Source organism: Xenopus tropicalis, chromosome 2, assembly GCF_000004195.4.
Source record: "Xenopus tropicalis strain Nigerian chromosome 2, UCB_Xtro_10.0, whole genome shotgun sequence".
In the NCBI taxonomy this organism is placed as follows: domain Eukaryota; kingdom Metazoa; phylum Chordata; class Amphibia; order Anura; family Pipidae; genus Xenopus; species Xenopus tropicalis.
Window position 1 is genome coordinate 52,331,442 of NC_030678.2, and position 72,089 is coordinate 52,403,530.

At 40.9% G+C, this 72,089-nt stretch overlaps 2 protein-coding genes, 2 non-coding genes and 1 pseudogene across 5 annotated transcripts; 2 read left to right on the forward strand and 3 right to left on the reverse strand.

Moving 5' to 3' along the window:
• The first annotated feature begins 2,346 nt into the window (after nucleotides 1-2,346).
• mir29b (microRNA mir-29b) lies at nucleotides 2,347-2,426 on the forward strand. The gene has a single exon (NR_049556.1). It is a non-coding gene; the product is annotated as a microRNA mir-29b (primary transcript).
• A 3,053-nt stretch (nucleotides 2,427-5,479) lies between these two features.
• Nucleotides 5,480-5,569, forward strand: mir29c (microRNA mir-29c). Its single transcript, NR_049662.1, has one exon. It is a non-coding gene; the product is annotated as a microRNA mir-29c (primary transcript).
• Nucleotides 5,570-16,684: 11,115 nt separating this feature from the next.
• pnpla1 (patatin like phospholipase domain containing 1) lies at nucleotides 16,685-31,768 on the reverse strand. 2 transcript variants are annotated; one of them, XM_031896783.1, is made up of 6 exons: nucleotides 31,445-31,768; nucleotides 28,361-28,706; nucleotides 25,025-25,257; nucleotides 22,804-22,869; nucleotides 22,180-22,389; nucleotides 16,685-17,774 (listed from the first exon to the last, which is right to left on the reverse strand). In XM_031896783.1, the coding sequence occupies exons 2-6, from the start codon at nucleotides 28,557-28,559 to the stop codon at nucleotides 17,652-17,654; spliced, it is 831 nt and encodes a 276-aa protein (XP_031752643.1). In that variant the 5' UTR covers nucleotides 28,560-28,706; nucleotides 31,445-31,768; the 3' UTR covers nucleotides 16,685-17,651. The 2 variants fall into 2 exon arrangements, with proteins under 2 accessions (XP_031752643.1, XP_017946987.1); XM_018091498.2 differs by having other exon boundaries at nucleotides 28,361-28,895.
• Nucleotides 31,769-41,918: 10,150 nt separating this feature from the next.
• On the reverse strand, nucleotides 41,919-46,740 carry LOC100135138 (uncharacterized loc100135138). The gene is made up of 5 exons (NM_001113854.1): nucleotides 46,704-46,740; nucleotides 44,750-44,873; nucleotides 43,909-43,957; nucleotides 42,836-42,925; nucleotides 41,919-42,036 (listed from the first exon to the last, which is right to left on the reverse strand). The coding sequence occupies exons 2-5, from the start codon at nucleotides 44,870-44,872 to the stop codon at nucleotides 41,963-41,965; spliced, it is 336 nt and encodes a 111-aa protein (NP_001107326.1). The 5' UTR covers nucleotide 44,873; nucleotides 46,704-46,740; the 3' UTR covers nucleotides 41,919-41,962.
• Nucleotides 46,741-63,935: 17,195 nt separating this feature from the next.
• Nucleotides 63,936-64,833, reverse strand: LOC105946317 (annotated as a pseudogene).
• Between the last annotated feature and the right edge of the window lie 7,256 nt (nucleotides 64,834-72,089).

Below are 72,089 nucleotides of genomic sequence, written 5' to 3' on the forward strand. Positions count from 1 at the left end.
AAATACTTGAAAGAAATTAACAGGTTCAAATTTGTATTACACAAAATATTTGCAATAATAATAACAATTACTGCTTTTACTGCAAAAATTTAGTGTGAGCGACTAATCTCCCCATGTGTCACTGCCCTTAGTTTTCAAGGTATAATATACGTATGGCTTATTAAAATAGTCCACAACTGATAGTTATTAATGGCCTACATTTCATACCATGCACAAATAAAGTTGCCATCACTGGCTGGGTCAACGCATTACATAGATGTATGTATGTATGTATGTATGTATAGATAGATGTCAATAAGCCACATCAGAATGGAACCAAATGGGTTTATGTATGAAGATCTTTGATTTTGTAGAAGCTTAACCTCTTGATCTTTAAACATCTGTTGATTATTTCTGAAAACTGAGATTTTTTTTCTAGGTTATATAGTGTTCCTGTCTGACTCTAAAGTAATCCTAAGTAAACTTATCAAGTCAACACCCACCAACAGACCCAGCAAGGGCTGGGTCATAAGAGCACTGAGTTCAACATTATGTAACTCAGTAGTTCCGGGGTTGGGGAAGAACTTTTATTTTCTTTACAAACATACTATATCCCATACATATGGTGTAAGTTTGGGGATAAACTGTGGGGTTAAAGGTGCCCCATATGTTATATCAAAAAAGATAAACAACAAATAATTAATCTTACAGCACTGAAAAGAAAGGTTTTTGTCATTGTATATTGTTTTGTAGGGGTAGCAATTTTAAGATGGCCGTACAGGGGCCTATTCAGCAGGTCATCTGCCCCTATGTGCCCGAAAATTGGGCAGATGTCGATCATCAGACAAGTTTGATTTTCTGCATTGTGGTCCTTGCTCTGACGCCTCGTATTCCTGTTGTTGTAATCCAATCATTTGGGGAAGAATCTCATGATGTATGTTCAACTTTAGAGCAACAGAGCTGATCATTCTGAAACCTTCTGCCACAGCTACCTTCCCAAAGTTGCCAAGCTTAACAAAATTACATGCAATCTTACAATGTATATGTCCCAGAGTTACAACTTAGGGAGGTAACTAGGAATACAAAACAATCAAGGCATTCACAGAAACCCACCCCCTGGCATACATTTTTTTACAAGAAAAATATAGGGAATCAGGAAGCTATATTTTGTGCCTTAGGGCATTTCATTTTGGTTTGTATTCCTGCCTTCCCATGTTGTCTTGTACCCAGGTCTATCAGGTTACCTGAATGTCTTTTTGAGGACTTAATACTGCAGATTTTCCTTGGTTTCAACAGTATAAAAATATGCTCTAATGTAAGCCTGAATCAAATTAGAGGCAACACTGAGCCTCGGCCTTATAATGCTATACAATGGCAAACAGTTCTGTTTTATGATCATGTAAAGGTTTTGCTACAATGGTAGTTTTATGTTTGCTGTACCCATTGTCCTGATTCTCTTTTTATCCTTTTTATTTTCTAACAGCAGCTGAAGTCAGGTTCTGCTTTCAGCAAAGGATCATGCCAGGTGAACTCTTGGGCTATGACTCAATCTACTGTGTAGCCAATGGCATTTTATTATTCTGTAATTGGAGTGGTGACTGGACCCTAAGCTGCACAGAACTACGTGATGTTTTTCAGATTTTGTTTTTCATGTGGAAATGAGGTAAGTCAAGGTGTGCCACTTATATGTCCTTGAATCTGAAAGAGATGCATTGATGCAGATGTGCTGTTTTTAGATCAATCACCAATATACGTATCATGTAATTCAAGTATTTGTCGTGTTTATAGCTATTTTGATAAGCAATTAATCACATTTCCCCTATTTTATAATATAACTGCTACAGTACCTTAACAGACTGATATACGTTACTACATCTGGTAAATATATATATAGTGACATTTAATATCTGTAATTTCCATTAGGACATGGAATATCTCTTAAAATAGATGAGAGGCTGTTTTGGTAACATTAATGCAGTATTCATTAGACATCAGTGGAGCCGAGTTCTGTATAAAGGCACTTATCTTGGTTTTATCCTCTTTAAATACATTTCGGAGTATATAATTATTTTTAACATGCAGTTACAATTGGTAAAGGAAGCCCTGTACTTAGTGCCCAGTCCATGACACGAGTAAAATAATGAGCTCCTTTGTGCGTGTGTGTTTTGCATTTCATTCACAGAAATACAAACAGCTGGTGTTACCCTAGTCCCCCCCCCCCCAAATAATGTAGGCACAAATACTTGTTTTGATTTATAGAAAGTTACATACTGTGTTGCACATTCTCCTCTGCTTACTTATTGTCTGTTATAGTTTTTTTCTCAGGTATGACCAGAAGTTTCCTTCCTCCATAACATTAAAATCTTTTCCCGGAAGCTGGTTTCTTGTGGTGACTTAGATTTATCCATCGCTGCATCTAGCACCATTTGAAATCAGTGTTCTAGGAGTAAGAAAATCAGCCTTTGCCCGCAGAACAGGAAAATGTTTTGGGATATGAAGGCAAGATATTAAATGGTATGTATGTATATGGAGATAAATATAACCACAAATGTGCCTACAGTGTTATAGGAATTGTTCTTTATCATTTGACCATGCTGCCGTTACTCACAATTTTACCTGACTCCAGTTTTTGACTTTTTGAAACTGGCCTGTTCCAGACATAGGATTTGCCAGTGACAGTCCTTTTCAAATTAAAGATTTAAATATCTAGGCTTTATATATATATATATATATATATATATATATATATATAGGCTTTCACTTCCATTCCGCACTGCCTAGATGCACTCCTCACATTCTCCCTCTTCACTAATGGCCTCTAATTGTGTATCCTGTGCATGGGTATCCGGTCCTCCATGGCATATACTACAGATTTTGGGATGATGCAGAGCTAAATCCATATACAATAATATTTATGTCACAGTTAATCACAGTTGAGGACAATAACTCACCAAATGTAAAAGGTGGTCCAGGTGTATTAGCCCCAGAACCTCAGCAAAGAGAGTGGAAATTTGAATACATGTAAAAAAAAGTGCGATAGGCACTCGAAACAAACACATAGATCATCAAAAAAATGATATTAAAACCAAAAATCTTTATTAATACAACATCCCAACTCCCTTGCATGTTTCGTGCTCCAAGAGCACTTAGTTATAAGTTCACATAAGTGCTTTTTGACATATATATAATGCAAACTTGACTTAAAATGGCATCTGCCTGCTTCCCACTGTGCTTGTGAATTCCAAGACTGAAGGAAACAACATTTATATAATAAGTTGATTTTGCTCAACTAATATGATGATGATTTGAAATGATTCTGTTGCCTTATAAGTCCCATATTATTACTTGGGAACTGGGTGTCCCTACAGATTAAAAGAGAAAGCTTTCTTCTGCCCTGTTCTTTACGGCATACCCGCAAGTTGCATTTTTATGAAGGACAGCCCTAGTTTTCTTGCCAGCAACAGCAGCTGGCCTTTTGGTCTTGTGGTCATGGTAGGTTTTAGGGGTTGGCAAAGAGATTTATTGAATGTATGGTATAGTTTTAAAGATGTAAACAAAAAAACATTTTGACTAGTGGAAGAATATGTAATTATAAGCATCTTTCCATAATACATTCATTACAAATGTAAATGCAATTGCTATTGAAAGCAGTATATGCCATTTTCAATTTTTTGCCCTGCTAGTTCTAAATATTGGAGCAGTGAACTATAATACAGTATTAGTAGACCTGTGCAATGCATTGTTGTAATCTGTGTTTTGTCGGGGAGCAGCTGGCTTCTGTTATATTGTTTCAGTAGCCAGAACCTTTATCTGGTTCTGGGCTGCATATTCTAGATTTCTGCAGGTAAAAAAGGGGTATTATCTTTTGGACAAGGTTTTTCCTTGTATGGGCTGCACTAAACCAGCATATTTGACAATCCCATTTAGAAGTAAGGAGAAGCCCATTACTATAGGAAAAGTAAGACCGTCTGAATATTTAGCTAAAGAATGTCAGAATATGGTAGTTGTAATTCAACAACATCTGGGTGTCAGAGATTAGCCTTCCCTGCTGTTTTTGTGGTTTGTTTTGCTTTAGTGTATCGGGTAAACTGGAGTTTATCATTTTATATATCTTTTCTGCAAAATGCTTGGGTGATGGACCCGTGTATTGTGCACTGCTGAGAGGATTCTCTTATGCGCCAAGTCATTTGATGCATGTTTGTTACATGACCCAGCAATACTGAAAACAATATGCTCATTATCAACATGAAATGTAGGTCAGCTGTTCGGTATCCTTTGTTTCACTGTCATAGTCTGCCAAGCAAGCAGTAGGTTGTCTGCAATTTCTCTTCGCAAGGAGTTGGAAGATTTTATTATTCTCAGTGTCTGACTTTTAACCATTGAATTATTTTGTCTATTTTCAAAATGGCATTTTTAATGGTGGTGTTTTTTTGTTTTTTTTAATGCAACAGATGTCAAAGACACTTTAGGAACATGGCTGAGGCCCATTGCCATAATAGCATCTAGCAATAACAGAACTAATCTGTTAGAACAGGATCAGGTATCCCTGTCAATGCTTAAACATGAGGAATGGCATACATACCTGGGCTATACCTTATGGTTTATAAGTTGCCCATATTATCAAAATGGAAATATTCTGTATTTTGCCTTTTTAAAGTTCCATTTAATATCACTTGAAAGGCTAGCCTTAGCTATACTACTACAAGTTTACAATTACTAAACCAGTTTCACTTAATGATGCCATACATGGGTAGATATTAGGTGGCTTTCGGTGGTTGATATGGCATGGTAGTACACACACCACCCAACTGATGTGTGATCAGGTTCATGTGGATAGTTGAATAAGGTTCATAATGATCCCTTGTTGACTTGCCCCAACAAGCAGAACTTTATTGGTATGGTCAGCTCCAGAAGTAAAGCCAAGGCTTTTAAGGTGGGTTTGCAGATTTTCTTTTTAAATCCCCATTTATATATAAAAACATTGTCATTTCATTCATACTTTTTTAGTACCTAGAATATCAAGATAAGTGTTCATGCCGTATCACACACAACTAGGATTTAAGCTGCGTTTCCATGAAATTTAGAGCAATTCACACGTCATACCAAATCTCACCCTAATTGGCCTTTAGGTTGTCTCCTATATATCGTTTTGGGCCACCCAATCTGCAAGCCTCTCTATTTCAGGCTGCTATCACATTGTAGTGTGTATTGTGTATAGGGTATTTCTATTTTAGTACCGTTTTCCAATATAATTTAGATTTTTTGTTTTAAAGACTTAGAAGCCAAAAATAAACTTTGTGTATGGTTTTTCAAACTATAGGATCAGGTTAAAAGGTTATATATATATATATATATATATATATATATATATAGGGTAATATCTTCCTTTGTAGGGACCACTGAGCATCACTTGCAAGTTTAAGACCTTAAAACCCAGTTTCTTTACTTCTTTTATGGTTTTAACATTTGGCCACGGTCCAGTCAGCTAATAGAACAACAGTCCCTTACACAGGATGACCGATCTCTCTTGGTGTTCAGAGGCTCAGGTCTTCATCTAGCACCATTTGAAATCGGTTATAATGTAAGGTGAATGGCAACAAAGCTGCAACACTGAGAACCTGCACAGTTTTACTTTGTTTCTAGTATAAATGTTAAGCAGCCTTTAAATATTGTCATTGTTTATCTGTATTGGAATTATATGAATGTTCTGCACACTTGCTCTGTTTCTAATAAATGAAAACATTATTATTATTAATAATGAAATGTTTTGCTATTTACAAAAATGAATACTAATGGGGTTATATAATAAATATACTGCCCAGAGGCAGTAACCCATTGCAACCAACAAGATGTTTGCTTTTAAACAGTTGGCCAGTAAATGCTACCTGCTGATTGGTTACTATGGGTTACTGCTCCTGGGTAAACTAAGTGCCTTTTATTACATATGAGGGTAACAATTAAGCATTTTTGCCATGTAATGTAACTTCTTCACAGAATGGGATTGGCTAAATCTTTTTTATACTAAGGCAAGGCAACAGAATGTGACTGTAGACTGTCCCGGTATACAAAAATGAATTAAAGGAGAAAGAAAGGTAAAGTCACTTGGGGGTGCCAAAATGTTAGGCACCCCCAAGTGACTTTAATCACTTACCCTGTACCCCGGGCTGGTGCCCCTGTACGGAGAAAACCGCACCAGCCCGGGGTAGCAGCGATCGCTTCTTCCTTCCGGGTTCCCTGCGCGTGCATGCGCAGTAGAGTGAAAAGCCGAACTTTTCACAGAAAAGTCGGCTTTTAACTCTACTGCGCATGCGCCGACCGCTGGCATTTTCAGAAAGGAAGGAGGAAGTGCTGCGCTCCAGGTACCCCAGGCTGGTACTGTTTTCTCCGTACAGGGGCACCAGCCCTGGGTACGAGGTAAGCGATTAAAGTCACTTGTGGGTACCTAACATTTTGGCACCCCCAAGTGACTTTGCCTTTCCTTCTCCTTTAAAATACAAGTACAAGTTGGTTGGCCAGGGTAATAAGTGCATAAATTGACAAAATAGAGAGCAAAGCTAAAGGAACTTGACTACACCGCAGGGCTAATTTTCCAGTGCCAGTACTGGAGCCCTAAGAGATGTAAAATTGTACCCCTTAGGGCCAGTGTAGGAAGCACTGATCTGTACAAGCTGCACACTACATCTAAAAAAATCCAGCACAAGTTGCAGAGCATAGGCCTGAAAGGTTCTGGGGCCCGGTACATAACAAATAACATAATACCGGGTTCCCTAGCACCTTGCGTCCACCAGAGCTCATATTAGGGGATGGGCACATGTCACATACCTACCACTCACTCTGTATGCAGCAACACAGAATGCAGGCAGCACTGCAAACAGGATAAGGTGCAAATCTGTACACTCCATTCTGTAGCAGTTTTTGCACCTTGCCCCAAAAGTGGCCCAAGGTGTGGGGCCTTTAAAAAAAAAAAAAAAAAAAAGTAATTAATACACCACAACTAATACACCACCAATACAATATGTTGCTCAACTTTTTATACACTTTAATTATGATGGAGTTTCTTTTCTACCACTGTGTGACACAAAATAAATTATACATGGTACCCTTTTCTTCTTTTTCACCATTCTTTAATCCATCCAGAAGTCACGTGAATTTATCTGTTTATTTGTATAAATAAACCTGACATGAGTTTTGCAGAAGTTGCACCTGAAATCCTTACAAGCAGCCAGTAGTATGTTCAGGGTTTATTTCTAAGGCTACTGCCACTCGTAGCTCCGGGTGCAGAGGGGCAGAATGTCGGCCTGTGTTTATCCTCAGGCCAAGAATCCACCACATGTAGCAGCCTAACACCTGAATTCCTAGAGACTGTTGCATTATTACTGAAAAATCTTTCTTCATACCCAACCTAGTTGAAGCGCACACTCATCGCTCTGCTTATTTTGCTGCCCAGGGGGGAAATTCTTGCTCAATGCAGGGATTTTTTTCCTTGTTGTCACATGATGCAAAGCATTGTAAAGTCAGGCCTCTTCTACATGAGGAAGGGTTCACCTGTGCTTGAAAACAACACCTAGGGGCCCATTTACTTACTCACGAACCGGCTGAATGCGTCCGATTGCGTTTTTTTCGTAATGATCGGTATTTGGCGATTTTTTCGGAAAATTATTGCGACTTTTTCGTTGCCATCCGAATGTTGCGCAAAATCTGGCGATTTTTTCGTAGCGTTAAAACTTGCGCGAAAAGTCGCACCTTTTTCGTAGCCATTCCGAAAGTTGCGCAAAATGTTGCGATTTTTTCGTAGCGTTCGGATTCATTCAAGCTTCAGTATGGTGACTTTTCTTGGGCCAGGTTGGAGCTGCAGGGTGCCATTGAGTCCTATGGGAGGCTTCCAAAATCATGCTAAGTCTGAAAGTTTCGGCCACCGCTTACGAGCGCTCAATACGAAAAAGTCGCGACAAGATACGAGCGAATCGTAATGGCTACGAAAAACTCGTGTTTTTTCGCGAAAATCGTATTGGTAACGAAAAAGTCGCAAAAAATACGAAAAAGACGCAAAATGTTCGTTTTCCAATCGGAATTTTTCCAATTCGGATTCGAATTCGTGTCTTAGTAAATCAGCCCCCTAATGTTGGTTTCTGTTGGGTTATCTACATTTATTTAAAGAAAATTATATTTTAACTAATGTACAGGTAGGGGATCTATTATTAGGAATGCCTGAGACTTGGGGTTTTCCAAATTACATGTCTTTCTCATCACTCCACCTTAACTCACCTTAAATCAAGTACAGGTATGGGACCTGTTATCCAGAGTGCTTGGGACCTGGGGTCTTCCGGATAAGGGATCTTTAGGTAATTGGGATCTCTATACTGTAAGTCTACAAAAAAATTATTTAAGCATAATTAAACCCAATAGGACTGTTCTGCCTCCAATAAGGATTAATTATATATTAGTTGGGATCAAGTACAAGAGAAAGTACAGAGAAAAAGGAAATCAATTTAAAAAAAAATAATTATTTGCTTATAATGGAGACTATGGGAGATGGCCTTCCTTTAATTCGGAGTTTTCTGGATAATGGGTTTCCGCATAAGGGATCCCATACCTGTACAAGGCACTGTTTTATTATTACAGATAAAAAGGAAAGAGGTAACAAAAAACAATTGTTTGCTCAAGATGAACTCTATGGAAAATGGTGTTCCCATATTCTGGAACTTTTCTGGATTATGGGATTCCAAATAATAGATTGCCTTTTTTAATTAAGCGGCTTGTGTACAGTCTAAATACCGGTAAACTGATCAAACCAGTTCATAGCATTGACACTGTTTATTGTCTAGTTTCTAACTACTGAAAAAATGTTATATTTGTGGCACAGCAGCCACTTTCTCCCATAAGAATATAGCAGTTTGACAAAGATTTGGTGCTTGTATTTGTTCTTGTTGCTTCTGTCTCTCTTTCTATGTCATGTCACATTTTCTCTGTGTATCTTTTGATTACAGTAATTATAAAAAATAAAGACATAGCTTTGTGTGCAGAACATATATCTTGCTAAATTGTGTTCATTGTGGACAGCACCATATTGCTTGTCTTAATTATGTTACGCTTCATAAACAACACCAGGCCCCAGCTAAGAAAACTGGAAGCTTCATCTCAACTATAAGAATGGAAATAAGGAGCAAAGGAGTAAACAAACAACAATAATCTTTTATATTTCTGTACAGGTATGATCAGGACCTGGGGTTTTCTAAATAAGGGATCTTTCCATAATTTGGATCTCCATACCTTAAGCCTACTAAAAAGTAATTGAAATGTACTTAAACCCAGTAGGACTTTTTTTGTCTCCAATAAGGATTAATTATATCTTATTTGAGATCAAGTACAAGGTACTGATTTATTATTACAGAGAAAAAGGGAATTATATTTAAAAATTAGAATAAATTGCTTATAATGAAGTCTATGGGAGATGGTCTTCCTGTAATTCGAAGCTTTCTGGATAACAGGTTTCCGGAATAATGCACCCCATACTTGTACTACTAACACTAAATGCCATTAGGGCTCATTTACATCCGCAAGTGCAGTAGCAGTCCTTGCAATTTCCCTGCTGTCAGTTCCATCAAAATGTGCTCCTTGTACAGGTATAGGACCCATTATCCAGAATGCTCGGGACCAAGGGTATTCCGGATAAGGGGTCTTTCCATAATTTGGATCTCCATACCTTAAGTCTACTAAAAAATTAATAAAATATTAATCAAACCCAATAGGATTGTTTTGCATCCAATAAGGATTATTTATATCTTAGTTGGGATCAAGTACAAGGTTCTGTTTTATTTCTACATAAAAAAACGAAATCAGTTTTAAAATTCTGAATTATTTGCTTATAATGGAGTCTATGGGAGACGGGCTTTCCGTAATTCAGAGCTTTCTGGATAACGGGTTTCCGGATAAGGGGTCCGATACCTGTACTTCTGTATATTTGTGCGTCTAAAGAATCGGGCGGCCATGCACAGTAGCAGTAAAAGGAAGAATTCTAGGTGAAACACTGCATTGTGGGGAAAAAACATGGCATTTGCTCTTAAATTTGCACTTTCCTCGCTTGTAGATGTAAATGAGCCCTAGTTTTACAAATATTATATATATATATACTTGTATATGGATCACCTGTAAGTGGAGAACAACGCTCACCAACATGATGCTTCAGGCCTTCACATTGCATAGAATATGCTGGAGGTGTTGTACCAAACCATATAATTTATTGCAAAGCTATTTCACATACAGTGTGCCCCTATTTCCTAACTATGGCGTCACCACAGGGTCACTATCTCCACTACTTCTCATTAGGGATTGAGCTGCCAGATTCAAAAGCCCAACTAACTCTCACATCTAAGGTGACCTCAGGTTCCTCTTGCCTGCCCTGCATTAGTCAATATGGCATGAAGCGTGGTACATAGTCCAAAAAGAATCTTCCTCTGTGTCCTGCCCTTTACATAGAGTATTAGCCTTTGGTCATCCTTTTTTTCCTAAAAAGATTCCTGTGGGAAAGACCTAACCATGGCCCAACCTTGGGGGTTGCTGCCACCTACTGTCTAAAGTAGGAACTACAATAAAGTAAACCCATGCCATATTGCAGAAGCACCTTTTAAATAAACAAAACAGAAACAATAATCAGAACCGATAATGACAAACCAGTACAACACCATCTATGCAGATACTCACAATAACTGCAAACTTTGCAGTGAGTTAAATAAATATTCACATACCCATAAATAATGCTGTAAGATGTAAAACTTGCTTCCATGCTTCCACCGGCTTCCAACTACACAAACCCAGAATATAGAGAGATCTGTGTGTGTGTGTAGTAATACAAACATTTAGGACAAATGGCTAAAAAGATCCCAAGGTATCAAAATGACATCTACTGATTATTTTGTAGGTGCAAGTCTGCTGCACATACTGTATATAAAGAAGAAATGGTCTGTGCAGAAAGTAGATAGATCTTTAAACTATGGAGACCCCTGTAGGTTTGAATGAAGAACTGAAATTTACAGAGTTCTTAGTGTAACAGCAACCCTTAAATTTACAGCATTTTTAGGTTGACTAAGGCATAAATTAGTTTTAAAATTAAAAATAGTATTATATGAATATTAATAATACATATCCTGCTTATATATTTATTGTTGATTAATTCATATTTATGAGACTATAGGTATCATTTACCTAACCGCTAGGGTACTACTGCTAGAGCACTTAGAGGTGCAGAAGAGCTACCCTTAGTGCTCATTTAAGAAGACCTCACAGCCCGGGTTAAGCTGGGCTCTATTCTTGCCAGTGGAGCAGTGCAAAGTGTCAGGAGGCATCAAGTCCTGTCCTTACTGCCTGCCCATAGGACCATAGGATAGGGCCTGGATGCGACCTGGGCCTTTTGATGCTCCGTGCATCTAATAAGTCACAAGTTAGGCGGTGGGTGGGGGGATGCCCATGTACCTCCCCCCATTAACCCCTCTTGGATCAGACGCTACACTCGATTCGGGGGGCATGCTACAGGTCTCTCTGCTCCAAAAAGGAAGACTGGGACCCATCTTTAAATGTCTGAGGTCATTGTAAATGAAACCACATGACATTAATACAGTGGTGTGAAAAACTATTTGCCCCCTTCCTGATTTCTTATTCTTTTGCATGTTTGTCACACAAAATGTTTCTGATCATCAAACACATTTAACTATTAGTCAAAGATAACACAAGTAAACACAAAATGCAGTTTTAAATGAGGGTTTTTATTATTTAGGGAGAAAAAAAATCCAAACCTACATGGCCCTGTGTGAAAAAGTAATTGCCCCCTGAACCTAATAACTGGTTGGGCCACCTTTAGCAGCAATAACTGCAATCAAGCGTTTGCGATAACTTGCAACGAGTCTTTTACAGCGCTCTGGAGGAATTTTGGCCCACTCATCTTTGCAGAATTGTTGTAATTCAGCTTTATTTGAGGGTTTTCTAGCATGAACCGCCTTTTTAAGGTCATGCCACAACATCTCAATAGGATTCAGGTCAGGACTTTGACTAGGCCACTCCAAAGTCTTCATTTTGTTTTTCTTCAGCCATTCAGAGGTGGATTTGCTGGTGTGTTTTGGGTCATTGTCCTGCTGCAGCACCCAAGATCGCTTCAGCTTGAGTTGACGAACAGATGGCCGGACATTATCCTTCAGGATTTTTTGGTAGACAGTAGAATTCATGGTTCCATCTATCACAGCAAGCCTTCCAGGTCCTGAAGCAGCAAAACACTACCACCACCATATTTTACTGTTGGTATGATGTTCTTTTACTGAAATGCTGTGTTACTTTTACGCCAGATGTAACGGGACACGCACCTTCCAAAAAGTTCAACTTTTGTCTCGTCAGTCCACAAGGTATTTTCTCAAAAGTCTTGGCAATCATTGAGATGTTTTTTAGCAAAATTGAGACGAGCCATAATGTTCTTTTTGCTTAAAAGTGGTTTGCGCCTTGGAAATCTGCCATGCAGGTCGTTTTTGCCCAGTCTCTTTCTTATGGTGGAGTCGTGAACACTGACCTTAATTGAGGCAAGTGAGGCCTGCAGTTCTTTAGATGTTGTCCTGGGGTCTTTTGTGGCCTCTCGGATGAGTTGTCTCTGCGCTCTTGGGGTAATTTTGGTCGGCCGGCCACTCCTGGGAAGGTTCACCACTGTTCCATGTTTTTGCCATTTGTGGATAATGGCTCTCACTGTGGTTCGCTGGAGTCCCAAAGCTTTAGAAATGGCTTTATAACCTTTACCAGACTGATAGATCTCAATTACTTTTGTTCTCATTTGTTCCTCAATTTCTTTGGATCTTGGAATGATGTCTAGCTTTTGAGGTGCTTTTGGTCTACTTCTCTGTGTCAGGTAGCTCCTATTTAAGTGATTTCTTGATTGAAACAGGTGTGGCAGTAATCAGGCCTGGGGGTGACTACAGAAATTGATATTGAAATTGAAAATTGAAATTGATAAACCACAGTTAAGTTATTTTTTAACAAGGGGGCAATCACTTTTTCACACAGGGCCATGTAGATTTGGAGTTTTTTTTCTCCCTTAATAACGTAAACCTTCATTTAAAAACTGCATTTTGTGTTCAATTATGTTATCTTTGACTAATAGTTAACGGTTTTTGATGAGCAGAAACATTTAAGTGTGACAAACATGCAAAAGAATAAGAAATCAGGAAGGGGGCAAATAGTTTTTCACACCACTGTATATGGCTGTTCTTGCTACTGGGGAAGATGTAAGAATTCTTCTCTATATATTTTTGTTACCACCTAAATCATTTTAAGGCCTCTTAATCAATAGGAGCAATGGATTTTTTGGTGCCATACAAACACAGTCGCTGCTTATTGAGAAACTTGTTGAATAGGGTTCCTCTGTGGAATCGTTATGACATCAAAAGGAAACTGCTTTATAGAACAGGAATTGCTATATTCAATATTACCAGGTTTTCTTTTGGGAACAGGTAGGTGCAACTGGGAGCAATTTGGAATGACCTAGTGGCAGACATTTGGGCTTATCTCTTTTGAATATTTACTTAATGTGTATTGTATAATTAACTGCTATCCATGTAAAATGTGGGCCCACGTGTGAGGGCCATTTTAATTTCCCATTAAGCTCCTCTAATTTTACATGGATAGCAGTTTATTATTTTAACCTACATTCACCTGGGTGTGGATCTCTCCTGCGTTGCAATGCAGGAGAGGGAATGCAGGAAGAAAAGCAGCTCCTTTTTTTTTTCTCTGTTATAATAAAAAAAGTACCTTGTACTGTATGGTAACTAAGCTTTATGAATCCATATAGGTGGCAAAACAATCTGAATCTGTTTCTTACAGAAAAATCCCTTAACTTGGTAACCCTAGGTCCCGAGCATTCCGGATAGTAGAGCCTATACCTTTATATAATATAAATATATATTATAATATATATAATATAAATGTATACAGTATTACTGTAGAATTTAGATGAAGAATGTAAAAGGAAATTCAGCAAGTCTGCACAAGAGAGCAATCTCAGGTAAAAATAAATGGCCCAGAATTAATATTTACCCCTTTCCCATCTCTATAGCATACAAAGGACAGGAACATACAATGATAGGGATACCTATTTATATAAACTCCTACATATTATGAAAGACCTTGACCTCTCCTTTGCTGTTCAAGAAATTATGTTAAATTAGGCCTATGGGATCTCAAGCTGTTGTTCCCTGTGCCAATATGGTCCTCAGTGGTATTCATAGAGAGAAATGTGCTTCTTCTCCTCTTTTGAACAATAACATTAAAAAAAAAACATGTAATCCAGGTACTAGACAACTGCAGTAAGAATCCCAACAGGTCTACATAATTTGCCAGGTGGACATTTTTTTTAACTCTGGCACAAAGTGTAATTAACCCACACACAGCAGATATGAAATATAGTCTATAATTATTGCTTGCTTCACTACAAGGTTCTGGCTGCTCACTGCTGCAGTCTTGGGCTGGCCTGTTCCACCAAAACCATGACAGAAGACAAAGCCAAATTCAACTTATGGCAATAGGAAAGTCCATAAAGGCCTATATAGAATGATACCCAGCAGTTACTAAGTAGCAGTGATCAAAACACTGAGGGCACCCAAGTACTGCTCAGCTGGCTGGAAAGCACCCCTTGTTCCATCAGACTTAATTTTGAAGTAGAGGAGTTTTGCATTTGAAAAGGTTCTTAAGCGGGTTCTTCTTTTGTGTGCCTTGCAGGACAGATTTGACAACCTTTTTGCTATCAGTGGGTTTAATTTAAGGCAAGTGGGTACATGTTTGTAGCATTAGACACATGATTACTGTGCCTTTTATAGGGGGTGCAGCTAGGTTTGCCACTTTTTCTGGAAAAAAAAAATACCGGCCTTCCTGTATTTTGATATAAATTCCCTATAAATGGCATGAAGCATCATTAATACCAGCTAGGTGGCAACCCTTCGTCCAGCTGAGGTCATTTTCTCTCATCTTCTTTAGATTGCAGTCTTCTTTCTAGTCCAATAGTTATCATACACATCATTCAGAAAAATCTGAGCTGGTCTTTACCATGGACATATAAGTAATTTTGAGAATTTTGCCATGCTACATACTTTACTTCTTTAAAATATTCTGCTGAGACTAAGGCTAAGGAGGAGGTAAAGTCAGGCTGGAAATTGTCTAAAAGTGAGCAACCACACTGAACTTTCCATTAGATATACAAAATTACTTTTGAGTTGGTCTTTGCTTCCAACTATTAACCCTGACCAACCCTGGATAGGCTACAGTAGAGCTCTCCTACTGTTTTTCATTTCATGAGATACTGTCAACTATACCACATAGGGTCACATTATGATAGAATGATGCAATACAAAGATGGAGGCTATAGGAAGTTTGGAGGCCACAGAGATGAAGCATCTTGCCAGAACTGGTGCAGAGCCACAGGAATATGATAATTTAGCATTACCTCTTTATGAATGAGCCACACCACTTTTCTGTACTTCATATGTAACATGAGGCATTGAAATCCATAGTATAATGAAGAGGTAAACAATGTCAAGCGAATTTAAATAAGCAATCCACCATTTATATTATTACATATATACCCAAATTTAAACCCATAGCAAAGAAAAATAAAAAAAGCAGAAAACAGGTGGCTGTAAGGAAAGTCAACAGAAAGAGGCTGCTAGGAAGTGAAATGGGTTACAGGAAAGCTAAATATCATAAATAGGGTCAGACCAGGGGGGGCGGGGCCTCCGCCCTAGCCCCCATCTGCCCCTCCCCCCCCCCGAGCGTGTGTACATTTTACTTACCTTAAGCACAATAAGGGGAGGGAGATCATTGGGGGAGTGCTGGCAGTGATTGGGCCCAGTCCTATACTGTTGCATTTTGTAAAAACAAGTTTTCCTGGGGCCCAATGAACCGGAACGCAGTATAGGGAAGCAGGGCATGACGGAGCTAGGAGGGCAGCCTGTCCCCCCTTCCCCCCCCTCCTCTTTATGGGTTTTGTTTGATTTGGCCATTGAGAGCACTGGATTTTCCCGGGCTTAGGAAGGGGAGGAGCGAGCAAGACAGCCTACCTTTTCATTCGGTTCCAGGCAGCAGGAGGATCAACAGCTCCCAACGTCCCACCCTCCCTCCCTATAAAAAAGGGGTTGTTGTCGTCGCAGTTAGCGGAGGGTACCTTACTCTGTGCCCCCAGGGGGAAGTTTAAAGGGGGGTACTTGTCAAGCAAGGAGAGTGTAGCCCGGTTGGCCTGGGGTCCTGAGCGGCAGTTAGCCTCGGTTTAGGTCGGGCGAAAAGGAGGCAGGAACCAGGCGTGACATTCGGGCGCAGGGCCAGCCCCTTGGAGGCGAGTAAGGATTGTTGTTAATGAAAATTGTTGGTTAAAATGTTTGTTATACAAACGGTTGTGTACAAGTTAATGTTACAAATGTTAACTAATGTTAAGTTATTGTTAATAAATAAATAACTGTGGCCTTCTCTTCCCAGCTACAGTGTCCGAGTGTGTTGTTCGGGGAAAAGCTTAGGGGGCGGGGGTTAAGATGGGGGGAGGGGTAAGGGTTGCAGACTCGACGCTGCACCTGTCATGTGACAAAATCTCTTTAAAACCTGTCCCTAACCACCCCAGCTTGCTTGCTATATGCCCAAGGTATAGTGCAACACCAGTACAACCTACATTTGACCATTTTAGAATGCGAGCCAGAACTGTACAGATGTTTTATTACCAAAACTCAATACAAACTCGCCAGAGGAAAAGCCTGAGAAGGCTAAAAGCTACTAGAAAAGGTCACTTTTATAGAGGACTGCACACAGCCCTAGTGCAGTTTGGACCCACCATTCACTGTACCCTGCGCAAAAAAGGGGTTATTTTATCCTGTTGGTCATGCAAATTTCTACATTACAGACAATTTTGTATGCAGACACTAGGGGGCAGATTTATCAAAATGTAAGTTCAGAGCTTAATACATAAAAAGTCACCCACATTCTATTCATCCTTATGGGATTTTTAAAGGATTATTTATAAATGGGTGAAAGGTGGAATATGGACCAAACACAGGCGTTGTCTTTGAATCTTAAAAAAGAAAACAAAAACATTATTCAGACAATCCATTTCTTTGTAATAATAATGTATGGTTATTTACAATTGTTCAGGAAGTTTAGTTCATAGTTCTGTTGGGGAGGTTTGAGCAGCCTGGTGGCGATTTGTTGTAATATTCTATGTCTTGATATGCAATACGATCAGAATATATATATTGGCTGTATTAATAAAGTTTCTTTGGATTTCTTCATTAAAAAAAACAAAACCCTATGCTCTCAGTGGCTAGGAGAATATCGTAAACTATACACATTTACTGAGGGCAGATTTGTTATAACCTGTATGCATTTATTATATTAAAAAAAATCTATATATATTAGTATATTAATATTTGTATACAAATAAGCACACATGCATACATTTGCTGTTAATATTCCAGAAATTATCAATACGTATAATAAAAAAAGCCTCCAGAACATAAAAATCCTGTGATTTGTCAGATGCTTCTTCACAACTGTCTTTCATTTTTTGTGTGAAAGTAGCCAAACTCACACAAAAGTACACATACGTACACATAAAGCTTCCGCAATGTCCACTATTGAAACATTTTCTGATACCTTTTCAAAATCTTAATTTAAAGACCAGTTTTACATTGCTGTGTTCCTAAGATAGTTTGTTCCTGAGCCTTATTGATGCCAACCCTTTGTAGATAGTCAGCAGCATCTTTATAGCCTTGGTAAAAGAATTCATTCAGCATCTGTAGATAGAAAGCGAGTAAGTTGGTGTGTTTTCTTCCCAGTTAATACAATTAAAGTATACCCCTTGCTCAGCATGAGTGAGGAAGATTATTAGATTACCAGTGCAGAGACAAGCAGGAGTCCATTGTGCAAGGTGTTTGCCTGTGAACTGGTAATCTACTTCACAAGGATCAAATATAGGGGAGCTTTAGTGTTCATGTAGGCAAAGAAAATGTTTACCACAAGCTCTATTCATTGCACTCATGTTTGGTATACATTTTGAAGAATTGGCAGAGAATAGTAATGCAGTGAAAACCAAAAATACTGAGCTGGTCATTTAAAAAGGCAGGGTGCAAGCTGTCCAGCACTTTGTGCCACAGGCATAGGTCTTTGTGCTTCTATAAAAACATTGCTGTCAGCATTCAGCAGCTCTGTGTTCATGAAGGGGAGCATAGAGAAGTAGGTGTCCTCCATCTAACTCAGACACAGGGCCAGCTGGTAGAGGGTATTATGGAACCCTCTCTGTACTGCCTTTCCCTTCACTCCCACCAGCGTTTGCACCGTGTACCAGATTTGTAACCAGACTTCTTTGTATGACATAAATGAGTTAATAGTCATGTTTTAACCCATAAACTAAGTGATATGTAGCATGGTATTATTTTTGTGTATGACATTTTTTATCAGTCCAAATTACACACTCCATATTAATTTCACCATAGGGATGATTGATAAATGAGACCAAGACCTTAAAGTGTTACTGACATGTTTATATAACTATAAGAAACATGCCAATATTTTTACACATGCAATACTTCAACGAGGCAGAGATGTGAAGAAGGGGCAGCATAGTAGGTTACCCTGGGCTGGTGGCAATGCAATCCCTCATAGGCTGAAATAAGTACTTGAGACTGATAAAGGACCCTGCCTGCCCCAGATCAGCATCAGTGACAACCAGCTCTTCAGCAACGTATGGCTGATGGTAGTGTTAGGAGGGAGAGTATGGAGCACTGAACTGAGGGAGTAATAGGGGCGGGTTTGGTTAAAAAAGAACATTTTAGTGTCCTTGTTGTTATTATATAAGTGCATTGTTTTGCACTTATATAATAAAATTGTTTTGCAAGTCACCAACATCATGACTGCTGCAAAATTCTGCATCTGTCATTGGGCGCAAGCAATTCACCAATATACAAGATTTGCTGCAAATCACAAACTGCAATATACAGGTCCCTTTCTTAATACCTGATACAATCCTAATTGAATGCTGGTCAAGCAAAGGCATGCTAGGGCTACATAATTGTCACTAAATTCTGCAGAGACTAGTGCAACCTGCATGGCATTTATACAGATACCAATTTGCACCCGTTTTTTTTTAAACAAGGCTCACAAGTTTCTGTTATGCCAGTGCTCTGTTATGTCCTACATTCCTGCTTAGTCCCATAGATCTATTTATATAAGGTGTCTGCATGTATACATATTTCATGGCCAGTAACATTAGCTTCCACAATATAGCATTAACAACAGGAGGTAATTCATTTTAATTACTGTTTTCTACATCTTGTACTGCCATAGGAGGAAACATTTCTGTTATTTAAAGGAATGATGGTGACCAAACAGTATGGAGGACCCATTATTGTGTCCAGACCCTAAGGTTAAATATTTTCCCTTAATTGGAAACATTCCATAAATTAATATGAATTCCAAATAAGAACCTACAGTAATTACAGCAAAAATCTAAGACTGCATCTTAGAATCACCTTGTCAGAACAGAGCACTGGACTATCTGAAGAGAACCTCAGGGATCATCCACGCATTTCACCAACATGATGGCCACCAAGATTATATTCAAAGTCAGTAGCCAGAAAGGCAAAGACTTTGTTGCATTAAACAGGGCAGATTATCAGTAGAATTCGAGGTAGATCCCAAGAACCCCAGGAGGTCACCTCACTGAAAGAATTCTGATTGCTGCTGCATTGAAAAATCAATTTACAAATGAATGCTGACCATCAAGAACCAGAAAAGGCAGTCATGGCCAAAACCAGTCATGTGAGCATTATATCAAGCCTTTGTCAAGACCCAGCTGCAGGAAGTTACATTTAAAAACTGGTACAGATGAAGACCTCCTGAAGTTCAGGTTGGAAATGGACATTTTCCAGGTTTTACAATTTCTAGCAGTAGTTGAAGCCTTATTTGAGTCTGGATGACCTTATGTGAAACCTCTTGCACTTCTAGGTTCTGCCGCTCAGCCACTTTGCTGTAAGAACAGGGTCCATGTGAACAAACGTGAGAAACTGGAAGCCTTTACAGGTGGCTGATTAAGAGCTGAACCAGATACATGAAAAATGTCCCTGGAGGCGGGGCTGAACCATTGCACACTACTTCCACTTAATCTTCCTTTAGTTTTTGAATGACCCTCTGAGTCAGTGATAGAGAAATAAAGATGTAGCCCAAAAGATCTCTGCATACGATTATCCCTGGCAAAGTTGTTGGAACTCTTCAGAAAAAGAGGGGATATTTTCTAGTTGCTGGATGAAGCCATGAGGTCTGTATTTGGCTGACCCCAGATATGAGCCAGTTTCCTAAAGATTCTTTTGCTGAGACTCCAATTGTGCCTTCATAGTGAATGTCTGCTTAGAAATCTGCACAGCCATGAAGTCCACCATTCTGGGACTACTGCTATAATATTTCCAAATCTTATTTTTAACCTTGAACTCTTGAGCAAGCTCTGATAGATGATGCAAGCTTGCATAATTGCCCTTAGTTCCAAGACATTTGATTGCACGTCCTAACCTGTACCTAAGGCATCTGCTGTCATGATGACCCATGAACCCTGAGAGAGATATGCTGCGGGACTAATCAATTGTAGAAGAAATCATTCCTAATACATTTATAAACAGGCCAGATGACATAGACCTGATCATTCCTTGATTTCCTCTGAAATGGGAATCTTTCCTGCAGACGTATCTATCAAGTCCCAAGATACAGTAGGTCTCTGCCAGTCTCAGATGACTCTTCTTAAGATGTAAGTGCCAGCCATGAGACTTCAGGAAGTCTTTGTGATCCATTGCCTGCTTCCATGAGGAAGCTAGTATTATCAGGCCATCCAAGTAAAGGAAAAGACAAAGTACTGCTATCTTAGACATGCAATCAGGGTAACAAGGACCTTTAAAAATATTCTTGGGGCTGTTGATAGCCCAAAGGAAAAGAATCCAGAACTGAAAATGATGGGGCCCCACCTTGAATCAAAGAAATTGCTGATCTGTCATTGACACTGGCATTTCATCACATGTGTCCTAGAAGCAGCACATCCAGTGCCACAGAGCAATTGCTGCCCTGAATGAGTAAAAATTGGGATTGAAAGTCATACAGTGAATTGGTACTATAATACCCTCTAAACTAACGCTTCTCCATGAATGACAGACAGTTTAGATAGCAGAAATAATAGCAGAAATAACCTAATAATCATTCTTCAGTGAACCTTCTGCCCCAGGCCCAGTGAAACATCTCAAGTTTCCATTCTATTTCCAGCACTGCTTGTATTGGTGTAGTGCATTATAGAAAATGCAGCATTAAAGTCAGCAGAGAAGTAATGCTGATTTATCCTTCAGCTCTCTCCTAAGAGGGAACCTGTTTGTTCCATGGTAAAATCTCTATTAAGCAAAGGATAGTATACAAAATAATTCTGCTAAACCCTTCACTCCTCTGCTCCTCACTACATTCCTTCACTTGTCTCCTTGTACATTCCTGGCCATCTACTGCCACACTCACTGCTATCTCTTGTTTGAAACCATTCTATCTCTCCGCACCTTAATGCTGGAGTTCTATCCCTGAATTCCTCTGTAGGGAGCATTCTGTCAACCTCTTTAAACAGAAACCTACCTTTTGTTGGACTAATAACATAATCTTAGTATGATGTAGAGAGTGATATTCTGAAATAATATGCAACTGGTGTTAATTTGTTATTTGTAGTTTTTAATTATTTCAGTTTTTGTTCAGCAGCTCTCCAGCTTGGAGTTTTAGCAACTATTTGGTTGCTAGGATCCAAATTACCTTAGAAACCAGGGTGTAGTTTCAATCCTATATGAATAGGAGAGAATTGCTTAGAACTGGCTTTTATATAACATACTAAAAGTTAAATTAAAGGTGAACCACCCCTTTAAGGGTCAATGCCCAAACCTTTGTGCACTTTTGCCCTTCTATTTGTGCTTGTATGTTATCTATCCACTTAGATTGTAAGTTCTACAGGACAAGGACCTTCTTCCTATTGTGATTCTTACCACAAGGCACTTACTCCCTGTGTGTATTGTAGTAGCGTTATATAAATAAAATAATACGTACAAAAAGCATGGAGGGGTACATTAAAAGTTAATCTAAGGAATTCACAGAATTCATGACCTAGTTAATGAGAGCTTTGGGCAGTGTACTTACCCAGATTGGGGGTGGAAATAATGCATAGCTTATTCTACTGAGGTTCCCTGCTGTGAGCTGAAAACTGGTGTTGCATACGTGTAAGCAAAGATGACAAAGAGGGCTGTCCCGCGGACAAATATCAATCTCTCCAGAAAAAGGAGACACAGTTATCATGGATGTTTTGCCATAGCGAGGTTGAAAGCCACTAAGTCCTCCGTCAATATACCTCTGTGAAGAGAAAGAGCACCATTACAGTTATAGACAGAAGTTAAAGATAAAGTTAGAGGTTAATGAAACCTCAATTATGAAAATAACATTATAGCTCAGTGGGACAGGAAAAAAGGGCTAATGAGGAATAGTTGTGTGGCTTGTTGCCTTGACTCCTAGAAATTCACACAGTCAGCATTCTGTTTGTTCTTTTAGAATCCTTACTAGCTAGTAGTGTATGCGGCTTACTCACTCATCTCAATCAACCACTGAATGTTAGTTACACACACCACGTACCCCTTATTCTGCCCCACAAACAGCATTGTTGTTATCTCTGTAGCTCTCTAGTACAACGCTCTATCATTTCTGGTTACATCCTTCTTATTGTCATATCTTTTGAGACCTATAACAAGTATTCCATAAGCATCTACTCACCACTCCTCGGAAAGAAGGAGGGACAAGCCCACAGTAAATAGGAACGAAACAACTGCAAATAAGTGCCTGTAAAAATTAAGAAAAATTCACTGTGAAAATGAGAATTTGTATATTTACAGAGACAAGTGTATAAGTATAAACCTACGCTTCATACCTAATACATATCACTTTTCCACCATTTGGAACCTCGGAGTCATGCCCTCTCACTATCACTAATGTCGGACATGGTGTTCTCCCTGAAGGCTAATAAAAGCCAATACTGCCAGATTCCCCCGGTGCATAATGCCATTAACTTACATAGTATCTGCCTGTCATTTTGCTTTGATTTTTCATTTTGCAGCCTGAAAAAACACCACATTTGATGCTTGTTCTTCAGTACATTTACCTACCCCTCAAGGTTTTCTAGAGACAAAACAGGATATAAATATAGTATTCCACAGATAATACACCAACAATGCTTAATTACAATGTGTGTATATAAATATTGGTTTGGATGGAGCCACTACACTTAAAACCCAAAGAATTCAGATTTGCTAAAAAAAATATGTTTTTATGATCATATCTTTAGTTTGCCCATGTAATAGAACTACCCGTGACTGGCAGACACCCATTACTGTCAGTTGCATATATACTGCCTTTACTATAAGAAGTAGGAATCTTCACACAGTTGTGATGAACCAAAGGAGGCAGGAAGGCAGGTCACAGACCGGGGCTCTGGTTGCCAACTCAAGGATGAACATACACAGTATTTCTGCAGACTCTCTCTCTCTGCTTCTCATGTTCACATTAGGGAAGCATCGAATCCCGGATTCGGTTCAGGATTCAACCGAATCCAGGCTTTTTTTAAGGATTCGGTTTTGGCCCCTTCCGATCCTAATTACCACATGTTAATTAGGATTCGGTTCAGGATTTGGCTGAACCCAAAAAAGTGGCCGAACCCTAGTTCAAATATAGCATTTCTCACAGAAACCTCCAGGACCTCTGTCTTCTTACAGTGAGCAAGTTTTATCCATAGATCTTCCTCTAACTTACACCTAAACGCTTAAACTCACTACCTGGTGTATTCATGGGGTAAATCTCACTCCTTGTTGGGACTCCAGGCTGTCCTTTCTTGCTAACCTCACTACCTTTCACTCCTGGAGCAAACTCACACCCCACTGCTATCTGGCCACTACGGATTTTATGCTGCCACAGATGTTCTCAAGCCACAAAAAAGAAGTGCTTGCCTAAAGCACTCCCTAATATAGGTTACTGCAAGGGGACTTGGCACCACCTGCTTGCTGAACCTGCATTATTATCTTTTCATTCATTGCCAAATGTAAAATTGATCTGAAATGTTCACTTTACTAATCTTCTTATATTATGTTCCTTAATTAATCCCTGTTGGGATTTTGCTTGTTTCTCAATGGTTGTTGTAATTGTCTAAACAATAAATAATTAAAAAAAAAAGTAAATAAGGCTTTTGTTTTATTTTTTATTTTTAAGGCTCTTTACACACGCTTGTGTCCTTTTGTGACAAATCACCTTAATCATTATTTTTAGTAAAACATTATACTAAACCTATATGAATAACAAAATACCCTTAAATGGGTTGGGTCAACTTTAAGTTAACTTTTAGTATGTTATAGAGTGGCCAATTTGAAGCAACTTTTGGGTCTTCATTATTTATTTGATATCGTTTTTGAATTATTTGCCTTATTCTTCTAAAGGTGGCCATACATGGGGTGATTTTAGCTGCCGATATCGGTCCTTTAGACTGTTTAGGCAGCTTATCTGCCCGTGTATGGGCACCCTGACAGACCTTTAAAAAGGTAACTACTTAAAAAAATATTTTAGTGCACACATTGGATTCTAAATGTCACTTTGTAAAGGAATCTCTTGGTCAGAGTGATTCTCTTAAACCATGGGGCCCTCCAAGATATTTTTTGACCCCAGACTGCTAAAGAGCTTCATTAACCTCACTGGATCAACACTCCAGATATTTACTACAGGAAATTGCCCACTATATGAAAACAGTTGGACAGTTGGGCATAGAACATGCACAGTGCTCTACACCTCAGAACTATGAACACTCTTTGTACCAAAGCATTACTTTGCCACCCAGGTCTCTCCATAACATTTTTCTTTGGTAAAAATGTAGTTATGCCGTAATATTTCCTTTCCTGACAGTTGTAGCATAACTAACTCTAAACAGAATCAAGAATCAGTGACTATTCATTACCTGAATAACTTCCTCTTTTGATTTGTAATCAGAAATCATTATATTTTTTCCGTCAGATAATCGAGTAACGCCAACATAGAGACGACCAGTGGCCTCCTCATGTGCATTGTCAGGTAGAATGTGCTGCAAAGCATTCTGCAGAATGGTCACTAAATTAAATTTTGACAATAATGGCCCAAGTACAGACTTGCTGGCATCCTTTGCTGCTTCAACGATGGTTTTCTCCACCTGATCTGAACAAAATGTTGTTAAAACAGTAATAAACAAAGATATGCAACACAGTATACTCTATTACCAAAAAAATACTAAGTACTAAGAAAAATACTCAGAGAAAATCATGGGAGTGTTAAAGTTAACACTATATACAAATGACAATTACAAACACACTTTAACAGAAGTGGACAATTCACTAAGGACAGAGTTGGACTGGGTACCCGACTTAAGAGCCCACAACTGACCTCGGCCACTCTCCACTGCACTACTTACTTACTTTGCAGTCTATTAGGTCGCACCTCCATGGGAAAAAAATTAAAGGTGGTCAAGTGTTCCATAGTTTTGCTTTAATCTTTCAGAAGGTGGCAGGGCCCACTAGGGTCGAGGCCCACCAGGATTCTGGTAAACACCAATTTGGTATGTAGGGCATACATGATGCAGTTGTCAGTAGGCACCCTTATGAGTATGACTGGGAAATACATTCTTTATTAAGCCTGCTCAACTTCTTCCAACATAGGAAGTTGTTTTAACATGACCTTAAATTAAGCCTCAATATCACCAAATACATTCTTTTTTGTAGAGTGTGGGCAGCAGAAACTGTTTAGATTTGGCAGGTGTGAAATTCAAACCAAAATTGCTGCCCCCCAATCTGAAAATAAGAGATAAAAATTGTCCACATTCACATTTGTCCTATGCTGCAAGTCTGTACTGACGTTGTCTGGCTTATCTGAAATAAACTGGTTTTGGCCCTACAGATAAAGTCCTTAAAGGAACAGTAACACCAAAAAATGAAAGTGTATAAAAATAATTAATATATTATATACTATTGCTCTGCACTGGTAAAAGTTGTGTGTTTTCTTCATAAACACTACTACAGTTTATATAAATACCCTGCTGTGTAGCCATGGGGGCAGCCATTTAAATTGAAAAAAGGAGAAAAGGCACAGGTTACTAAGAAGATAACAGATAAACTGTGTAGAATACAATGGGAATCTGCTACTTATCTGTTATCTGCTTATGTAACCTGTGCCTTTTCTCCTTTTTTCAATTTAAATGGCTGCCCCCATGGCTACACAGCAGCTATTTCTATTAACTATAGAAGTCTTTCTGAAGCAAACACGCAACTTTTACCAGTGCAGGGCAACAGTACATTATATTTTAATTATTTTAAAACATTTTTATTTTTTAGTGTTACTGTTCCTTTAAGACGTATGATTTTAAGACAAAGAATCCCAATGCAAACACAGAGTGGATCACAGCAACATGGTATTAGCAGACACCCGGACCCACTGTTTTGCACAATAAATGAATTTCTTTATGAGAGCTAATGAAAGAAATGATTGAAAATGTTCTTAAAACTGCTTAGTTTAAGTACTACGCCAATCTGCTTAGAAATTACAGATAGTAATGCAAGGCATGCATAGACTGTAACATGATACAGCTGTTTTTCCTGTTCTGTTTTTTCAGCATGAAAATAATCCAATTTTTATAAAAACATAGAAGCAAAGAAAATAGTCCCAAAACTTATTATAAGGGTTTGGCAATCCTATACATAATGTGCAAGTGACAAATATATTTTATAAGAGGGACAGGAATCTGTGTTGTAAACTCCTGAGCACAGTAAGCCATTTGGGATTAGACCTACTGTAGCTAGTGCCAGGCACAGGGTTTAGTTGTTTGTCTGGGTCAGGGGTCTGCAACCTTTAAGACATAAAGAGCCACTTGGACCCGTTTTCGAAAAGAAAAAAAAACTTGGAGCCGCAAAACCATTATAAAACAAACCTCCTTACTGCAGTCTGGCTTCAGCCCGGTCCTCCTCTTCAGCGCAGCGGCAGTCTGGCGGCGCGATGACGTCATCGCGGTCCGGCGGCCTCTCTGATAGGCTGCCGGCCAGCGGCAGCACACACATTATCCTCCGCGGCGAGCAGCGCCTGAAAAGCCACTGAAAGACTAGTCACTAGTCTTTCAGTGGCTTTTCAGGCGCTGCTCGCCGCGGAGGATGATAGTCACCAGTCTTGTAGCCTGACCAGAGCCGCACCTAAGGCCAAAACGAGCCGCGGGTTGCCGACCCATGGTCTGGGTAAATAGCAAGATTCACTTAAAGCAGAGGCGTGTAGCTAAAAGGCCAGTGACTTTGTGCGTATTTGTTGGTTTCAATATCCCAGAAACAATAGCAGGGTCCCATTTACAGTCATGTTTTCATATATATCATGTTGAGGGTGCAGGGCTTTTATTAGATTTTTATTTTGCATTTTGCTGTCTCAAAAGGCAAACATAAGTTCAAAACTATTCGGATTTGGTAGTTGTAGTTTTTGTAGTCAACAGCTAGAGGGGGCAGAGGTTAGTACCTTACTGAAGCAGGAGAGCTGCTCAACCTTCAATGCAGGGCAATAAATAAAACAATAAAACTGTATCTCACAGAGCAATTGGTTTTTGTCTGCTGGGTACATTGACCCCCATTTGAAATCTGCCAAGGTGTAGAAGCAAAAAGCAAATAAAAACTAAAACAAATAAAAAATAAAGACCAGCTGTAAAGTTGCTAAGAATAGGATACTGAAAGACATACACAACCCCATAACATCTGAAAATAAAATATACTTTTCAGAAAGATATTGGCAGTAACTACATTTCATTTTCTGCTAAATTGGTGGAATGTAGAATGATTTTATATATATATACACGAATGGCAGTTTAGCAGAAAATGAAACATAATTACTGGTCATTATCTACTTTGCTAATCATTGCTTTACAGTGCATGCAGTCAGAGCCAAGAAACAGTGATAAGAAAAGATAAAGGAATATGGTATGGGATCTGTTATCCATATTGGGGCAAAACAATCCTATTGGGTTTAATTAATGTTTAAATGATTTTTTTAGTAGACTTGAGGTATGGAGATCCAAATTACAGAAAGATCCTTTATCTGGAAAACTTTCAGGTCCTGAGCATTTTGGATAGTGGTCCCATACCTGTGATTTAATGCTGCATTAATTAAACTGTGATATATAAAGTCAGGTTTTTAATAAAACTTGCTTTGGCTGTAATTATTTTGGGGCATGTAAATGAAATCCCTACAGAGAAAGCAGTGTAAATCAGGAGCCTTATAACAACAGAAAATCCCTTACCTATATTGAGCCGCAAGACAACAGCTGCAGCGACGATAGATCCACCTGATGCTCCATAAACCTTGGGAGCTGAATGCAGGAGTTCAGGGGCCAGATCCCACAGTGCATTTACTGCTCCCATCTGATACACTGAAAGGAAGCCACTGCCTGAGAATGACAGAGACTGAGGCACACATTTGGTTTCTGTGGGCTTGGACATGGCATGAGGATCTGCAGTCTATGGATCTCCGGTATGTAGGATCAAGCAAATAAACATCTCAAGCAAAAATGAGTAAATAAGGTTTCTTCTGAAAATCAATCCATTCAGTGATTTCTAATCCACAGTATGAGCTCGTCTGTAAACGCCCTTATCCAGAATAATCCATTTGAAAAATGAAAAAGGTAGACTTTGTTTACTCCTAATTACACTGGAATGTTGAGTAGTAACTGTTCATTTAAATACCACACATGCTCTGTTACACAAGGCATGGAAAGCTGCCTGTTTCTCCTGATATGCACTCTTGTAACCCTTCAGTGTTCGCTACTGTGGCTATAACTAACAAATGGAACAGGATTAAATGAACAGTAACACCAAACAATGGAAGCTTTTTAATGTAATTAGAAAATAATGTACTGTTGCCCGACACTCGTATAACTATAGGCTGACCAAGCCCTTAAAGGTACAGTAACAACTACAAATTAAGTGTATCGAAGTAATTAAAATATCATGTACTGTTGCCCCACACTGGCAAAAATTGTTTGTTTGCTTCAGCAACACTACTATAGTTTATATAAATAAGCAGCTGTGTAGCCATGGGGAAGCTATTTAAATTGAAGAAAGGAGAAAAGGCACAGGTTACATAGCAGATAACAGATAAACTCTGCACAATACAGAACTTGCAACATGTGCCATTTAGCTGTTTTTAGTATATATATATATTTAGTATATACAGGTCCTTCTCAAAAAATTAGCATATTGTGATAAAGTTCATTATTTTCTTTAATGTACTGATAAACATTAGACTTTCATATATTTTAGATTCATTACACACAACTGAAGTAGTTCAAGCCTTTTATTGTTTTAATATTGATGATTGTGGCATACAGCTCATGAAAACCCAAAATTCCTATCTCAAAAAATTAGCATATCATGAAAAGGTTCTCTAAACGAGCTATTAACCTAATCATCTGAATCAACTAATTAACTCTAAACACCTGCAAAAGATTCCTGAGGCTTTTAAAAACTCACAGCCTGGTTCATTACTCAAAACCGCAATCATGGGTAAGACTGCCGACCTGACTGCTGTGCAGAAGGCCATCATTGACACCCTCAAGCAAGAGGGTAAGACACAGAAAGAAATTTCTGAACGAATAGGCTGTTCCCAGAGTGCTGTATCAAGGCACCTCAGCGGGAAGTCTGTGGGAAGGAAAAAGTGTGGCAGAAAACGCTGCACAACGAGAAGAGGTGACCGGGCCCTGAGGAAGATTGTGGAGAAGGACCGATTCCAGACCTTGGGGACCTGCGGAAGCAGTGGACTGAGTCTGGAGTAGAAACATCCAGAGCCACCGTGTACAGGAAATGGGCTACAGGTGCCGCATTCCCCAGGTCAAGCCACTTTTGAACCAGAAACAGCGGCAGAAGCGCCTGACCTGGGCTACAGAGAAGCAGCACTGGACTGTTGCTCAGTGGTCCAAATTACTTTTTTTGGATGAAAGCAAATTTTGCATGTCATTGGAAATCAAGGTGCCAGAGTCTGGAGGAAGACTGGGGAGAGGGAAATGCCAAAATGCCTGGTCCAGTGTCAAGTACCCACAGTCAGTGATGGTCTGGGGTGCCATGTCAGCTGCTGGTGTTGGTCCACTGTGTTTTATCAAGGGCAGGGTCAATGCAGCTAGCTATCAGGAGATTTTGGAGCACTTCATGCTTCCATCTGCTGAAAAGCTTTATGGAGATGAAGATTTCATTTTTCAGAATGACCTGACACCTGCTCACAGTGCCAAAACCACTGGTAAATGGTTTACTGACCATGGTATTACTGTGCTCAATTGGCCTGCCAACTCTCCTGACCTGAACCCCATAGAGAATCTGTGGGATATTGTGAAGAGAAAGTTGAGAGACACAAGACCCAACACTCTGGATGAGCTTAAGGCCGCTATTGAAGCATCCTGGGCCTCCATAACAGGCTGATTGCCTCCATGCCACGCCGCATTGAAGCAGTCATTTCTGCAAAAGGATTCCCGACCAAGTATTTACTGCATAACTGAACATAATTATTTGAAGGTTGATTTTTTTTGTATTAAAAACACTTTTCTTTGATTGGTCGGATGAAATATGCTAATTTTTTTAAATAGGAATTTTGGGTTTTCATGAGCTGCATGCCACAATCATCAATATTAAAACAATAAAAGGCTTGAACTACTTCAGTTGTGTGTAATGAATCTAAAATATATGAAAGTCTAATGTTTATCAGTACATTACAGAAAATAATGAACTTTATCACAATATGCTAATTTTTTTAGAAGGACCTGTATATTTAGTATATCCCTAAGGACACAGATGGTTACTTTGTAGTTCTTTCAGATACTGGGTGGGTTCCAGTGCGTTTTCACTCTTTCCCACTCACAGTTAGCAGATGCAGGTCATGTATCTGTAATAATGAATGTAGGTTTGTTACCAAAATGAACTCAGGTGCCTGTATGTGTAAGGGGCACATTTATTATAGTGTGTAAGCCAACATCACTGGTGATGTTGCCCAATGCAACCAATCAGCAATTAGATTTAAATGGTCACCTACAAGTTAGAATACAAAAGCAAATACCTGATTGGTTGCTATGAGCAACATTACAGGTGATGTTGCCTTACACATTATAATAAATATACCCCTAGGTGTATTAGCTAATGCCTGTGTTCTTGATGCAGCATCCCGTGTTCATACTATAGATCACTTTAGATGAAAATCTTAATCGAAGTAATAAAACTTTTTCCTGGTCACTCCATATCAGCATTAAAAAAAAAGAAGGCGGGAGGCTCCTCCCACCCCTGCCTACAGCCCAGACTGTCCCTCCCTCTCAAACCTTTAAATACACCCATAGGTACCCACCTACCTTGTCTTTTTTCTTTCTGTCCTTGTCTACAGTTCCTTCAGGGTCTCTATCAGTTTGGATATATTCCTTAAGGTGCATTGATGTTCCTTGGGTGAATTGGCAGAGAGCTTCCGTTTTCCCTCCCATTCTGGCAAAGTTTGGGAGACAGCATGGTACGTTCCTGTAACTTGTCCTTGGCAAAACCTTGTGGCTGTGCAGGTCGTCAGATATCAGAGGTAGTGGCATGGGGGTGACTTGGAAGTTGCTCGTGTCACAGGGGAATCCTTTTCTCTTTTGGCACCAGTCTTTTTGCTGTAGTTGGTGTCCTTCTGCAGCTTCTTTTGGTTTGCGTTCCAAAGACCGGAAGTGAGGCGCGATATGCGTTCCAAAGACCGGAAGTGCGTTCCAAATTGCGTTCCAAAGGGCGGAAGTGAGTCTGCAATGCCTTTTTCCTGCCGGGGGGGTTTAAATTCTTGGTGTTTTCAGTGTCAGTGTGTTCCCTGTTTGCCTGCCTGGTGGAGTTTCCAGCTCCTGCTGCTTTTTCTGCCTCACTCTCCTTCTCGGTAGGTGTTTTGCCAAAGAGTGTGTTTTTATCTTGTTGCATTCTTTGGCTCATTTTTTGTTTTGGTTTCTCTCCAAAACTCCGTCTTCACCTGAGTGTGTGGGCTGTTTCAGCACTCTGCTTATGGGGAAGAAGTTTTGTAGCTCCTGTTGGAAGGATTTTTGTAAGACTTCTATTACTCCTTCTGTGGAACCTGAGACTTCATTTACATCTCGGGCTCAGGGAGATGCCTGGGCTTCGGAGGATTCTTCAGATGATGAATGTTTGTCAGCCTCTATGCCTTCAGAGGACTTTCTAGAGTCGGAGGAGGAATCTGAGGGAGCTCAGGATTCGTTTGATCTTTCCCTAGTCTCTCCATTGATCAAAGCAGTCAAATTGACCTTAGGAGTGGAGCAGGAGTCAGAAGACTCTCAAGGTTCTGCCTACTCCATCCAGGAGCCGCCAGACCTTTCCTCTCTTCCAGGAAGTCTCGGATCTCATCAAAACCGAGTGGCAGAAAGCCTCTAAAAAGGTTTCTTTTGTCTCCCAAGGGACAAGGTTTCCTAAGCTTTATCCATTTAAGGAGTCCGAAGTGCAGGAGTGGATCACGGTCCCTTCCGTTGACCCAGCTGTCATCCATTTAGCCAAAAAGACTATCCTTCCCGTGGATGACTGTTCCGCTCTTAAAGACCCCATGGACAGACGTGTGGAGTCTGATTTGAGAAAGAGTTTTTTGGTGGCGGGGGCAGCTTGTAAGCCTGCCGTAGCCTTGATCTCAGTGGCCAAAGCTATGTCCTTCTGGATTGATGGCATTGACAGAGCCTTAACGGAGGGTGCTGATGTCAAAGAGATCTCTTCAAGCCTGGCTGAACTTAAGCTGGAGGCAGGTTTTGTCTCAGAGGGTGCGGTGGACCTCGCTAGGCTGGCAGCGCGCTCTATGGCCATCTCAGTCTCAGCTCGTCGGGCTCTCTGGCTAAGATCCTGGGCAGCCGACATGTCTTCCAAAATGAGCCTCTGCACTCTTCCCTTCGAGGGCCTTCGGTTATTTGGTCCAAAGCTGGATGATGTTATCTCTAAAGCGTCAGGGGGTAAAAGCCTCTTCTTACCCCAAGAAAAGAGGAAACAAAAAACTTTTCCTTTCAGGACCTCCAGTTCCCACGGTCCAGGGAAGGGCAGGCCATCTTATTCTTCTAGTTCAGCTCAGGAGTTCAGGAGAAAGTTTCAAGCCTTTTGCCTGGAGAAAGGGTCATGCCACCTTTCCTAAAGGAGACAAGTCAAGGCCTTCTCAGTCATTCAAAAAGTCTTCCTGACTAGTCGTCCATAGTCAGCGAGGTAGGGGCCAGGTTGGGGAATTTTCTAGATGTCTGGCTCTCCTCCATCTCGGATCGCTGGGTCCTGGATGTTTTAAGAAGGGGCTATCGGCTGGAGTTCGCCTCTCTTCCGTCAGTCGACCAATTCGTAGTCTCCTCTTTTCCCAACTCAGGAGAAAAAAGAGAGGTCCTGATCCATTATGTAGATTGGTTGGTCGAGGAGAAGGGAGTAATCCCAGTCCCCATGGAAGACCTAGGGAAGGGAGTCTATTCAGTCCTCTTTCTAGTAAAGAAGGTTTCAGGAGGATGGAGACCCATCTTGGATCTCAAGTTCATCAACAAGCATCTGAGGGTTTAGAAATTCAAGATGGAGTCCATCTTTTCCATCATCTCTTCTATCCTTCCAGGGGGTTGGCTACTTTCCATCGATTTGAGAGATGCCTATCTCCATATTCCGATATCAGGGGCCCATCAGCGCTTTCTACGCTTTGCCATCGCCAGAAAACACTTCCAGTTTCGTTGTCTCCCTTTCGGTCTGTCCACGGCTCCGAGGGTGTTCTCCAAGGTGTTAGTTACCCTAGTGGCAGCCTTGAGACTGGAAGGTATTTCCATTTGGCATTATCTGGACGACATCCTCCTCTCAGCAAGAAGCAGGGAGGGTCTGCTGATTCATCGCGACAGAGTCATCTGTTTTCTGGAAGCTCATGGATGGCTCCTGAATATGGAGAAGAGTCAGCTGACTCCAACACAGTCTCTCGTGTATTTGGGAGCTTGGTTCAACACCATCGAGGGGTCGGTTTCTCTTCCTCCCCAGAAGATTTCGGCCATCATCAGTCTGGCAAAGCCTTTTCTGCAGAAAGATCAGGTCTCAGCCAGAGAATTGATGTCTCTCCTGGGCACCATGGCTTCTACTATCCCAGTCACCAGGTGGGCCCGGTGGCACATGAGGCTGGCTCAATGTCTTTTTCTGAACCAATGGGACAGATTCAAGAGGGATTGGGATCAGTCCATTCTTCTGACGCAGCCTTTCAAGGATTCGATCCAGTGGTGGCTCTCCAAGGACAATCTAGAGAAGGGTCTACCTCTCTTTCAGCCCCAGTGGAAGGTGTTAGTAATGGATGCCTCCACCCTGGGTTGGGGTGTCCACCTGGGCTCCGAATGGGTTCAGGGAAGGTGGCCGGCCAGACAGTCAGGAGTTCCTTCCAACATCCTAGAAATCAGGGCAGCAAAGTTGGCCCTTCAGTCTTTCTCCCAGATGCTTCAGGCCTCAGCGGTCAGGATTCTAATAGACAACACATCTGCAGTCTCTTACATCAAGAGGTAGGGGGGAACGAAGAGCAGTTCAATGCTTCAGGAAGTCCATCCTATCTTATCTTGGGCGGAGAAGAATCTGTTTCTTCTGACAGCTGAATACTTACCTGGGGTGGAAAACCAAGAAGCAGACTTTCTGAGTCGAAACTCAGTGTCAAGTCATGAGTGGAGTCTGAATCATCAGGTCTTCCAGGAATTGTCCAGGAAGTGGGGACCTTTCACTATTGACCTCATGGCTACCCATCTCAACACTCAGTTGCCGAAATTTTTCTCCAGGAATTTTTGCCCGGGGACAATGGGCACGGATGTCCTTCTCCGGGATTGGTCGTTCAGCCTAGCTTATGCCTTTCCCCCCTTTCCCCTCATCTCCAGACCACTTCTGAAAGTCATTCAAGAGAGGGCGGAGTTAGTCCTGGTGGCTCCGAACTGGCCTCGCAGACCCTGGTATCCACTGCTTCTGAAGCTCACAGTAGCTCCTCCATGGCCCCTTCCTGTGAGGAGAGACCTGCTGAATCAGGGTCCTCTTTTACATCCGAACCCGTCTGCTCTATCCCTTCAGGCCTGGAGGCTGAGCGCAAAAGACTTTCAGGGCTAGGTCTCTCCAAAGATGTTGTTGATACCCTGTTGAAAGCTAGGAAGCCTTCCACCTCTGCGGCTTACTACAGGATTTGGGAGAGGTTCCTTCTCTGGAAGATGCAGAGTGACTTGCCATTGGATGAAGTGTCTCTTTCCCAAGTCTTAAGTTTCCTACAGGAGGGTCTAGACAAAGAATTGCAGTACAGAACCCTCAAGGTTCATGTCTCAGCGCTGTCAGCCTTGTCTGAAAGATCCTGGGCCGAAGACTCCATGGTCAAGAGATTCTTCTCAGCAGTTCTCAAAGTCCGTCCTCCAAAGGTCAAGTCTCCTCCTCTATGGAGTCTTCCTTTAGTTTTAAGGGCTCTGTCTCTATCACCCTTTGAGCCTCTCAAAGCTATTTCCACCTGGCTTCTCACTCTAAAGACTCTATTTCTGGTGGCTGTAGCATCGGCATGTAGAGTGGGAGAGTTACAAGCCCTTTCATGCAGTCCGGGGCATATCTCTTTTCTCCATGACAGAGTTATACTCAAGCCAGTGAAGTCATTCCTGCCTAAGGTGGTCTCAACTTTCCATTTAAAAAGGGAGGTATCCTTACCCGTTTTTTCTGCGGATGTGCAGAATTTGGAGGAATTACAGAAAACTGACGCAGTTCGTTGCCTCAAACATTATCTGGAGGTCTCCAATTCTTTCAGGAGGTCGGACAGGTTGTTCGTCATCCCTGCAGGGTGTCGGAAAGGTCTAGGGGCTTCTACTTGCACCATTAGCAGATGGATTGCAATTTGCATTGAGAAGGCTTATCAAGCCCAAGGCAAGCTAGCTCCAGAGGGTCTGAGAGCGCACTCGACCAGGGCTGTGTCAACCTCTTGGGCAGCATGGGCAGAGGTACCTTCAGCACAGATCTGTGAGGTGGCTTCATGGTCTTCAGCCAGGACCTTCATCAGACATTATCAGTTAGACCTGTCCGAGTCCAGTAGTCATGCCTTTGCTTCAGGCTCTCATCTGGCTTTTTCCTCATTAAATTAATTTTGCAGTTCTTCAAGTCACTGTTTTTGTTCCCATCCCATTGGGTTCAGCATGACTTGGTAGATCCAATTTTAATGCTGATATGGAGTGACCAGGAAAAGGGAGAATTGTTTTCATACTTACCATAACTCTCCTTTCTTGGTCACTCTCCATATCAGCATTTCCCACCCTTGTAGTTTGGTACTTGGTATTAGACGAGGTAGGTGGGTACCGATGGGTGTATTTAAAGGTTTGAGAGGGAGAGACAGTCTGGGCTGTAGGCGGGGGTGGGAGGAGCCTCCCGCCTTCTTTTTTTTTAATGCTGATATGGAGAGTGACCAGGAAAGGAGAATTACGGTAAGTATGAAAACAATTCTCCCTTTTTGCTATGAGAGGGGAAGCTGCGTGATATTTAGCCGTACATCCCACTAAGCTTTTTGGCTAAGGAAATTTTTGCAACATCCACATTCCAGCTTATTGTTCATATTTTACTGAGATGCAAATGGATGCACTTGGAATAAACTGTTCATATATTAAACATTATCCCTTATTTGTAATAAAAAGGCACCAAGTTTGCTCAGGAGCAGTAACCCCTAGCGACCAGTAAGATGTTTGCTTTTAAACAGGTGACCAGTAAATACAACCTGCTAATTGTCTGATATGGGTTACTGCTTCTGGGCAAATTTTAATTCAAAGTGTTTCCTAACGATTCCTAAAGATCTGTCACTTCCTTGTGCCATGCTTGTGTGCAAGCAGTCTGTGGAACATCTGACCAGATCCCACACTTATCAGGTTAAACCAGACCTGCCATTGCACTGTGACACTCTAATGAAAATGACCGATGGGAAGGCAGTTCCTGAGGAACCTGCACAGACAGTCATTGCCTCACAGCTTTTTGGCATTGCTTGAACATAAATCAGCATATCCAAAGGGGAAACAAATGTGTAAATGCGCAAGATATTTTGCTTATAAAGTGTGATTATGTGATTATATTATCATCACTTCTGCAGTTTATTTGTATTCTGCAGTCAGGTTGAGAAACCTCGCAGCTTCTATGAGTTAAATGTATGGAATCTGTAAATGCATGTGTGTGCATATCTGGGCACATGGGGAGGCCATGTTATGCAGTGTGCATCCTATTTTTACATAACAGACTATGGGATCAAGATGCTTTAGCCTATAACTAAAGGAACTCAAGGCTTAAGATCTAATAGGGCACTAGGAGTACAGAGAGACCAATGAAGGTCTTCACTGATGCACAGTTTCAGTATATGTGGAACCCAGTTGAGCTTCCTCAAGGAATGAAGGTTGGGTAAGACCACAAACAGATCATTCGGAGGGGCCTACTAACTGCTTGTTCTACCACTGGACAAAACAAGGTTTAACAGGACTCTTTATTTGGCCAGACCCCTATGAAAATAACTTGCAAAGTGAAACTACATTTCTGACCAAATTCTTCAATCAAATGTCTTGCAGCCCTTACCATTCCCAACTTTATCTGTAATTCTTATCATAAAATAAAATAATGTGGGACTGCAGGTGCTTGTGTAATCACCAATATCTGTGTCATGTGGTTACATTGGCAGTTGTCTTGCTTAGCTGGAGAAATATGTACCTAGATCAACACAGGGAAATTATAAAAGGTTTATTACAGGTTGAAAGGCAACTAAAGGGTAGTTGATATCTGAAATTTCTGCTGCACAAGCATTTTCTTTAGCAGTCATTTTCTAGGCTGCTTACTCCACCCTCTGTTGATAGGAGCTGTTAGATGCACCAGATCAGAACCAGATAATAAGCTGGAGATTAAATTTGTGAGGCAAAGTTGAAAACAATTTAAAGGTGGCCATACACTCTGTTGTCTGCTGAGATACAACACATACACTGTCAAGTGCACAGTAAACAAAGGGCCCCTGGTTTATTTCCAGGCAGGATGTCACAATAGACATACAGTATCTTGCTAAATTAACAAACCATGTACCAATGGCTGAGCAGTTACTAGGTCAGAGCTGGGCATGTAAAAACTGGATTTCCCCATCTCCTCAGGCTGCCAATTCCATTCCATCTCTCCCAAATATGCTTGAAATGAAAGCATTATGGGACTTGCCTTCCCTCTACCTGCTGATAAGCCAGTACATACCACCCACTGCCTCCTCAAGTATTATGTCAGGAGCTTCCCTCCGCCTGTGCCTGCCTCCTTTAGCCTGATTTGGTTCATCTGGCATAATAAAAGGTTATTCTAGGCAAATTTCCTACATACATAAATTAAAATTGTTAAAGGTTTTAGAGTTCTTTATAAATATAATTGCAATTGAAACCAGTATGTGTTTTGCCCTTTATATTCCCAGTTACTATGGTAGTGACTCCAGGAACAATATAGCACAAGCTAGATGATTAACAGACCAGGAGAACTGATTTCTGCTACATTTGTTTCAAGGGATAGTTAAATACTGCTTTCAATTCCAATGTCATTCACATATACTATAACTTAAAATATATTTCATTAATGTAAATCAGAAAGTTGCTTAGAATTACACTTTTTTATTATGCAAAAAAATATTTGCATGAAGTTCTTTCCACTGTGTCTCAATAGGTTAAGCTGCCCATACACTAAAAGATCAGCTTGCCTATGTGCCTTCCCCTGCTTGCCCCCTTACAAATACTTTGCTGAATAATTGGGACAGCTGCAGTTCTGCAACAGAGGAATGCGCCAGTGCACTTTGCATGCTATTTTGGAGGCTGCAAATTACCCCTTTCATATTTTAGTGAAATGGCAGAGAAATGGGCATCTAATTAAATACATCACTATCAAACCAAATCACTCTCTAAATTAAGCAAATTATGTAAATCAATATATTTATAATATAGAATTTCCTTAATCTTTAACAAAAGCACATATTCACACAAGGCTGAATGGCAGTATGCATTTTGGAGCTGAAATCTGCTGTCTACACCCAGGCAAACACAATAGCTCCAGGTGCAGGCACAGGGAAAGGCCGATGCCAGTCTAGGAGCTGATTCTTGCCTTGCATTTATCTGCAGGACACAAATCAGACCCGTGTGGCATCTGCCTTAGGTGTCAATGTGATTCTACAGAGCTAGAACAAGTCAGTCAGTCCAACAAGTGCTATAACAGTTACACGAGGTACAGCATGGAAAAACACCCAGTAAGCTAACTGCAAGTCAAGTGAGTGGATGTTATTACTGTATGCCCAGGCAAGCAGTGAATATGAGTTCTACAGTCAATCTGAGTTCTACACGAGGCTTTAATTGCCTAGGGGAATTGTAGTTTTAGTTCCAGGACCACAGCAGTCAGGCAGACAGTTGTAACTCCTTATCTTTAGAGCTGCAATGAAATCGGATATACAGGTATGTCTGATTTCCAGGCGTCTCTCAGGGTGAAAGTTACATTAACTGTAGTTAATTTGTAGTTCATGGAATTTGCAGTTCCAATTAGATTCAGTAGGAACCCATTTTCATGCCGCTGAGTGGGATCACATCCCTGTCCATAAATAAATGCTGAGGTGGATCGATTTGGAGCTCAACATGACTCAGACCACTGAAAACAAAAGCATCATGGGGTCTGGGATCAAGTGACTCACAGGAGGCTTTCATGTTGCTGAGAATAGCCTACATGCTCCTAAAGTGGTTCTGCTTTTTAAATATGCTTGAGCGCTCATGTCTGCTGGCCTTTAGTCATGTCTAGATGACATTATGTACTGGCTGCTGAGCTCTAAAGCAATGGCATTATGGGAGCAGTTAGAAAGAAAACCACTGTTCTTTCCTGAAACTGTGACTATGCCCAATTTCTATGGATTTACAAAGTTTATGTGAGGTCATGTATCAAAACTCAGAATTTCTGTATTTTCATGTTACTCTCACAACAGGGCCTGTTTATTTTGCCATTAAAATTGCTATAGGCAAGAGCTCCACATTTATAACCTACAGGTGGCAGACAAAATAATATTTGTGACTTCAAGAAGCATTTATTAAAATGGTGTTGGATTGTCATTTACTCTTCAATGGAATAAACTGACATTTGTGGGTGGGTTTATGTTTAAGTTAAAGGACATGTAAACCCCACACACAAAAATGTAATCAGTGAACAGCCTCTTTCAATACCTGCCACACGTTGTCCAGAGGTTAATAGTAAGGCTGCAACATCCCCTTAATCACTTAAGATTGCCTTCTCCTCCTGTAACCCACTCAGCCCCGGCTCCCTCAGATTACTAAACACATCCCCCACTCTAGCAGCCAGTTAAAAGATGGCATTGCTGGTTCCCATAGAAACTCAGCTCTATCAGTCTCTATCAGACAGTTCCGCCTGTATTCTTGATGAAAAGTATGCTGAATAAGGGTCTGTGTGTGTGTGTGTGTGCGTGTGCATGCCGTTTGCAGATTTAAATGTATCCAATTATGTATCAGAGGGAAAATGGCCACCAGGTGAAAGCTGCTATTTGCTTTAGGAAAATGTGATGGTGCTGGCAAGCGGAGGGGATATGCAGTACAAATGATGCCATTTGGGTGGGGGAGACGTGCCCAACGGATATACATTGTAAGCAAATGTAGGCTTTATATGTCCTTTAACTTTCAGTATGTTATACATTGACCAATTCTAAGCAACTTTTCCATAGATCTTTAGTATTTATTTTTAATAGTATAGCTTTTGTGCTGGCTACCAGATACTAAACTGAGTTGCTTATGTTACATAGGGTTGAAAAAAGACCAGAGTCCATCAAGTTCAACCCTTCCAAGTAAACCCAGCACCCACAAACCTATACTGATCTATTTATACACTCACATACATAAACTATATATACACACCAACATCAATACTATTTGTACGAAATGGCCAGCCTGTATCTAATTTTTTTTCGTTTTTAGAAATAATCCTTTTCAGTTCCAGACCAAAACTGGATTGCTTAATTCTAAATAGGGCCTTACCAGTTACTTCTAAAGCTTCTTGTACATTTTTTTTTTTTTTTTAGCAAACTTGAGGTATGGAAATCCATATTACAGAAATATCCCTTATCTGGAAAAACCCAGGTCCCAAACATTCTGGATAACAGGTCCAATATTTGTACCTGACAAATCAGCCAATAGGCCAAATGCTATTGTTCAGGCTGGAAAAGTAAAAGGATGCTGCAGCTTCGCATTTTGCCTTCCAGCTTTTTACTCTGCCCCCTTATCAATTTAAATAGTCACTTTACTTTATTCTTTGGGTTGTCATTTTACTATCGTCCGATCTGCTACAGTGTGCTTTTATTTTCCACCATAACTTTCACTTATATGTATAGCTGCTGCTTTGCCTTTTCTTCACTTCTACATGCCCTTTCCTAACAGTTAATCTGTTCTCTACGCTGCCATCTTGTGTTCGGCATTCTGTATGCTAATTCTAACTTCTGCACATCAGTTGGAAACCTTATGATACTGTGTTTCCCCTCCACTTAATTGTTCTACCAATAAATTGTTAATAAGTCTTGTAGCTCATCTAACACACCAAAGTCAGAGATTTAGCATTGTTTTGTGGTACATCTTTTGCCGATGGTTCCTAGAATGACCAAAACTAAACAGGCATTTTGTTGCTGTGTGAGGCTGAACAACAACATAATTCAACTTCATACGATCTCAGCACCATAATCACTGCTTTGTAATGGCATCCGTATAGGTAGCTAGGATTCAGCCCTCAAATAATACAAGTGATACTAACATCTCTATATATAGCACGAACATAAAAAATAACTAGAGAGATTCCTAATTTGATGGAAATATGCTGTTTATTTTTTTTTTATCAAAAAGGATTTAATCAAATAATCCAAATCCCATGTCTTCATCAGACTCCTCAGATTCCTCCTCCTTCTTTTCTTCTTTCTTTTCTGTAAAAAGGGAAAATTGCCTCAGTTAGGATTCACCTTTTCTTTATTGCGTATATCAAGTAATCCAACTGAAACTGGATTGGTCAGTGCACTTAAAAGGGAAACTATGGGGCATCAACAGAAAAAAATCTTCTCATAAAGTATAAATGAATAGTGCAAGTTTCCTACAGTTTTACAGTTGACTGTTCAAAGTTATAAAACACTGGGGTGGGGGTGCATAGTAAAGTGGGTAATAATTCTGAAAACAGAACCTGGCTGTTAAGATCTGTTGAACATTAGTAACAAGTATTTTTTTGAAAAAAAAAAAAACACAGGAAAATCCGATTAGGATATATTCTTTTACATCATTTTAGCCTAGCTCAAAGCATACAATCAAGATGTGCCAGCAGATTCCCTTCACTTTCTAGCAATGCCATGGAGCAGACTGCTGTGTGACCCAAAGAATTAATGTAAAGTTAGAGCGGTTAACTAGGAAAATTTACATTTTACATGAATTTTCTGTTATTAGTGGTTTCATAGCAGTCTAAAATTGCTATTTATTTTTTTCAGCTAACCAGCACTCTTGGGAAAGCTTCAGTGATCTTAATTACTCATTCCGTATAGTCAGTTAATCCTAAATGTAAAACTTCCAAACCTATCGGAAACGGACAAATGAAATGAATGCGAATTGCAGAAGAAGCACTTTTAAGGTTACATCAATTGACTTGCTCCCCTTTAAAGGTGGTTGAATTTTACAACTAGTTTCCCAACTTAAATACGGCACTGATGCCCATCTATATATATATATATATATGCATACCTGCAGGAGCAGCTCCTCCGGCGGCTGGAGCAGATGCAGGAGCTGCAGAGACAGCACCCCCAGATGGTACAGATGATAGCTTGGCAAGACCTGAATTTACATACGTGTTAGTATCCCAAAAGTAAGACCACATCAATTTGCAAAAGGAAATGTCTACACTTTAAATCACCAAAAAAAAAAAAAGTTATTTAGAAAGCTCTAAAAAAAAAAAAAAAAAAAAAAACCAGCAATGCCATTTCCCTAAGTGTCCTATTAAAACAAAATATTTCTGACTGCTGTTTTTTCTATTCAGAGATAGCATACTGTACTGGCACCAAAAACAGATGCAGGTCCAAGCCAATACAAAATAATGAAACAGTGCAGTTTTCCCCCATGAGGGTAATGATTTACAGTAGAACTATAGGATCTATTATCTGGAATTCAGTTTCCCTGAATGCCCCAAAGTGCAGACATGCTATTTGCTGATCTCTACTATTTTAACAGTTCATTTTGTTACTGATTTCTTTCTATAATTAGACAGTAGCTTGTACTTGATGCTAATTGTGCCATCACTAACCCATAGCAAAACAATCCTATTGGGTGATAATGCTTACGTGTTTTCTACTAGCCTTATGGCACACTTCTCTACACTACAGAAAGATATCTCTCGACAGACTAAATGGACAAGACATAGGCTCAACATTTAGGGGTATATTTATCATGCTGTGTAAAAAGTGGAGCGAAGCATTACCATTGATGTTGCCCAGGGCAACCAATTTCAACTTTTTTTTTTTTTTTTTTTTAACAGCAAGATAAATATACCCCCGAGTGTATGGCCCCATGTACAGTATCTGCAAAATCTACCAACGGCGTGACATAGGAATTCGAACAAAAAATATTTGATGTTAAAAGTGTTTATGCCCTTTAATAAAGAATTGTTCCATTTTGTTGTGTCAGGATATGGTTCACATATTTTCTTGGGTAAAATTTAATAAAATACAATAAACTGAGAACCCATTTCATTCATGTTTCATTTTCAGACACACTTATTTCAAGTGAATTTTGTTTAATGGTATTTAATGAATAATCCTTACCAGAGTTTACAACATCTTCAAGATCTTTTCCACTGAGCTCACTAATCACCTTTAAGAAAAAGCCAGGAATTAGTTATACAAGATTACAACTCCACAGAAACATTTTTCCATTGCACCTCAATAAAGGGTTGTTTACCCGAAGATAACATTTGATTATGCTGTAGCCAATGGGATTGTTAGGATAATGGCATACAGGGAGATTTGTTGGCCACAGTTAAATCTGGGCTACCATGGTACCAGTGGGGAAGCATTTCAGGGAGATTTGTAGCCCTCAGATATAAAGCAGAGGCAGGCACTCCGGTATGGTCAGAAAAATGAAAAGCGATTGTTCATGAAAAGTAAAAGTAAAATCAAAAACCTTTTATTTAACACATGATACAGAGAGCCTCTCTGTATCATGTGTTAAATAAAAGGTTTTTGATTTTACTTTTACTTTTCATGAACAATCGCTTTTCATTTTTCTGACCATACCGGAGTGCCTGCCTCTGCTTTATATTTGAGATGTACCCATGACGGCTCCCTTTGGCTGAAGGTCTGGGGCATGAGCACCTGGGCCCACTTATACTACGGGTGAGATCCTTTCCTACGAGCACATGTACTATTTTAAAAGTTATTTATTTATAGATTTGTAGCCCTGCCTAAACCACTGGTGACAAGTCACCCAGTGCGCCATTAGCCTTTAAGGGACAAAGGGACACAGAAAGATCTAATCTTTTGCCAATTGTTGAGGCAAATCAGGCTCATCTGCAGCATATGGTCAGAGCCCATAAGGTCTGGTGCCTTTGGCCATAATATTCTTAAAGCAAAATTACACACAACACATTTCTATTTGCAAACTCACCTTCTTGACACGTTCATCATCAGCATCAATGCCAACGCTTTTTAGGATGCTTTTAATATCGTTGGCTGAGGGGCTGGTTTTGCCACCAAGGACAGCAAGTAGGTAAGCGGCCACGTAACGCATTCTAGATAAAACAACAACAAATACAAATCTGTATGATTAAGAACTTATCGAAACCATAATGTTTCCCACTAGTGGAAGCAGTTAAGAGTAATTAAAAAAAAAATTCCTGCTTTGTTTCTATATGCTCCATACATGATTGCTGCCCAAAAATCTGCACCATGTGGGGATGTAACTGGCAAATGCAAATATAATTTACTGCAAACATGGAGAGGGGCCAGGCCGTGTATATCCATTCCTCACATTTAAAAGATGGCACACATTTGAAACTGTGCACGCAACAGTATAATACTGCCTCAAATATTACCATACTGTATGCAACTTTCACAACCCTAAATCAGTTCAGTACTAATGTGTATCATGGCCAATAAAACAAGCGGTGCATGTGGCAACATCCTGAGGGTGAGACAGGAGATTGTTTACAGATTTGCCATTCTGAAACTACAACAGGATTACTTTAACCCATCATTTCCATCTTGATATCAGCCAGCGGGGAGGCTGAACTTAAAAGACCTAAAGGTCACCGAGCGGCAAAAAACCCTTATGAACAAAATACAACTGGTGAGACTCACAAAGATCCAGTGGCCAAATCTGGCTGGCAGTATTTAATGTGAAACTACAATATGATTCTGTCCAAGGCAACCATATAGTTGCGGTAAGGAATAGGGAAATATGAAGACGATGCCAGAAAGCACAAAACTGATGCTGCAAACATCTCATTTGGTGTACACACACACGTTTCAGGTGCATAGCCCTTTTTCCAATGGAAAAAGACTGGAAACATTTAGTGGCACCCTGAATAGTTAGCAGCATAAATGTTGCTTTCTTGCGTCTTCTCCATATATCTTACAGATATAGTGAGGCTGTACGCAGGGGATTTATTTGGTAGGAAATCTTGTTTTTATTCAACCAAAACTTGCCCCCAAGTCAGGAATTCAAAAATAACTGCCTGGTTTGGGGCCACTGAGAGCAACATCCAAGGGGTTGGGGAGTAGGGATGTAGCGAACCTAAAAAAAAAAAAGTTCGCGAACTTACACCAAAACCAGCGAATATTCGCGAACTTTGCGAACCCCATAGAGTTCAATGGGAAGGCGAACTTTAAAAACTAGAAAAGCCATTTCTGGCCAGAAAACTGGTTTTAAAGTTGTTTAAAGGGTGCCACGACCCGGACAGTGACATGCAGGAGGGGGATCAAAAATACTTTGTTGGCACAGAGTTGCGCAAAAAACGCAAGCTATTCTAGCGAAAATACGCAGCTTTTTTGCTATGTCGCGCTAAACACCATGAAAACGAGATTTGCGGAAAAACGCCATGTGTGATTTGTGCGGCGTATTGTGCAATACTTTTGCGACGATAAAAAACGCGCATACGCGTTCGCGAACACCCGATGTTCGTGTGAATTTGTTCACAGCGAACAGTTCGCTACATCTCTATTGGGGAGCAACATGTTGCCCCTGAGCCACTGGTTGGGGATCCCTGCATTAGTAGGGAAATGATTGGATGACAGAGCATAGCTGGAGCTGTATGACCACAGTTATAATAAAATGCTTTCCTACACAAAGAATTAAGATTTGGCTTTATAACATACAGCTTTAACTGCAGCTAAATGAAATCCATTCAAAGCCTCCCGACAAACTCAGCTCTTATGGATTTACGCCACTATACCCCGAGTTCCTTGTCATGCGGCCCATGCCGGGGGAACATATCTATCCTAAGCAGCCTTTTGACCATTACGGAAGGAAATAAACGGTGAAACGGTGCTGGTTTATCTCGGCCTTCCCCCAGGGGCCAATGCCCCACGCTCGGCAAAGCCAAACGCCTCAATCCACTCACTTTAAGTCTTTAACAGACACGAAACGATGTGCACGCTCCTGTATTCCGGCACCGAAAGAAAGTAAGGGAGGAGGAGGCGGGGTTTCCTCGCCAAAGTCACAGGGGCCCCGGGTCAAAGGTCAAAACAGAGTTCTAGAATTTGACATTTCAGCTACACAAACCGTAGGCTTTTTATAATAATTAACTTTGCTTAAATGATTATTAACATCACCGTGCTAAGTTTGACATTTTTAAATGTATTTTATTTCGTCCCGTAGCTGCGCATGCGCAATTGCAAATCACAATCTAGCGAGCGCCTGTTAGCAAGATACTCGTAACCGGAAGCAGCGGGAAGTGACGTTCTGCGCAACCTCAAAGGGACTTTGGGGCATGGGTAATATCGTAATGAATCCGTACTAATCGAATAAAATACAGAAGGTCCAGAATTAAAACAGTAATTAGCCTCTGCAGTGGTGGGAGAGTGGCCTATTATACACACAGTAGGCAGGAAAGGCATTACACGGAGGATTTTCCCTCTCCTTCCAATGCCGTTTGTCCCACTTGGCATAGAAACTAAGGGAAAGCTAGGATAATGCAATGCCAACTACACGAAGGGGCACATTTACTAATCCACAAACAGACCAAATGCGTTTTTTTTCGTAATGATCGGTATTTTGCGATTTTTTTCGTAATTGTTGCGACTTTTTCATAGCCGTTACGACTTTTTCGTAGCCATTACGATTTGTGCGAATTGTCGCAACTTTTTCATAGCCATCGCGCCGAGTACGAAAGTTTCGGATTCATTCAAGCTTCAGTATCGTGACTTTCCTTGGGCCGGGTTGGAGCTGCAGAGTGCCATTGAGCCCTATGGGAGACTTTCCTTGGGCCGGGTTGGAGCTGCAGAGTGCCATTGAGCCCTATGGGAGACTTTCCTTGGGCCAGGTTGGAGCTGCAGAGTGCCATTGAGCCCTATGGGAGACTTTCCTTGGGCCGGGTTGGAGCTGCAGAGTGCCATTGAGCCCTATGGGAGACTTTCCTTGGGCCGGGTTGGAGCTGCAGAGTGCCATTGAGCCCTATGGGAGACTTTCCTTGGGTCGGGTTGGAGCTGCAGAGTGCCATTGAGCCCTATGGGAGACTTTCCTTGGGCCGGGTTGGAGCTGCAGAGTGCCATTGAGCCCTATGGGAGACTTTCCTTGGGCCAGGTTGGAGCTGCAGAGTGCCATTGAGTCCTATGGGAGGCTTCTAAAATCATGCAAAGTCTGAAAGGTTTGCCCGCCGTTTACGAGCGCTCAATACGAAAAAGTTGCGACAATATACGAGAAAATCGTAACGGCTACGAAAAAGTCGAGACAATTCTCGCAATTCGTAGTGGCTACGAAAAAAGTTGCGACAATTTGCGCAATTCGTAACGGCTACGAAAAAGTTGCAAAAAAATACGAAAAAGTTGCAAAATGTTCGTTTCCAATCCGAATTTTTCCTATTCGGATTCGTGGATTAGTAAATGTGCCCCGAAGAGTTGAATTTCATAGAGATATACTAAAATGGGGTAGAACAAGAGCCTTATTCTGTATTTAGATGTTTACTAATAAAACAAAATATTGGCACAGCATTGGCAGAAACTAATGGAGATAACTTGTGAGAGTTGCCACCTACAATAGATGCCCATTTATGTGTGTAAAACTGTATTTATAAAGTGCTACAAGGACACGTTGCCTCTGTACATAGTTACATAGGGTTGAAAGACCAGAGTCCATCAAGTTCAACCCTTCCAAGTAAACCCAGCACCCAAAAACCTAAGTTCTGAAATGATTTATTTTTGTCTTATTTTTGTACAGCACAAGAACCTGACATTTTATCAGGGGTGTGTAGACTTTTTATATGCACTGTAGGTATTAACAGAATCTGCCATTACAACATCTCTAGGAAGGGCATTCCACAACCTCACTGCCCTCACCGTGAAAAACCACCTACGCTGCTTCAAATGGAAGCTCCGCTCCTCTAATCTAAAGGGGTGACCTCTGGTGCGTTGATCATTTTTATAGGAAAACACAACACCCCCCATCTGCCTATAATCCCCTCTAATGTACTTGTACAGAGTAATCATGTCCCCTCGCAAGCGCCTCTTTTCCAGAGAAAACAACCCCAACCTCGACAGACTAACCTCATAGCTTAAAGCTTCCATCCCCTTTACCAGTTTAGTTGCACGTTTCTTCACTCTCTCAGCACATTAATATCCTTAAGGACTGGAGCCCAAACTGCACTGCATACTCAAGGGGAGGCCTTACCAGGGACCAATAAAGAGGCAAAATTATGTTCTCATCCCTTGAGTCAATGCCCTTTTTTTTGCCCTTTTTTTTTTTTATAAAAGACAGTACTTTATTTGCTTTAGTAGCCACAGAATGACACTGCCTGGCATTAGACAACTTGTTATCAACAAAAACTCCTATATCCTTCTCCATTAAGGATACCCCCAACAAACTACCATTTAGTAGATAGTTTGCGTTTATATTATTTCTACCAAAGTGCATAACTTTGCACTTGTCAACGTCAAACCTCATTTTCCAGTTTGCTGCCCAGTTTTCCAATTTTGTCAAATTGCTCTGCAAAGCGGCAGCATCCTGCATGGAACTTATAGTTTTGCACAATTTAGTGCCGTCAGCAAAAATCGAAACTGTCTATGCCCACCTCCAAGTCATTAATAAACAAGTTAAAAAGCAAAGGACCAAGGACTGACCCCTGCGGTACTCCACTAACAACACTGGTCCAATTAGAAAAAGTTCCATTTACCAACACTCTTTGTAATCTATCCTTCAGCCAGTTCTCTATCAAATTACAAATATTATGTTCTAGGCCAATATTCCTTAATTTGATCATTGACCTTCTGTGAGAGTAGATGACATCACCTGCCATTCCAGCATCGAGGTTCCTGCTCACCTTCTCATAAAAGGCGACTAAATTAGTCTGGCGAGATCTGTGAACTATAATGTATTCAAGTACCCTATCCCTTATTACCCCTTCCAAAAAGATTTCCTACTACTGATGTCAGACTAACAGGCCTATACTTTTCTGAGAACAGGATCCCTTTTTTAATAACGGCACTGCATTAGCAATTCGCCAGTCTCTCTGCACCATGCCAGACCTCAACGAATCATGAAAAATTAAGTGAAGAGGTTTGGCAATCTCAGCGCTAAGCTCATTTAATACCCTGGGATGAATCCCATCCGGTCCTGGACCTTTGTTTATCTTTACATGCTCAAGTCTCTTGACTCCCGAGTGACCCATGCGTCAGTAGCTAAATTACTAGAACTGGGCATATTAAAAGGGAAGCCTTCATGTACAATCTTGCAATATACACAATTACAGGGAGGACAAGCGTCATAATAAATACAATAAACAAGTATAAATAAAGAGAGATTACGTGCCTTGTGGTATGAGACAGGAGGTCCCTACCCCGTAGAGCTTACAATCTATATGGTTGGGTAACTCAAAGGCACAAATTGGAAGGTAGGAGTGCACCAGGTATGGCCATTTGCCCTTAAGAGCAGGACGAGGCAAAATAATGTTTTAGTGCTCCAGAAGGTAGCCCTGAAGAGTGGGTGAATTTTCCCTATGGAGGGATTCAGGGATAGAGTTTTAGAGGTAAGGAGCAGCGAGATAGAAAGGTTTAAGACAAGAGAGCTCTGTGTGTGTGGATGGTGTACAAAAGCGGAGTCTCTGAGAGGATCGAAGGAGACAACCAGGAATGTGCAGGGAGACCAGTGAAGAAATATAGTGAGGAACAGAGGAGTGAAGGGCTTTGAACATTAGCAGAAGGATTATGTATGCTATCCTTTGCTTAACATGCAGCCATGCAAGAGAGCTTAAGTGAGGCTGAGCAGGTTCCCTCTTAGGAGAGAGCAGGATGATTCTGGCAGCAGAGTTCAAGATTGATTGCAGGGGAGAGAGCTGGGAGGCCGGTTAGAAGGAGATTGCAGTAATCTAAGTGGGAAAGGATAAGGCAATGGATTAGTGTTTTAGAAAGGGGCATATCTTGGCAATATTGTGGAGGAGAAAGCAGCAGGTTTTGGCAGTGTTAGTAATATGGTTAGAGAAATAGAGGTCAAAGATGACCCCCAGGCATTGTGCTGAATTAACAGGGTTAATGGTCATGCCGTCAATAGAATCGCTAGGTTTGGGCGGGAAGACCATGAGCTCTGTTTTAGCTAGGTTAAGTTTGAGGTGGCGTTGGTTCATCCAGGAGGAGATAGCCAGGAGGCAGTTAGCAATCTGGGTTTGAACATCAGTGGTTAGTGAAGGGGTGTCTAAATATATCTGGGGTAGAGGATTTGTTAGCAAGAGCAACGGAGAAGGAACGGTTAAAAAGATAGGAAGAGAACCAGCTTGATCCGGATACCCAGAGAATAGAGAATTTGCATGGACAGAATGGTTGACAGTATCAAAAGCAGAGGAAAGGTCCAGGAGAATGAGAACTGAGTAGCGTCCTTTGGCCTTGGCAGTCTGGAGATCGTTTGCCACTCTACATAAGGCCGTCTCAGTGGAGTGCGCAGGCCGAAAACCAGACTGCATAGGGTCCAGCAGATTATGGGTGCAGAGGAAGTTAGTGACACAAGAAAAGATGTTCCAGGAGTTTAGAGGCTAGGGGTAGGAGAGAGACTGGACAACAGATAGGCAGGACGGGTCCAGTGTAGCCTTTTTAAGAATGGGTTTGACACATATCGGTCGGCCAGGCCGCTCGTTTCTGCCCATACACGGGCCGATTTGCTGCCGATATCAGCAGCTTCTATCGGCCCGTGTATGGGGGCCTTTAGTGATATTGCATGAATCAAAACTTTGAGCTACACTCCATGAACTAGGACAATGAGCTGCAATCCCTGAAACAGACTAGTGACCTACTGTACAATCAGTGAACCAGAACATTGAGTTTAACTCACTGAACCATTCATTAGGCAAAAGATTGATATAGGCCTAGACAGAGAAACAGTTCCATATATATATATATATACACACACATATTTATATACTATTTATCTATTATCTATTCTAAATTATTATTTTAGATGTGGTATAAGATTAGATTTTGCCGTTTATTACTGTATATACTCAAGTATAAGCCGATCTGAATATAAGTCGATGTACCTAATTTTACCTAAGAAAACTGTAAAAACATATTGACTCGAGTATAAGCCTAGGGTGGGAAATACAGCAGCTACTGTGGCTATGAGTTCCTGGATTGTTATACATGGAATTGCCACTGTGGTAATGTTGCTATAAGTTCTGGGCAATTATACATAAAATTTACTTTTATTTACTTACTGAGTATGTTTCAGTAAAATGTAATAGAGCTGCTAAAGCTCTAAAGTGTTTTGCAGTTGCCTGCAGCAGCACAGGTGTGAGAGCCAGCGTGGAATTCAGTGAACTTCTTAACACTTTCTTCCCCCCCCTGTGCTTGTCCTGCATTGCAGAGGCACTTCAGAATACAGTATTTTACATGGGCAGAGGGAATTGCTTGTTAATAAAATTGGCCTGGGTGCTTTCCATCAGGGTTTCACCAAATTGCTAACATACTGATGTACAACTGCTCAGTCTGTCTACTAAACCAGTCACACATATGCAATCACATATATGATCAGCTCATCAGTTCTACAGCTTCATGTGCCCCACAGAATTTGTATTCTATGCACATTTGAAAAACACAAGTGGTGCTCAGACCACAAGAACAATGTACTGTACTGAAATAATAGCATAATAAACCCTATTCTATGATTTATTATTATTAGTGGTGAATGATTGGTAAGATATATTAGCCTAATCAAAAGAAAAATTATTTTAAGGATAATTATACTGAAGTACTGCAAGAAAAAAATCACAGCAACATAAATCAAAGTGCTATCCCAATGCAGTGCTAGGGCCATAAGCCAAACGGATGCACTGACTTCCAGACAGAGTCACCATCAGGGGATACTCCAATTATGGGCTTCATGGCTAAAGGTGCCCCAAGAAACACAACTATGTATTTTGCAAGTGACAAAAAGAGACAGGGCTTATGAAGGAGTGGGCAGGGTTAGGGTGGATCATGGGCAGGATGTGGCCGCAACCAACCCCCCCCGTGCGTGTACTCGGTTGTGCGCACGCGCCCCCCCCCCCCCCCGCGCGTGTACTCGCCCGTTCACAACCGCCCAAGTACGTGCGTGGGGAGGGGAGAGGGGGATGCGGCATGCGCACGAACGCCCGAGTACACGGAGGTGCCTATATTCACTATATTCACTCGAGTATAAGCCGAGCATGAGTTTTTAAGCACAATTTTCGTGCTTATGCTCAAGTATACACGGTATATTTATTGTAATTTTATTTACCTAACATTTTGGTACCCCCAAGTGACTAAGCCTTTCCTTCTTCTGCAACAACCACAATTAAGGGAAGGTTTCAGCATGTTTTTGTCTAGTTTTCTTAAAGATTGGCGCCCATTTTTTGTTTCATTCGCTCATGCCTATTGTACTTTATTTATATACTTTTTTATTCTGATGCACTTAGAGCTGGATTTTCAGCTTCTTCTCTGGTTGCTAGGGCACTGAAATAGAAGATAAAAATGAGAGGTGGAAAACGCTGTCCCAAAAGTACAGATTCTCTTTAAATGAACAGTAACCACATAAAAGCAAACTCAATATTTTGTACACACAGCAACAGATTAGGGTTTAGTGGAGGTCTTTTGTCCGGCTATGCTTTGGAAGAACGTGGTTAGCTCATATGAACTTCAAAAAATTCTTTCTGTAAAGGTCTGTTCCATTTTCCATCATAAACAAGGTAGGAAAATAGTAGTTTATTTATCGTGCCACTAGGAGGCAGTGTGATTCATTATTAGGGCACTAATAACTTTTGACAGCACATTGAAAGAGACATGGTTAGGTTATTGCGGTTTCTAAAATCTTATGAATCTGCTCAGACATGATCCATAAAAGCTCAGATAGAACTGGGTAGCTCTAAAATGAAATTAAATCAACAGAGGATACCTAAAAGTGGAACTATGCCACAGGTGAGCATGCCACTGAATGTTTTGTGCTCCTGCCCTCTAATTCAGTGTGACCTCTTGACTGCAGGTTACTGATGCTTAATATCTGCACATTATAAAAAAACAGATATAGAAAACACTGTGCTTAATAATGATCCATTTTCTGTTGATTATCAGGCTGATTTCAGAACTCAGGACAGGTTCATACTGTGCTGAGTTACAATGTTTATGAAGGAACAGTTTATCAGGACAAGTGTATGCAGAGCTGCCTTTGCACTCATTGTAAATAGTCTTCTGATTCTAGAACACTGGCAAACACACATCCAATAACTCTCACACACCAATGAAATGTTGCCTAGTGAGGAAGAATGTTATGCTTTAATGTTATGCTATTCATACATATGGGGCAATAAGTCGCTGCAATTTTTACCACCTAGTCACAGTGACTAACTGCCCACCACAAAAGTCATGGCAACAAGTTTAGTTGCCGTGGTTTCCATCGCAGTGACTGGGGTTTTACAAAATTGCAACAACTACTCCCCCCGACTGTTTTGCCCTCAGGGTAACCATAGGTATAGAGAGAGAGATAGAGGTGTGACCAATAAAGAGAGTATTGTAGAGGTAGATAGAGGTGTTATGGCTGCAGAGAGGTGCTACCAATAAGAGAATAAGAGAATACATGCACATATTTTAACCTGTTTTATATCAGACTGTCTGCAATGTAAATGTCATTTTTTTAAACAGGGAAAGTGTGGTTTGTGCAGTCAATTATTTTAAGTACAGACCCCCTAAACACAATTATTATGCTAACGGTGCAGTTCAACTATACTTTAATAATATTTAAACAGATCAATAAGCAACCCTTATTTTTTTTGCCACACTTTTAGCACAGCTTTTTAGACTACTTTCTTTCCTAATAAAGTTTATGTCCCAGTACAGCCTTGTGAGGATTGGACAGGCTGGAGGGTGAAGTCTGAACCTCCCTTTCAGCCCATCCAATCCCCTCACAGCTGCACAGGGACTTAAAGTTCACAAGAATAGGAGCAGTCTAAAAAGTTGTGTGAGGGGGAAAGAAGATGCAGGCACTACAACTCTGTCCTCCCTGCCCAATTCTGTAAGGGAAGCAAAATTCCAGGGGGAAACTTTCCCCCCTTTGCCCCTATTTGCAGACCCCATGTAAATACACCAAGTTACACTTACTGAGCTGCTGAAGAACCACAACATTCTTTTGCTTCTGTTGTTCACACATGGGTTTGGTATCAGCTTTCCTCTCTTAGCTTAAAGGGCACCTATAAATCTAAAATCACTTCCCCCACCATAGGTACAGATTAACAGAGCCTACACTACAGTTGGGGGAACCAGTAGTCATTTAAAAAAAAAAAAAAATAGCCCTCTACAGAGTTAGGTTGCCCGCAATGGGAGGGAGCTCTCTCGTGTGCATGGGGTAATGATGTGAGCATATATTTAAACTGCTGATGCTAAAAAAAGCTTAGGTATTTTGGGCATTGGTGCAAGTTCAATAAATTACTCCAAAGTGCCCTCTTCTGCTTTAGACTTAGCGATGAGGTCTTAAGAGGAAAAGAAGAAAGAAAAAAAAAAAATATATATATATATATAGTGTAATACTGTTATTACTTCACAATGTGCACAGGAGGAAGCCGGAAGTGGCGGAACGCGTCAGCGGTGAGAGAGGACGCAGAGGAGCACTATCAGGGCAGGACTGCTGAACCCAGTAACGACACTGCAGGTCGGGAACAGGGAAAGAAAAAGGAGCAGCCACCTGATCCATACCAGTGACTCCTGATACGCACATCCTATACTCTGTTTGTGAGTGTATTGGGAAGTTTTATTTATATTAAAGTATTTAAGTTTTTACACATATGGCGTATGCATTTATCCCACAGTAAGTGCACAAAGGGGAAGGGAAACAGAAAGGTTGTGGAATTAACCTAAAGTTGCTAAAGTTGGAAATTTACCTAAGTGAAGTGGTTCCTAACACTGCCTGAAATTGAGAGGTGGGAAAGCAGAGAGTCGTGAGCTACAAGCGAACCAATTGGATGCCATATAAACCCAAGGGGGTCTGTAAGCAGATTGGCAAACGGAAAGGGATATCACAACTGGGCACAAAAGGGGGATATAAGTAAAAGTCATCACTGGTGTTAAAAAGCACATGAGAGTGCACATTGTGAAGTAATAACAGTATTACACTATATATTTTTTTTTCTTTCTTCTTTTCCTCATAAGACCTCATCGCTAAGTCTAAAGCAGAAGAGGGCATTTTGGAGTAATTTCTTGAACTTTATTTGACCTGGGACACAAGGTATCTGAGGTGCTGGCAGGTTTAGTGGTGCCTTAGCACAGGTTTGAAGGACAAGGAAAGTCAAAATCAATTAAGTACTACTATCGCTATGTAGAAACGCTATATTTCTGGCTTGCCTAGAGAAAGATTTACTGAGATACACTTACTACATACTACAGACTCTTTTCAGTGAACAGCACCGCCATCTTTAATAGGGATGCCCACTTCCTTTACCTCACTACTCTTTACTGCACATGCGTCCCCAGCCAGGCTGTGTCTGTCAGCAACCCCCCCCCCCCGAAGCACTTGCAGGCTGTGTCTTTGTGATCCGACGCCGCCCTCCCCCCCGGTCCCCGCTCCCCTCTCCTTGCTCCTGTACAGACACCAACCGGCACAGTCACACCAACTCTCCCCCTCCCGTCCCTGCTACTGCACAGACTGAAGAAACTCTGTCTCCCCGCGCGCGCTCCCCTTCAGCACAAGCAGGCGCCAGAGTTTCTTCAGTCTGTGCAGTAGCGGGGATGCAGCAAGCAGGTGCGGGGACGGGAGGGGAGCGGGGGGGGGGGGTGTTGATGTGACTGTGCCAGTTGGTGTCTTGGTGTCTGTGCGGGGGCTGAAGGGGGGTGCCTGCTTGTGCTGCATAGGGTCGTTTGCGCATGCGCCGCCTACAGTCCTGGTCACCAAGTCAGTGCAGGAGCAATGCATTATGGGAATCCTCTTTACCCAGCTCAGCGGGTTTTTTTTCCTGTTTGGCTTCTGATCATCTGAACGATTGCAATTTGGGATCCAAAGGGATCCACTGAAAATGGTTTCTTGCACATACAGCAGCCAGCAGAGGGAGTTAACTGCAAATGAGTAAAGAAATAATAGACATGGAGACATGACATTATTTAATAAGCCTGATAAAGTGACATTGGCAGGGGGGTTGTGGGCTCTGAGATTTTTCTGGTTAGAGTATTTATCCATTCGTTTATTGTGCCTCATAGAATGGCCAGAAAAAAAGATAATCAAATAAATTCTGTTCTTTTCTAATGAGAATGGATGCTCTTATATCTACTGGAAGGACAGACCAGTGAATAAACCTTTAGAGACTGTATTGTACTGTCCCCTTATATATTTCTACATCCCAACTTGTCCAACCTCTCCTTAAGTCAGCCACTTATGTAGAAATTAAAGGACATCAGGACAAAGCAGTTTGGTCTTCGATCATTTTACTGAATAAAATGCGAATAAAAAACATATAAAAGGATAAGTAACAGTGACACACACACACGAGCCATTCCTACACACACACACAGTGCCAGTCATACAAAGGAGAGGGTTATACCAAGCAACAAGGGGCCCACCGGTCAGTACCAACTCTCTATTTCATATATTACAAATCCAAAATCCATATGTTACTCTAAGAACCAAACCTTGCTCAGGAGTATAGAAATATTAGAAACCATTATGTATAACAGTAAAATCCCTGACTTTGGTTGCCAGCTCTCTGCTCCCTACTTGCGTGGCTATTTAGCAATTAATTTAGATGCATGCTACAGACTAAACTGATTTTTGTGCAGCCATGCAACATAAATCTAAATTAATTGCTAATTAGCCAAACAGAATGTGAATTCAATATGTGGCTGGTAGTAAAGGGGTGAGTTGGCAACACTATCCCTATTCTCCAGAAGAAAAATCCAGGATGAGCATGCATTCCACTCTATATATATAATCAGCGTGGAAGAAGCAGTTGACGAAATGTGCGTTGGCTGAATGGGCTGGCTCAAGATTTGTTCATTGGCCTTTTTCTTTTGGGCACAGAGTGCTTTACTTATCCCTTCATTATGAACTTGTGTGGACTACTTATGGCCTCTCTTCACAGATTTAGCTTCATTTGTCTAAACTCTGTATAAATAAAAGTATCCTTGTAAGGAGAGTGCTTTTTTAGGGAGCCATTATCACTATGCATGTAGATGGGGTTTTTTTCCTAGTATTTTAGATTTAGTGCTGTAAAAATTAGACATTTTTAACTGCCCTCTCTTTTAAGGGCTAATTTTGTATATTGTCTTTTCAGATCACCTGACCTGGCTTGTCACCTGTCAACCAATTGTCAGCCATTCTTGGTTGCTGTCTATGTGCCCCAGTAAACCAGCTTCCAGTCAGCAAAAAAATGTCCTTACCCTGTTTATAATTAATTATTTGCCTGCAACTCCTACATATTTAGCTAGGAATTCTAAAAAACACTAAATTCAAAAATAAAACTTCAGAATATTTTGTTTACCATGAATGTGAGCTAATGAAATTTGTCCATAAGATGGCAGTGTGTAGTTACCAAAGAGATCTGTAAGGAACGCTACATTAAAAATGTAATCATCAGAAAACTATTACACGATCCACAACAGTAACATTTTGATTAAAAATAGATGGGAAAAACCCAAGATAGAAACCAGGCTAATTATTATGCAAATCAAAGAAACAAAAATTGTTTAATTTTCTGCTATTTCTAAATGCATAGAAATAAGTCATGTTCATGTTCTTGCAACCCAACATTAAAAAAATCTGATAATTCAGTTTTTTTTTCATTAAATTGATAGTCCTAATTTTGCAAACATGTCATATGTAGGTTTCAGAGGATTATCTAGTATAAATAAATTTGAAGCAACTGGATTTGTTTAGTAATCATTGAAGACGTTTCACTACTCATCCGAGCAGCTTCTTCAGTTCAACTGACTGGTATGGGAAGTCCTCAGCATATATACTCTTCCACTAATCCAATCACAATGGCACTATGTAACTCTTCAGAAAGGTGACATCTGAAACTCACAGAGGTGTGAATGCTGTGGAGTTACTTTGAAAGGATTACCCAAGTATCATGCAACTCTTCAAACAGGTGTTACTGTAAGAAATCGACTGCAGAAAGATAACACCCTCAACAGCAGAACGAAACTCAGTCCCAACCAAGTATGTTTATTGTTAGATTTGTGCCTGAACACCACATACTTCAAATACAAGGACCAATTTTACAGGCAAAAACATGGCTGTGCAATGGGTTCACCAGTTTCTCCCATTGTAGCAAACTTGTATATGGAAGAAGTGGAAAGGAAGGCCCTACTCACATTCAATGGAACTACACCAAGTCACTGGTTCAGGTATGTAGATGACACATGGGTTAAAATCAGATCCAACGAAGTGGCGGCCTTTTCAGAACACATTAACTCAGTGGACAACAACATCAAGTTCACAAGGGAGGATGTCCATGAGAACAAACTTGCTTTTTTGGACTGTTTGATATCCATTCAAGAGGGGGGTATCTTGAAAACAGAAGTATACAGGAAACCCACTCACACGGATCAATATCTGTTGTTCGATTCCCACCATCCGCTGGAACACAAACTGGGTGTCATTAGAACTCTACACCACAGGGCGGAAAGTGTAACAACTGATACAGAGTCCAAGGACAAGGAATGTAAACATCTCAGAGGAGCACTGAAAGCTTGTGGCTACCCAGACTGGGCCTTTGTCAAAACAAGAGCAACTGAGCCCAACAGGAACACCAAAAGGAATAACCGTCCTGAGGCAGAGAGAAGGCGCAATATAGTCATCCCCTATGTAGCAGGAGTGTCGGAGAAACTCAGGAGAATTTTCAACAAACACCACATCCCTGTGTTTTTCAAACCTAGCAACACACTGAGACAAAAACTTGTACACCCAAAGGATCCAACACCAAAGGAAAAACAAAGCAATGTTGTATACGCAGTCCAGTGTAGCGAGGAGTGCACAGACCTTTACATTGGTGAGACAAAGCAACTGCTCTCCAAGCGAATGGCTCAGCATAGGAGGGCGAACACTACAGGCCAGGACTCTGCTGACTTTCTACACCTAAAAGACAAGGGACACTCCTTTGAAAATAGCAATGTCCAAATTTTGGACAAAGAAGACCGCTGGTTTGAAAGAGGTGTAAAAGAGGCCATTCATGTCAAAGTGGAGAAACCATCCCTTAACAGAGGCGGGGGACTTCGACACCATCTGTCTGCTACATACAATGCTGTTCTAACATCTGTACCCCGGCAGTTTCAGAACTCTTCACACATCCATTCATGCAACTCTAACAAGTAACACCTGTTTGAAGAGTTGCATGATACTTGGGTAATCCTTTCAAAGTAACTCCACAGCATTCACACCTCTGTGAGTTTCAGATGTCACCTTTCTGAAGAGTTACATAGTGCCATTGTGATTGGATTAGTGGAAGAGTATATATGCTGAGGACTTCCCATACCAGTCAGTTGAACTGAAGAAGCTGCTCGGATGAGTAGTGAAACGTCTTCAATGATTACTAAACAAATCCAGTTGCTTCAAATTTATTTATACTAGATATACCATGACCTGGATGAATGAAAATCTTCATAGACATATTTCAGAGGATTGCGATTGAAAAAGGAAAAGCTTTAGGGAAAGAGTGACTTTGACTTTCTTTTTCCTTTAAGCTCCTGTGTATATCTACTATATCTGTAATCTTCCGTCAAGCCCTTGCTGTGACAGGTTCAACTTGTCATAAGTGCATAATTAGGTCTATGATTGCCCCTTTGCCACAAAATGTGTAAGGCTTACCCTTTTGTTTTTTGAGATGCATTTTCTTTAAATAAATACTTTTTAATTGCACTGCTTTGGTTATAATGGTCCAGTTTTGTGCCAGCCTGTTAACTATGCAGTGAAGCTTCTGCAACCTTCTTCAAGCTCAAGGTCTGGTGCACATGGGCCCTGACTTATTTTGGTGAGTTCACCCAACAAAATATAGAGAATATGTATAATACATAGTAACATAGTAAGTTGGGTTGAAAAAAGACATACGTCCATCAAGTTCAACCATAATGCCTATATATAACCTGCCTAACTACTAGTTGATCCAGAGGAAGGCAAAAAACCCCATCTGAAGCCTCTCTAATTTGCCGCAGAGGGGAAAAAAATCCTTCCTGACTCCAAGATGGAAATCGGACCAGTCCCTGGATCAACTAGTACTAAGAGCTATCTCCCATAACCCTGTATTCCCTCACTTGCTAAGAATCCATCCAGCCCCTTCTTAAAGTTATATAATGTATCAGCCAGTACGACTGATTCGGGGAGGGAATTCCAGAACCTCACAGCTCTCACAGTAAAAAATCCTTTCCGAATATTTAAATGGAACCTCCCTTCTTCTAAACGAAGTGGGTGCCTTCGTGTCCGTTGGAAGGACCTACTGGTAAATAAAACATTAGAGAGGTTATTATATGATCCCTTTATATATTTATACATAGTTATCATGTCACCTCTTAAAGCGCCTCTTCTCCAGTGTAAACAGACCCAACTTGGCCAGTCTTTCTTCATAACTGAGACTTTCCATACCCTTTACCAGCTTAGTTGCCCTTCTCTGGACCCTCTCTAACTCAATACTGTCCCGTTTGAGCACTGGAGACCAAAACTGAACAGCATATTCTAGATGGGGCCTTACCAGCGCTCTGTAAAGGGGAAGAATAACCCCCTCCTCCCGTGAATCTATACCCCTTTTAATACAGCTCAAAACCTTGTTTGCCCTTGCAGCTGCTGCCTGGCATTGCTTGCTACAGCCAAGTTTATTATCTACAAGGACTCCAAGGTCCTTCTCCATTATGGATTTGCCTAGTGCAGTCCCATTAAGGGTATATGGGGCTTGCATATTTTTACATCCCAGGTGCATGACCTTACATTTATCCACATTAAATCTCATCTGCCACTTAGCTGCCCAGATTGCCAGTTGGTGAAGATCCTGCTGCAGGGATGTCACATCCTGGATAGAATTGACTGGTCTGCAGAGTTTTGTGTCATCTGCAAACACTGATACATTACTCATAATACCCTCCCCTAAGTCATTTATGAACAAATTAAACAAAAGTGGACCCAGTACAGAACCCTGAGGGACCCCACTGAGGACCTTATTCCAAGTAGAGAATGTACCATTAACAACCACCCTCTGTACCCGATCCTGTAGCCAGTTTTCTATCCATGTGCAAACGACTTCACTAAGACCAACAGACCTTAGCTTAGAAAGCAGTCGTTTGTGGGGAACGGTATCAAATGCTTTGGCAAAATCCAAATAGATTATATCTACTGCATCCCCACTGTCCAGCTTCTTACTTACCTCATCATAAAAAGCAATTAAATTGGTCTGACATGACCTGTCCTTCATAAAGCCATGCTGATTACTGCTCATAATGGCATTCTCCACTACATAATTTTGAATGTGATCCCTTAACAAGCCTTCAAATAACTTGCCCACCACGGATGTCAAACTTACAGGCCTATAATTGCCAGGCTGAGATCTTACTCCCTTTTTAAATATGGGAATGACATTCGCCTTCTTCCAATCCCTAGGTACCATACCTGATGAAAGCGAGTCTGAGAATATCAGAAACAAGGGCCACTGCAATTCTGCCCCTAGCTCTCTCAGTACCCGAGGGTGTATTCCATCTGGCCCAGGTGCCTTGTTTACATTTATCGTGTGTAACCCTTTAAGCACCATATCCTGTGCCAACCACTGTGTAGTTGGAGCTGAGGCAACAGTGCAGCTATTGGGTGGGACTTGGCCCAGTGGCTCCTCTACTGTATACACAGAAGAAAAGAACTGGTTAAGCACATCTGCCTTTTCTGTATCCGCTGTAACCATATTGTTATTATAACTCAATGGGGCCACACCCTCAACCTGCATCTTTTTACTATTAATATACTTAAAAAACTTTTTGGGGTTAGTCTTGGCCTCGGTCGCGATGCGCTCCTCATTTTCTATCTTTGCCTTCCGGATTGCTGTTTTACAACACTTGTTATAGTGTTTATAATCATTAAACACATCTACTGTCCCCTCTGACTTATATTTCTTAAAAGCTTTCCTTTTTTTCCCTATTAACTTCTTTACCTCATAATTGGATCATTTAAGTATAATTTCTGACAGCTGACTTACATAGGATACTGGGCTTTCTAAGAAACACTGCCTACTAACTGAATGGGTGAAAACACTTGATACAAATCTTGCAACCTTTATTACAGAACGCCTGAAGATCCTTAGGCTGGTAGTATTCAAGCTGCATACTAAAATAACTGGTCTGTGATTAAAGTAAATATTTTTGAAGCGACTGTGCAGGATTTCCTCCACACATGCTAGGTTTAAACACTGCTCCTATACCTACCTTTACTGCTGTGAAACAGGATTTTCTAAGTTCCTGCTACGGTGTTTATGGTGTATTAGACCTTAAAGAACAACACACACAATAGCTAATGTAGCAAGACCTATGTGTAGCCAGTCCCAAGATACAAAATATTGTGTAGCCTCTTCTGTTGCCCATTATAATAAGCCAATATCTATAATAACAATAATAAGTATTATTTAATTATTATTACTGTCTAGTCTATGCATTGATAGAGTATTTGAATTCCACATATGTATCGTAATTCCTTAGGCAGGAATAAATGCACAGTGCAGAGGTCACTTAAATAACATTAGCAGCCTTTAGTAAATCTAGCCCAGTGATCCCCAAGCAGTGGTCCGTGAGCAACATGTTGCGCACCAACCCCTTGGATGTTGCTCCCGGTGGCCTCAAAGCAGATGCCGATTTTTAAATTTCTGGTTTGGAGGCACGTTTTGGTTGCATAAAACCCAGTGTAAAGCCTAACAGAGCCTTATATAGGCTTCCAGTCCACATAGGGCTACCAAATAGCAAAATATAGCTATATTTACTGTCTGAGATACCAGTTTAGGGATACAGCAGGAGTGGCTTGGTAAAGCTGAAATTCTCTTAAGGTAATGGTAAAATGTGAAAATCCGTAATCTATGGCAAAGTACAAAACTGCTTAGCAGGAATTCTCCATACCATTAGGAAAAGCAAGTCACTTTTTCTCACAATAGTCCTGAATTTTGTGGATTATTGTTCTGTAAGATAATGTTGCTGGTGAATCTGAAATTTTAGTAATAAATGATTTCCGTGGCACAGCTCTTTCCTGTCTTTGGATCTAAGGGGACTTTACCCAGTAAAGAAACATTGAGATGAGTTCACATCATATCTGCTTCCCCAGCAGTTGGTGGAAATATCTGAGATTCATTCTTACATTTATGACAAATAAACCAGCTCATATTTTCCACTTCACCTATAATGACGGGAAGTTGACTTTGTGACAGAAGTTGATTTCTTTTTGGACATCCTGAAGTCAGACCTCTTGAGTAATGATTACTGTTCCATCAATTCCCGCTGCACTGAGATATTGTACCACAGAGGTGTTCATCTGTTATCAGATAATTCCCAACAGTCTATACCTAGCAAAAACTTTTTGATCATTCAGTTTTATTTAGGACCTTTCCATATGACAGCATCATCAGGACTGCTAATCAAGAATCCAACAGACATAACTCTTCTGCCAACAAGTTAGAAGGAAGGAGAGACAGGCAATGCTAGGGGAAACAATTAATGACACATATCAGTTTTTACATGTAACAGCGCCATCTAGTGATCATACATTAACAGTCAATACACAACAAAATCCATAATTTTTGGAATTGATGGTCCACAGATGTCCACATCAAGCAAAGCCACCTCTTCGTCCTCATCCTGTGTCAAACCAGGTGCCAGGTGGGCACTAAATGTACTTTTGCCCACACTGCCCTTTCCAGAGAGAACTAATATCTTGTGTTTAACTGGTGTCAATTTTTCTATAGCTCAGTCTGGTCCTGACACAGTTCCTGATGCGCATGTTGTTTGATTCAGGCATCCCTGGCAGGCAGGGCTCTTGCCAGCATCGGTACTACCACTACCTGGGCAATACTGGGGTGCGTTTTCTGGAATATGAGCTGTGCCACCGAAAAACATGTCCTGCTACCAATTTAGTCTTTGCAACTAGGTAAATTCATTTCATGTGTTGATTATCATTAAAATTTAATTCAAAAAACATTTTTCCCTGCACGATAATACAGTTCTAGGAAGAAAATAGTATATTAAACTATGTGCATTTCTTAATTATACTCATGATGGTTTAGCAGTTAAATATAGATAATTATTAGTCAATTTTGTATACTGTTCTTACGGTAATAAAGATTCAATATTAGATAAGGCCATCTGCAAATTCAAACTGATAGTCAATTTCAAGAGAAAAACTGGTATTGGATGCAATTATTCTGGCTCAGTGATCCGGTATCTTTTACGTCACTTTTCTGACCTTATTCCCCAGCTGCTAGCCATCATTTTCAATAGAGAAAGCTTTGGAGGTTATATCAACAAGAAACAATGCAACACGGAGGAAGACTCCTGTATGCAATACTATTTCCATCGTCTCCAGAAGAACAGATCATCAATCACGTGTGACTTGCGCCAACCCAACATAAAATACAGACCCAAGCTAGGCTGTGCTGGTAGCCAACAGAATTCTTTATTAAACTATTTTTTATAGTGATGGTTATCAAATTTATATATACAAGCTATCAACAATCAGGGTTCAGTCCTTGGTCCTTTGCTTTTTAACTTGTTTATTAATGACCTGGAGGTGGGCATAGAGAGTACTGTTTCTATTTTTGCTGACGACACAAAATTGTGCAAAAGTATAAGTTCCATGCAGGATGCTGCCGCTTTGCAGAGCGATTTGACAAAACTGGAAAACTGGGCAGCAAACTGGAAAATGAGGTTCAGTGTGGACAAGTGCAAATTATGCACTTTGGTAGAAATAATATAAACGCGAGCTATCAACTAAATGGTTGTGTGTTGGGGGTTTCCTTAATGGAGAAGGATCTGGGGTTTTTGTAGATAATAAGTTGCCTAATTCCTGGCAATGTCATTCTGTGGCTACTAAAGCAAATAAAGTGCTGTCTTGTATAAAAAAGGGCATTGACTCAAGGGATGAAAACATAATTTTGCCCCTTTATAGGTCCCTGGTAAGGCCTCACCTTGAGTATGCAGTGCAGTTTGGGCTCCAGTCCTTAAAGGGGATATATAGCATCATTTTTTACAATGCACTAAACCATGTAAAAAACTGTAAAATAGAAGGAAATGCTTTTATTTTACTACCTTTGGGTTCAAATATGTCCATAACTGCTTGAAAACTGTGCTCTACCCAGACCTTATGCCAGCTTCCGGTTTAGACTCTTCAGTATATTGGCTCAGAGCCGCCGGCCCTCATAGACTTCTATGACACCCTCACCTACTTAAAGTGAATATTCATAGAGTGGGCGGGGCTTAGCGAGCTCACAGACAGTCCGTTCCTGCTCTACTCGCTCCTCTCCCCCCCCTTCCCTTCTCTGGCAGCAGCACAAGCAGAGAGACACAGAAGGAGGGAGGGGTTTTCCCTGCTGCTGCTGAGTAAAGCCTGTCAGTCAGTGCTGTGACCAGTTCCTGTGGGAGACTGAAGGACACTCCCATGTCTCATTTTGCTCTGGCTTCAGGCTTGAGTGGTTGTCTCTTCAGCTCTCATATAATGGCAGTTTTAGGAGGTAAAATGCTTTCAAAACATCTTTCTTTCTGCATCATTTCACATTTTGAGGGAGGATGAATATTATAACTGAATATGAACTTTATATAAAATGTATCCTTTAAGAAGGATATTAATGCAGAGACGTGCAACTAAACTGGTTAAGGGGATGGAAGATTTAAACTATGAGGTTAGACTGTCGAGGTTGAGGTTGTTTTCTCTGGAAAAGAGGCGCTTGCGAGGGGACATGATTGCTCTGTACAAATACATTAGAGGGGATTATAGGCAGATAGGGGGTGTTCTTTTTTCCCCATAAAAATGATCAACGCACCAGAGGTCACCCCTATAGATTAGAGGAACAGAGCTTCCATTTGAAGCAGCGTAGGTGGTTTTTCACGGTGAGGGCAGTGAGGTTGGGGAATGCCCTTCCTAGTGATGTGGTAATGGCAGATTCTGTTAATGCCTTTAAGAGGGGCCTGGATGAGTTCTTGAACAATCAGAATATCCAAGGCTATTGTGATACTAATATCTACAGTTAGTACTAGTGGTTGTATATATAGTGTATGTATGTGAGTGTATAGATTGGTAGGTGTGGGTTGTGTGTGCTGGGTTTACTTGATGTACTCTGGTCTTTTTTTAACCCTGTGTAACTATGTTACTTCTTATGCACTATGAATATAATCAAAGGCCTGTTCTGCAACACAGTAGGCACTTATTTTGCCACCACTTATTTACTTTTAATGTGAAATAAATAAAAGCATGCTTATTAGTACATAACAAAAGGGACACCCTGGACCAACCCATATTTGACAATTCAGTGTATATTGAATAAGGTTCAGTAGAGTTCATATTTTTGTTAGCAGCTGAAAGCTATGTTTTCTTTATCTCTTATATATATATACATATATATATATATATATCAATCCAAATGGTGTCCGCACTCCAAGGCTCAATATTCTGCGGGGTGCTTAGCCAAAATTATGCATGCATAGAAAATAATCATCTGTGGCCAGCACACCCTTCAATGTTTCATCAAAATTTTTTTTATTGCAGATATATTGTTAAAACCAACGTTTCGGTCCTTGTTAGGAAGAAAGGTCCTAACAAGGACCGAAACGTTGGTTTTAACAATATATCTGCAATAAACATTGAAGGGTGTGCTGGCCACAGATGATTATTTTCTATATATATATATATATATAATTATTTCTTTATCTCGTCTTTGAGAAAGGCTGTGGATGCAGCCGAAACGTTAGATGTTGATTTGAATAAAACCTCTACATTTTCTGTAAGACCTGTGAGTGTGGACTCTCTCTACAGCTACTCCATCTATTATTTTGGGACTGCACCCAGGCTCCCTTGGACCTACTTATACGTGAGTGCCTGTCTTCTCGCAATATATATATATATATATATAGAGAAAACATCCAGAAGCCGCACTCACAGGTCTTAAGTTGAGAAAACGAAATCTTTATTGCCAGGAGAGTGAACTAACGTTTCGGCTGTTACACCAGCCTTTGTCAAAGTTACAAACTTCAAGTACAAACAACCATAAATACAGTGAGTGGCGGGAAAATAAACAGGACGTGAAAAAACTTTGTGTGTGACGTGTGCATTAATCATGACGTGTGCCTCAGCGTGGCCAACCCACAAAAAACACATAAACAATAAACATTATTACAAATACGGATAAAAATAAAAATAAAAATAAAGATATGGTACTGACAGTACCGCGTCCACGGGTTATCACCCTAACAGTGCAATGTACGGGTATCACGGGACACAAGGGATTGGTCATAGGTATACAATAACGAGTGCAGACATATCTAAACGAATAATAACAACGAAATAGCAACACTTTATGTGTACACATCAAAATCGTTGAGCCAACACAGAAAAGACGGAAAGAAAGAACACGAGAGTCGGACAGCGCAAACAAACGCAGAAGACAGGACAGGGAAATGATCGATTACTGAGTGAGACGAAAAAAGAGGGTAAGTATATATATAGGGAAAGTAATCAACAACAATACCCCTGTAGTGGCCCCATCAGCAGGGGACGTGTAGTAGTGGTGTGAGCAAAACGCTCAAGTGCCCAACCGGGAGTGAAGTGAGGGGGGTGAACTTGTGGTGCAGAATGAGATCAGGAGAACTATCGCTGAAAGTATTGCAGAGTGGCTCCATGGCAGGAAGGCTCTGGATGGTAAGGGTCATAAGGCTCAAAGAGATCTGTGCGCTCAGGCAAGAAACTGTGTTTTGCCACAACTGCAGAACTTGCTACACTGTATCTCTTTGTCCCCTGTTTGCCCATGTTTCCTTCACCGTGTTCACTCCATTTCCTACGCTTTAGCTTGCAGTTAGAGTGGCTCCCTAATGCTGATTTGACATGGCCGTGGTACAGTAAGGTACTACCGTACACGGTGGTGGCTGGCTCACAGTGACTGATTGCCTACAAAGGGCATCGTATGTACCATTTCCGGAGGCTCAAGACTCTACACGTTACTCGAGCCGTATAATATTTCCGCATGATATTCTTGCTAAGAGCTACCCATATCGGGTACCCTTGCTAGCTTTGATCGAGGAAAGGGACTTAATAGGAAAGTCATGTTGGTCCGTGCCCTGGAGCTGTGCCACTGGTGCCTGTGCCACATGTTGCTGACCAGTCTCCCTCGGTGCAGGCGCGGCCCAGGTGGTTGATTGGTCTTTACCTCATACGTAATAATGGCCATGACAATAGCCCCTGCCTCTACTCTCTACTACTGTTCGCAACGTACCTAGGGGCCGGTGCACGGACACAGGGGATACCGATGTGACGCGTCACCTATACCTACTTTGAGCGACAGTATCAGCTGACCCCCACCCGAGGCTACGACACCAACCCTATTTGGTTCCAGCTTAACATCTTCCTCTTGTGAGTATGCTCACTCTATGCCACGCAGTCGTTGCCCGTTTCTTGCCTGAGCGCACAGATCTCTTTGAGCCTTATGACCCTTACCATCCAGAGCCTTCCTGCCATGGAGCCACTCTGCAATACTTTCAGCGATAGTTCTCCTGATCTCATTCTGCACCACAAGTTCACCCCCCTCACTTCACTCCCGGTTGGGCACTTGAGCGTTTTGCTCACACCACTACTACACGTCCCCTGCTGATGGGGCCACTACAGGGGTATTGTTTTTGATTACTTTCCCTATATATATACTTACCCTCTTTTTTCGTCTCACTCAGTAATCGATCATTTCCCTGTCCTGTCTTCTGCGTTTGTTTGCGCTGTCCGACTCTCGTGTTCTTTCTTTCCGTCTTTTCTGTGTTGGCTCAACGATTTTGATGTGTACACATAAAGTGTTGCTATTTCGTTGTTATTATTCGTTTAGATATGTCTGCACTCGTTATTGTATACCTATGACCAATCCCTTGTGTCCCGTGATACCCGTACATTGCACTGTTAGGGTGATAACCCGTGGACGCGGTACTGTCAGTACCATATCTTTATTTTTATTTTTATTTTTATCCGTATTTGTAATAATGTTTATTGTTTATGTGTTTTTTGTGGGTTGGCCACGCTGAGGCACACGTCATGATTAATGCACACGTCACACACAAAGTTTTTTCACGTCCTGTTTATTTTCCCGCCACTCACTGTATTTATGGTTGTTTGTACTTGAAGTTTGTAACTTTGACAAAGGCTGGTGTAACAGCCGAAACGTTAGTTCACTCTCCTGGCAATAAAGATTTCGTTTTCTCAACTTAAGACCTGTGAGTGCGGCTTCTGGATGTTTTCTGTTTATGCTGATTGAACACTGCACCCAGGCAACCAAAGCGGGTATTTCGTGAGTGCCGGCAGTCTCCTTTCTCGTTTTATATATATATATATATATATATAGAGAGAGAGAGAGAGAGAGAGAGAGAGAGAGAGAGAGAGAGAGACACACACACACATATATATTTCTTTATTTTAGTATGCATGTCACATACCATCTACTGTAGGTATAGTGAAGATTAAATTCCCATAAATGTCCCAGTTTATCCTCCTGTATAATAAACCCTTTGTTTATTATGCTTGACAGTACATGCAGCACATGGATGGTGGGAGAAGTGGGAAGGAGATCATTAACCTTTCTTATCATTCAGTAGACATTTAAAGAGATACCCAAAGAAAGGAGGTAGATGCCAGAGGTAGACCAAATAACTACAGGAAAGAAGAGGCTCAGATGCACTGCCCTGAGCCTTCAGTTAAGGGAGGGCATCCAACCGTGTACATTTAGAGCAGGCACTCAACTCGCAGTCTTCCAAAACTCTGCTCATTGAGTGCCTGCTTAACATGTACATGGTTGGTAGAAGACATTGCCCTCTTTGCTTGTGTTTTATATGTTAGTAACATATAACATAGTAACTTTGCAAATTAGATTAAAAATAAGACACATGTCCATCAAGTTCAACCTTATATGCATAAATAACCTGCCTAACTGCTAGTTGATCCAGAGTAAGGCCAAAAAACCCCCATCTGATAATAAAAGGAACACAAAAATAAGACATCCTAGATCTGAATGAATGAAATATTCTTATTAAATACTTTGGTCTTTACATAGTTGAATGTGCTGACAACAAAATCACACAAATATTATCAATGGAAATCAAATTTATCAACCCATGGAGGTCTGGATTTGAAGTCACTCAAAATTAAAGTGGAAAAAAACACTACAGGCTGATCCAACTTTGATGTAATGTCCTAAAAACAAGTCAAAATGAGGCTCAGTAGTGTGTGTGTGGCCTCCACGTGCCTTTGTGACCTCCCTACAATACCTAGGCATGCTCCTGATGAGGTGGCAGATGGTCTCCTGAGGGATCTCCTCCCAGACCTGGACTAAAGCATCCACCAACTCCTGGACAGTCTGTGGTGCAACGTGGCGTTGGTGGATGGAGCGAGACATGATGTCCCAGATGTGGTCAGTTGGATTCAGGTCTGGGGAACGGGTGGGCCAGTCCATAGCATCAATTCCTTCGTCTTGCAGGAACTGCTGACACACTCCAGCCACATGAGGTCTAGCATTGTCTTGCATTAGGAGGAACCCAGGGCCAACCGCACCAGCATATGGTCTCACAAGGGGTCTGAGGATCTCATCTCTGTACCTAATGGCAGTCAGGCTACCTCCCAAAAAAATGCCACTCCACACCATTACTGACCCACTGCCAAACCGGTCATGCTGGAGAATGTTGTAGGCATCTGTGAAGAGCACATGGTGCCAATGGCAAATTTGTCAATCTTGGTGTTCTCTGGCAAATGCCAAACGTCCTGCACGTGTGGACGTCGGGCAACCATACCCCCCTTATGGAGTCTCCTGGTAGCGCCTCCATGCTCTGGACACTACGCTGACAGACACAGCAAACCTTCTTGCCAAGGCTCGCATTGTTGTGCCATCCTGGATGAGCCATTTGTGTGGGTTGTAGACTCCGTCTCATGCTACCACTAGAGTGAAAGCACCACCAGCATTCAAAAGTGACCAAAACATCAGCCAGAAAGCATAGGAACTGAGAAGTGTTCTGTGGTCACCACCTGCAGAACCATTCCTTTATTGGGGATGTCTTGCTAATTGCCTATAATTTCCACCTGTTGTCTATTCCATTTGCACAACATAATGTGAAATTGATTGTCAATCAGCTAACTAAGTGGA

Coding starts and splice junctions, on each gene's coding strand:
- pnpla1 (XM_031896783.1), bottom strand. CDS start 28,559: ATGTCCAAGCCCACAGAAACCAAATGTGTGCCTCAGTCTCTGTCATTC. Junction 22,870..25,024: donor CAAAAGAGGAAGTTATTCAG/GTAATGAATAGT, acceptor TAATTTTTACAG/GCACTTATTTGCAGTTGTTT. Junction 22,390..22,803: donor CTCCTTCTTTCCGAGGAGTG/GTGAGTAGATGC, acceptor TTCTCTTCACAG/AGGTATATTGACGGAGGACT.
- LOC100135138 (NM_001113854.1), bottom strand. CDS start 44,872: ATGCGTTACGTGGCCGCTTACCTACTTGCTGTCCTTGGTGGCAAAACC. Junction 42,926..43,908: donor TGAAGATGTTGTAAACTCTG/GTAAGGATTATT, acceptor ATGTAAATTCAG/GTCTTGCCAAGCTATCATCT. Junction 42,037..42,835: donor CGGAGGAGCTGCTCCTGCAG/GTATGCATATAT, acceptor CCCTTTTTACAG/AAAAGAAAGAAGAAAAGAAG.